This window comes from Lycium barbarum, chromosome 11 (genome assembly GCF_019175385.1).
Source record: "Lycium barbarum isolate Lr01 chromosome 11, ASM1917538v2, whole genome shotgun sequence".
NCBI classification, from domain to species: Eukaryota; Viridiplantae; Streptophyta; class Magnoliopsida; order Solanales; family Solanaceae; genus Lycium; species Lycium barbarum.
In genome coordinates this window covers 59,879,571-59,951,659 of record NC_083347.1, presented here as the reverse complement: position 1 = coordinate 59,951,659, position 72,089 = coordinate 59,879,571, and the positions used below count along the sequence as shown (strand labels likewise).

The 72,089-nt window shown below is 38.7% G+C and overlaps 2 long non-coding RNA genes across 3 annotated transcripts; both read left to right on the top strand.

Moving 5' to 3' along the window:
* Positions 1 to 15,246: 15,246 nt before the first annotated feature.
* On the top strand, positions 15,247 to 19,163 carry LOC132618000 (uncharacterized). The gene is made up of 2 exons (XR_009573913.1): positions 15,247 to 15,944; positions 18,628 to 19,163. It is a non-coding gene; the product is annotated as an uncharacterized LOC132618000 (long non-coding RNA).
* A 44,187-nt stretch (positions 19,164 to 63,350) lies between these two features.
* LOC132617564 (uncharacterized) lies at positions 63,351 to 66,371 on the top strand. Of its 2 annotated transcripts, none has more exons than XR_009573770.1 (3): positions 63,351 to 63,451; positions 65,184 to 65,280; positions 65,985 to 66,371. It is a non-coding gene; the product is annotated as an uncharacterized LOC132617564 (long non-coding RNA). The 2 variants fall into 2 exon arrangements; XR_009573771.1 differs by lacking the exon at positions 63,351 to 63,451 and adding an exon at positions 63,458 to 64,290.
* The last annotated feature ends 5,718 nt before the right edge of the window (positions 66,372 to 72,089 follow it).

Here is a 72,089-nt window from a genome sequence, read left to right as displayed (position 1 = left end):
TCTATTCACAAAACATGAACACACTTTCCAACAAGCACCTAGGGTGAATTTCCAAGCTAGGGCAAGAAACTTTGAGAGTTAAGTTCCATTGATTTCCATTCTATCATTCCATTCTCCTTCATTATTGTTATCCTCTTCATGGGTCTTTAATGGTGAAATTGAAATAGAAACCCTAGAATGTTAATAAACCTTCTAAACTTGATGGATTATGGTTATTATCGCTTAGTTATCATTTAAATGCTTGGGTTAGTTTCTCTTTTCATGAATTAAACATTTAGAGCCATAAACTAAGTGATTGGTGACCTAGGGTTCTATAAAAATGGTGGATTGACCATAAAAACTGCTTATAGTGGGAATGTTGATAGAATGTTGCTATAAATTGATGATTACTGATTACTAAGGGCCTTGATAGGTTGTTTATCACCTAGAAAATCATCCACCCCTTGGAATGGGGTAAAGGGAAGGGTATTCTTGTATTGGTATTTGTGATTTGAGTATTTGACTCATTGAGCCTTCTATTTCTAGACTTTGAGCGTTCTAAGGCTTTAAGGAAAGGAAAGGTTGTAGCGGAGTGACTTGCGTTGTCCCAGCTCTACATTGAGGTAGGTTACGGTCTACTTGAGTTAGACTTTGGTTAGTTGATTGTATGTTTTGTGAATTCTTTAGGAGAAAGCATGTCTAGTTTTCATGCATGATAATGTGTGGCTAAACTCCTATGTGAATGTGATTGAGTGATTGTGTAGATTTCGTGCCTCTATTCCTGTGTATTAAATCTGCAATGGATGTGTTGTGATGAGAAGCTAATACGATCTTTTCGACGGTATTGTGACATGAAATGATGATTTGGGTAGTGAAAATGAGAACGTAAGAAACATTGTTCGGTGAAGAGGTATGGAAAAGCACTCATGTGACCTAAATTAAGAACTCGTGATCCGAGGTTAGTTCCGAAAATGAGAGGTACATTGATATGTCCCGCATCTAAGGTTCGTTCAGGAGCGGAGGTTTGTGCTCGGGTCCGAGGAGTATTCCGGAACGAGTGGTACATGGACACCATGGATCCCCTGAAGGTCATGACTACTGAGCAATGACATCAGTTAGCATATGTGTACAGTTAGTGTGGTCTTTGTGGTAAACTTATTCCCATTGTGGCTTACATGACTGTGATGCTTGACATCTTGGTGATTTGATTGTGATTATCCTTGGTTGAGTTGTTGTGGTTTGTTGATATTCATGTCTGTTGACTAGCTTGTTTATTCTATTGATTTTATGGATATGCATGATACTAATCTTAGTCGGCCTATGATATCTATCGGTACATAGTGTTTGTACTGATACTACCTTGCTGCATTCTTTTGAGTGCAGATTGTGATACAGAGACTGCTCATTCGCCCTCACATCTAGTGTGGAGGACGTTTGCTGATAGATTTACGGTGAGCCTTTTCTCATGCCAGGCCGCCCGAAGATCTTCTTCTTATGATGTCTTTTCATGTTCTGGACATTATGGATATTTATTAGTCAGATTTCATTCCTTAGACATGTTTTAGATTAGAGTCTTGTACGATGACTTTCGAATTTGGGTATATTGTAATAGTTAGAACTTATTAAAGATGAGCATGGAAAAGTATTGGTAGAGGAGACTCTCATTAAACAGAGATGGCAGTCATATTTTCACAAACTCTTGAATGAAGAAGGGGAGAGAGACATCGTGTTGGGAGATTTGGAGCATACAGGGAGGCGTCACGATTTTGGGTATTGCAGGAGTATTAAGGTCGAAGAGGTTAAGGGTGTTGTCCGTAGGATGCGCAGGGGAAGAGCGACCGGACCTGACGAGATCCCTGGGGAATTTTGGAAGAGCGCGAGCTCGGCAGGTTTGGAGTGGCTGACTAGGTTGTTTAATGTCATCTTTAAGACGGCAACGATGCCCGAAGAATGGAGATCGAGCGTAATGATCCCTCTATACAAAAACAAGGGGGATGTCCAGAGTTGCGAAAACTATAGAGGTATCAAGCTACTAAGCCATACTATGAAAGTGTGGGAAAGAGTGGTGGAGATGAGGGTGAGGAGAGACGTGTCTATTTCAGAGAACCAGTTCGGATTTATGTCGGGACGCTCAACTACAGAAGCCATTCATCTTGTGAGGAGACTGGTGGAGCAGTATAGGGAGAGGAAGAGGGACTTGCATATGGTATTCATCGACCTAGAAAAGGCTTACGATAAAGTTCCAAGAGAAATCCTATGGAGATGTTTGGAGGCTAAAGGTGTACCTGTAGCATACATTAGGGTGATCAAGGACATGTATGAGGAAGCCAAAACTAGAGTAAGGACAGTAGGAGGGGACTCAGAGCACTTTCCAGTTGTGATGGGGTTGCATCAAGGATCAGCTCTTAGTCCGTTTTTATTTGCCTTGGTGATGGATAGATTGACGCGACAAATTCAAGGTGAGGTGCCATGGTGTATGCTTTTCGCGGACGACATAGTCCTGATCGATGAGACTCGTAGCAGAGTTAACGCTAAGCTGGAGGATTGGAGACATACCTTGGAGTCTAAAGGATTTAAGCTGAGTAGGACCAAGACAGAGTACTTAGAGTGTAAGTTCAGTGAGACACCCAAGGAAGTTGGCGTGGAAGTTAGGCTTGGTGCTCAGGCCATCCAAAAGAAAAGTAGTTTCAAGTACCTTGGGTCTATCATGCAAGGCAGCGGGGAGATTGACGATGATGTCACACATCGTATTGGGGTAGGGTGGATGAAATGGAGGCTAGCTTCAGGAGTGCTATGTGACAAGAAGGTGCCACCACAACTGAAGGGCAAGTTCTACAGAGTGGTGGTTAGACCGGCTATGTTGTATGGGGCGGAGTGTTGGCCAGTTAAGATCTCTCACGTTCAAAAGATGAAAGTTGCCGAGATGAGAATGTTGAGATGGATGTGTGGGCACACTAGGAGCGACAGGATTAGAAATGAGGCTATTCGGGATAAGGTGGGAGTGGCCTCGGTGGAAGACAAGATGCGGGAAATGCGACTGAGATGGTTTGGGCATGTGAAGAGGAGAGACATAGATGCCCCAGTGCGGAGGTGTGAGAGGTTAGCCATGGATGGTTTCAGAAGAGGTAGGGGTAGGCCAAAGAAATATTGGGGAGAGGTGATTAGACAGGACATGACGCAGTTACAGCTTACCGAGGACATGACCTTAGATAGGAAGGTGTGGAGGACCCACATTAGGGTAGAAGGCTAGTATATAAGTCTCGTTATCTTTCCTTATTAGTAGGCGCATTAGCGCATTATAATTTCTTGTGCTTTGATTTATGTTATTATTTGCTACTTTCTGTACTTTGATTACTCTATTTTATCTGTGCCGCTTTCGTGATTTGCATTTCCATATCGCTTTGAATTCCTTGATTATCCTGTTTTACTGTGTCGCTTGCATTATTTCATTGCAATATCGTTTTAAATCTTTTAACCTTATCTGACCCCCTTTTTATGCTTCTATTGAGCCGAGGGTCTCTCGGAAACAGCCATCCTACCTTGGTAGGAGTAAGGTCTGCGTACATTATACCCTCCCCAGACCCCAAGATGTGGGATTTCACTGGGCTGTTGTTGTTGTTGTTGTTGTTGTTGTAATAGTTAGAACTTCCGCACTTATTTCAGTATTTTATGGCATGACTTATTTCGTTTATTTGATGTTGAATGAGTAATAACTGATTAACTTGGTTAACATAAAATCGGACTTGGTTAAATAGATGACTTGTGTGTTGGTTCGCCCACTAGGATTTAGTTGGGTGTCAGTCATGGCGGGTTGGGTCGTGATAGAGTTGGTATTAGAGCTTTAGGTTCATCGATCTCGTCGTACAAGGACATGTCTAGTAGAGTTTTATGGATCGGTATGGAGACGTCTGTACTTATCTTCGAGAGGCTACTGGACACTAGGAAAACTCCCTTTTCTTTCTTTCTTTCGTACCACTTGATTCCAATTAGTATCTGCTGATTCAAATTAATATCTGACTATCCTTCATTCTCTCGCAGATGGCAAGAACACGCGCGGCAGCAGCTAGAGGTAGAGGCGCAGGAGTAGCAACCCCAGGTCCGGACAGAGCACAGGCTCCGAGGGTTCAGCATGCAGCAGCAATGGCACCTCACTTGGAGGAATTTCCAGGTTTTGAGGCCTTCTCGAGGCCAGTTGCAGGGCCGGTGATGACTGGCGAAGAACATGATCTATTTTGGAGGTTCACTAAAATGAAGCCTCTTGTGTTCTATAGTACTGAGTCAGAAGACGTATATGAGTTCATCATCGACTATCACGAGAGGCTCTATAAGATGGGAGCCATGGACAAGTACGGTGTAGAGTTTATGACCTTCCAGTTCTTGGGTGATGTCAAGCTTTGGTGAAGGGCTTATATGGAGTGTAGGCCAGCTGGGTCTCCTCCGATGACTTGGGTTCAGTTTTACTCTGTGTTTCTAGATAAGTACGTTCCCCGTACTCTAAGGGACCGAAGGAAGGATGAGTTCGCTACTATTGATCAGGGTCGTCGGTTGCTGTGTACGAGTCCCGTTTTCACTCCCTATCCCATTATTCTCTTCAGTTGCTGCCCACTGAAGGGGAGAGGATATGGCGGTTCATGAAGGGATTGAACACTGGGCTTCAGTTATAGGCTCTTCAGCTTGTAGCCATTAGGGCTTCATTCCAGGAGATAGTGGAGCATGTTCGTATTATTGAGGGTATTCGGCAAGAGAGTCATACGAAACAGGTAGAGAAGGAGGCCCGTAGGGGTGGGATGTTCAGCAACTCCTTCTTGAGGGGTCAGAGTTCTCAGGTATATTCAGGGCATCCGGTTCAGTCCGTAATGCAGGTGTCAGCTAGGGGCCCATCAGGGGAAAATTATCAGGCTTTCGGTCAGCATGGAGGCTACACTGCTTCATCAGCTTCTGTTCAGCGGCCTACGGTGGATCGTGTTTGCTTTGAGTGTGGTGAGATAAGGTGTATCAAGAGGGATTGTCCCAAACTTAGAAAGAGTGGGTAGGGGACTCAGTATCAGGCTCCCCCGAGCTCCGTTTGCACCAGATCGAAGGGATAAGAATCGCGCACCAGCAGGACGAGGCGGCCACACGGTGGGTAGGGGTGGTGCCCAGCCTAACCAAGACGGTCCTCAGGCAGGTAGAGGTGGACAGCAGCCCAGCAGGAGCGGGACTCAGATTGGTAATGGTAATCGTGCTGGTTCACAGGCGACGGGAGGGCACGGTCACTTATACGCTTTCCAAGATAAACCCCAGGCTAACACCTCCGATGCAGTTATCACAAGCACTATCTCAGTTTATGACCGGATGGCTTCTGTTTTGTTTAATCCGAGCTCTACCTTTTCTTATGTATCTACTTATTTTGCTGTGGGTCTGGATATGATGTGTGATACCCTTGATGACCCTATTTATGTATCTACTCCTGTTGGGGATTCTGTGGTGGTGGATAGCGTCTACCCTTCTTGTTCGATTACTTTCATGGGATATAGTACTTAGGCAGATTTGATGATCCAAGATATGGTAGATTTTGATGATATCTTGGGTATGAGTTGGTTGTCCCTACACTATGCTATACTAGATTGCCATTCTAAGACTGTTACATTAGCTATGCCCGGGGCACCTAGACTTGAGTGGAAGGGTAACCTTAGTCCCTTCCCTAAGAAGGTTATATCCTTTGTTCGTGCTAGGAAGCTAGTAGAGAATAATTTTCTAGCTTATCTGGTACATATTCGTGACACCAGTGCAGATACTCCATCTCTTGATTCGGTTCCAGTGGTACGCGAGTTTGCGGATGTGTTCCCTGCGGACTTGCCTGGTATGCCACCGGATCCTGACATTGACTTCAGGATTGATTTAGACCCAGGGACTCGTCCTATCTCTATCCTAGCTTATAGGATGGCGCCAGCAGAACTCAGGGAATTGAAAGAGCAGTTGCAAGATCTTCTTAGTAAGGGGTTTATTCGCCCGAGTGTCTCTCCGTGGGGTGCTCCTGTGTTGTTTGTTAAGAAAAAGGATGGGTCCATGCGCATGTGTATTGATAACCGTCAACTAAATAAGGTAACTGTCCGAAACAAGTGTCACGACTCAACCCCGTGGGCCGCGACTGGTGTCCTAACTGGGCACCCACACGTACCTGCCTGGCAGAGTTAGCGTACTAACCAGCTAATTAAATTAGACATATATAGCTTCATACGGATATAGAATACATCGCACAAAATATATACATACATAGACTTATACATAAGCCGTTGAGGCTATCATAGCAAGCAGGGTCACTTAAGTCGCAATCTCACACATACCTACCAGAACAGTGACAACCCACAACCCACAAACATGTCTGCAGGCCTCTAACAGACACAACAGAATCAGATGACGGGACAGGGCCCCGTCGTACCCCAACTAAACATATGTACAGAATATACAACAGAAAAAGGTATATACCAAAAGTATAAGCTCCTGATCAAAAGGGAGCCCTCCAAACTGCAGAACGGAGATCCTACACTGGTGGCGTATCACGCGGTGCGTTTGTACCTGCGGGCATGTAGCGCAGCCCCCGAAGAACAGGGGGTCAGTACGGAAAATGTACCGAGTATGTAAAGCGGAAATGTAACAACAATGATCATAATCTGAATCAGAAATACCGAAATATAACGGACGGACTCGAACCCGAAACCGAAGTAGAAATTCAGAGTATACGGACAGATCCACAATATATATCGTGAGCACGGGGCATAGCCGACAGAACCGTAATATGAATCAGAGGGACAGAGTATAGCTGATAGAATCATAACACGGATCAAGAGTGCAGAGTGTGGCCAACAGAAAACCGTAATCTGAGTCAGAAGTACAAAATGTGACAGACTGAATCATAATCCGAATCAGACGTACAGAAGTGCAACAGACAGAGTCATGGTCCAGATCAGATTTCCAGAAGTGTGACAGACAGAATCATATTCCAGATCAGACATACAGAACTGTAACAGACAGAGTCATGCATGCCTCATAAGCATATACAGATGCAGATAGCATATACATACATATCAGATCCCGGCCCTTTAGTAAGGGACGCGGTAACAGATCCCGGCCCTCTTAGTACGGGACGCGGTGGACAGACAGATCAGATCATATGCCATCCTGGCCGCCATCCCCATACAAACACATCATCAAATCATATACAGATGTAAACAGAACCCGGCCCGCACACCGAGGGACGCGGTGAACAATGCAGTGGAATGTGCACGAGTAACAGAACCTGGCCCGGGCGCAGTGAAGGAAGCATTGAGGCATCCACGAACAGATTAATGAGAAACCATATGCATACAGACCATTATACAGACTCAATGAAACTAAAGTAGTCCAGATGATAGGTCAATTCAAAATAACCAGACAAGATTCATAATAGATACGCGTAAATGTCATTTGGGATGGCACGACAGACTGTATCAGAATAAAATGTCTAGAACCGCTCCAGACGTCAGAACATGTTATAAGGTTCACACCTGTAGTCATAACGCTTAGCATATAGCAGACAGAAAAATGACCAAAAGTTACCTGTGAGTGCCGGACGGAAATGGGTTACTTAGAGCCATACAGAAAATATCAGGATTTTGTGAGTCCACCTTGGACCGAACCGAGGTGGCGTACGTAAATTAGGAATGATAGACCTTATGAGGTCGTCCATAATCATTTTAAGACATTTCGACCCCGTTTAAGAAAGTTACATACATATAGTTCACTTTGACGACAAATGATAAGAAACTAATTCAATCTCACTGAAGGATTTGGAGCAAATTTCAATCTCAGATTACTAGGAATAGGGTCGTATCTAAGGCTCGCGTCCGAGCCTATTATGTTTGGAACATGCCTTAAGAATGAAGGGAAAGACTTTACATACCTTGGTTGCGTCCTACGCTCGTCCAAACTCGATTCCTGTTTCGCCCAAAATCTACAAATGGTCATGTTTACCAATTATGAGTTATGGCTTTTAAGAGTTCAACTTAAATTCATGTTTGTCTACCGAAATTTCGGCAGCATTTCCCCTATACATATAGCATCCCCGAGACTTAGCTCGGCCAATATATCAACAACAACATCCACAACATCAACAATTGAGTTAAAACACATTCTAGCATGAATAGTATTGCTTTCTTTATAATGTAATAACTTCCATTCTAACTTCACACTTTCAATGCAACATCGACGTTTTCATATTCATCAACCCATAAAGATCACTCCAATACACTCCGAAATCAGTTCATATCATTTTACTAAATATTCACACAATATACAAAATATACAAGTTTTCCACCAAAACCATAATCCACTTAAAATCTCCAAATTTCAACACAAATGCTCACAACACATTTTCGTCTTTTAATTTCACTTACGACAATCACCATTTGCATCTTACAACTTCAATTCTTATAATTACATAAACTATATGAAATCGCATACTTTCCGACAACAACTTAACGACAAATTCTTCATATTAACCTAATCCATTATTCTTCCACCTTCATCACAAGACTTCAACAACACAATTGACATACTAAATAATTTAATTCATATTCATTTCAACTTCCTATACCACACGGCCAACATCTATTTTTCCAACTTCCATCAAATTCATTCCATTCCACTTATCACAACATTTATAAATCTTCCATAACATAAAAGAGAACATGAAATCCTTACCTTTTCCAATAAATTCTCCTTGCCACCAAAGTCACCTCCTTGCCAAACTAAGTATGCCAATTTGTAGAGAACCTTGAACTTGATAGGAATATAAGGAAATTATAATTCTTGAATCAAATTGAAGGCTCCAAGATTTTTTTTTATTTCTCTCTTCCTCTCTTAGCCGATTGCTCTTCTTTTCTTTTTTCTTGTTTTTGCTTTGTTTTTCTTGAAGTTTCTTGAAGACTCCTCCCTCATATATAATTAATCACATGGTCAACACACTTGGGCTTGGGTCTTTTATTGTGCCATGGCCGGTTGGGCCTCCTAAATTGGCCTAAGTCTTTCTTGTAATTCTTTGAGCCCAATTCCATAGAAATCTTATATTAATTTTTTTTTTTTGTAATTCCCGAAACAAATTTCCAAAATTCCAATTTTTGCCCTTGGCCTCCTTCCATATTTTCCATGCACAACTTATATATATATATATATATATATATATATATATATATATATATTGAACCAAATCAAGATATGGTCTTGTCTTTAGCTTGTCACAATTATTTCAAACTTTTTCAAATATGCAAAATTGCGGGATATAACAACAAGTATCCCACTCCCCGTGTTGATGACTTGTTTGATCAGTTACAGGGAGCTTCTATGTTCTCTAAAATCGATTTACGGTCAGGGTACCATCAGTTAAAGATTCGGGCAGAGGATGTTCCTAAAATCACTTTTCGGACCAGGTATGGGCACTATGAGTTCTTGGTTATGTCTTTTGGGCTTACTAATGCCCCAACTACGTTCATGGATTTGATAAATAGTGTGTTTAAGCCCTATTTGGACTCTTTCGTAAAATGTTCATTGATGATATCCTGGTGTACTCTAGGAGTTAGGAAGAGCTTGAGAAACATTTGAGAATTACTCTTGGGGTATTGCGGGAGAAGGAGATGCATGCTAAATTCTCCGAGTGTGAATTCTGGTTGTCTTCTGTGTCTTTCTTGGGGCATGTTATTTCGAAGGAAGGTATTATGGTGGATCCTCAAAAAATCCAGACAGTCAGCGAATGGGCTAGGCCCACATCAGTGACCGAGATCTGTAGTTTCGTGGAGCTGGCTAGCTACTATCGTCGGTTTGTGAAAGGGTTTGCCTCTATTGCTTCTCATTTGACCCGCTTGACTCAGAAGGAGGTACTGTTTCAGTGGTCCGATGAGTGTGAGGAGAGCTTCCAAAAGCTCAAAACCTTGCTGACTACAGCACCGATTCTAGCATTGCCTATGGAGGGCAAGGATTTTGTTGTTTATTGTGATGCTTCACATTTTGGTTTGGGTACTGTTTTGATGTAGGAAAAGAAGGGGATTGCTTATGCTTCTTGGCAGTTGAAGGTGCATGAGAAGAACTATCCTACTCATGATCTAGAGTTGGCAGCAGTGGTGTTTGCATTGAAAATCTGGAGGCATGACTTGTATGGTGTCCATTGTGAGGTATACACAGACCGTCGCAGTTTACAACATGTGTTCACTCAGAAGGATCTGAACTCTAGCAACGAAGATAGATGGAACTGCTGAAGGATTATGACATCACCATTCTGTATCACCCTGGTAAGGCAAATGTAGTAGCTGACGCATTGAGCAGGAAGTCGGCTAGTATGGGGAGTCTGGCTTGTTTGATTTCTTTAGAGCGTCTGTTGGCTATAGAGGTTCAGACTCTGGTTAACAGTTTTATAAGGTTAGATATTTCCAACACAGGCAAGGTGTTGGCTTGTGTTGAGGCTCGGTCGTCATTTTTAGAGCAGATTAAGGCTAAGCAGTTTGAGGATGCTAAGTTGTGTAAAATACGTGATAAAGTGTTGCGTGGTGAGGCCAAGGAGGCCGTGATTGATGAGAAGGGTGTGATGTGAAACAAAGGGCGAGTAAGTGTGCCACGTGTGGGCGACTTGATCAAGACCAGTCTGGCAGAGGCTCATTGTTCGAGGTATTCTATTTATCCTGGCACCACTAAGATGTATCGTGATTTGAGGCAACATTACTGGTGGGCTAGGATGAAACGTGATATAGTAGAGTTTGTTGCTCAGTGTCTGAATTGCCAACAGGTGAAGTATGAACATCAGAAACCTGGGGTACACTGCAGAGGATGCCCATTCCTGAGTGGAAGTGGGAAAGAATATCCATGGATTTCGTGGTGGGTCTTCCGAAGACGCTAGGGAAGTTTGACTCTATCTGGGTTATTTTTGACAGGTTGACTAGGTCGACCCACTTTATTACGGTGAAGATAACTTATGATGCGGAGAAATTGGCTAAAGTCTACATTCGTGAGGTGCTTAGACTTCACGGGGCTCCTATCTCCATCGTGTCCGACAGAGGCACCACATTCACATCAAGGTTTTGGAAGTGTTTGCATGAGGAGTTTGGGTATGAAGTTGGATCTTAGCATAGCCTTCCACCCTCAGACTGACGGGCAGTCTGAGCAGACTATCCAGGTTCTTGAAGATATGCTTCGTGTGTGCGTGATAGATTCGTGGGCATTGGGATCAATTCTTGCCTTTGGTCGAGTTTGCCTACAATAATAGCTATCACTCGAGTATTGATATGGCCCCATTTGAGGCATTGTATGGGAGGAGGTGTAGGTCTCCTATTGGATGGTTTGACGCGTTCGAGGTGAAGCGTTGGGGTACTGACCTCTGAGAGAGTCCCTAGAGAAGGTGAAGGTGATTCAGGCCAAGCTTCCGGCAGAGCAGAGTAGGCAGAAGAAATATACGGACCGCAAAGTACAAGATCTTGAGTTTGAGGAAGTAGAGCAAGTGTTGTTGAAGGTCTCACCCTTGAAGGGTATGATGAGGTTGGAAAAGAAGGGCAAGCTTAGCACAAGGTACATTAGTCCGTTTGAGATCCTCAAACGTGTGGGAGAAGTGGCTTACAAGTTAGCTTTACCTTCGGGTCTATCAGGCGTTCATCCGGTGTTCCATGTGTCGATGTTGAAGAGGTACCACAGCAATAGTTCCTACATAATCCGTTGGGATCCGGTCTTGCTAGATGAGAATTTGTCGTATGTCGAAGAGCCCTTTGCTATCTTAGACAGGGATGTTCGCAAATTAAGCTCCAAGGAAATAGCCTCCGTGAAAGTTCAGTGGAAGAATCGTCTGGTGGAGAAAGCTACCTGGGAAACAGAATCTGATATGCGTAGCAAATACCCTCATCTTTTCGCCGAGACAGGTAACTCCTCCCTAGATTTCTCATCTTTGTCCGTTCGGGGACGAACGGTGTTTTAATTGGTATCTGGTGTAACGACCCTTCCAGTCGTTATAGGAAATGTAGGATCACCCCACCAAATGTAACCTTTCCAAGGGTAGAACGAGCCAGTAGAAACTAAATTGTGTGAGCTTATGAGCTGAAATTTTACTTGTTTGTGGTTGCTGCTTGATTATCTTGAGTCCGTCGGGGGTGACATAGAAAATTAGAACTCTGTTGGGAATTCCGAGGCCACGGGTGGATTCGTAGGGCATCGTTATGTATATGTACATGTTTGTCATGTGATTTGTAGGCCTCAGATGAAATGTTGGGTGATAGGGCAAAAAATTGGATAAAACGTGGAGCTCACAACCCAAAATGGACCGCTGTGGCGGTGGGAGTGCCGCGATAGCGGCGGGTGGACCGCTTCCAGCGGCCTGCCATTTGTCGGGTGGCCGCTGTGGCGGACGATTGACCGCAGTGAGTCGACTGCCATAGCGGTGAGCGGATTTCCTTTGGGACCGCTATTGCGGGACCGCTCGGTCGACGGAAAACAATATCTGAGATTTTTATACTTAGTCTTATATTCTCTATTCACAAAACATGAACACACTTTCCAACAAGCACCTAGGGTGAATTTCCAAGCTAGGGCAAGAAACTTTGAGATTTAAGTTCCATTGATTTCCATTCTATCATTCCATTCTCCTTCATTATTGTTATCCTCTTCATGGGTCTTTAATGGTGAAATTGAAATAGAAACCCTAGAATGTTAATAAACCTTCTAAACTTGATGGATTATGGTTATTATCGCTTAGTTATCATCTAAATGCTTGGGTTAGTTTCTCTTTTCATGAATTAAACATTTAGAGCCATAAACTAAGTGATTGGTGACCTAGGGTTCTATAAAAATGGTGGATTGACCATAAAAACTGCTTATAGTGGGAATGTTGATAGAATGTTGCTATAAATTGATGATTACTGATTACTAAGGGCCTTGATAGGTTGTTTATCACCTAGAAAATCATCCACCCCTTGGAATGGGGTAAAGGGAAGGGTATTCTTGTATTGGTATTTGTGATTTGAGTATTTGACTCATTGAGCCTTCTATTTCTAGACTTTGAGCGTTCTGAGGCTTTAAGGAAAGGAAAGGCTGTAGCGGAGTGACTTGCGTTGTCCCAGCTCTACATTGAGGTAGGTTACGGTCTACTTGAGTTAGACTTTGGTTAGTTGATTGTATGTTTTGTGAATGCTTTAGGAGAAAGCATGTCTAGTTTTCATGCATGATAATGTGTGGCTAAACTCCTATGTGAATGTGATTGAGTGATTGTGTAGATTTGTGCCTCTATTCCTATGTATTAAATCTGCAATGGATGTGTTGTGATGAGAATCTAATACGATCTTTTCGACGGTATTGTGACATGAAATGATGATTTGGGTAGTGAAAATGAGAACGTAAGAAACACTGTTCGGTGAAGAGGTATGGAAAAGCACTCATGTGACCTAAATTAAGAACTCGTGATCCGAGGTTAGTTCCGAAAATGAGAGGTACATTGATATGTCCCGCATCTAAGGTTCGTTCAGGAGCGGAGGTTTGTGCTCGGGTCCGAGGAGTATTCCAGAACGAGTGGTACATGGACACCATGGATCCCCTGCAAGTCATGACTACTGAGCAATGACATCAGTTAGCACATGTGTACAGTTAGTGTGGTCTTTGTGGTAAACTTATTCCCATTGTGGCTTACATGACTGTGATGCTTGACATCTTGGTGATTTGATTGTGATTATCCTTGGTTGAGTTGTTGTGGTTTGTTGATATTCATGTCTGTTGACTAGCTTGTTTATTCTATTGATTTTATGGATATGCATGATACTAATCTTAGTCGGCCTATGATATCTATCGGTACATAGTGTTTGTACTGATACTACCTTGCTGCATTCTTTTGAGTGCAGATTGTGATACAGAGACTGCTCATTCGCCCTCACATCTAGTGTGGAGGACGTTTGCTGATAGATTTACGGTGAGCCTTTTCTCATGCCAGGCCGCCCGAAGATCTTCTTCTTATGATGTCTTTTCATGTTCTGGACATTATGGATATTTATTAGTCAGATTTCATTCCTTAGACATGTTTTAGATTAGAGTCTTGTACGATGACTTTCGAATTTGGGTATATTGTAATAGTTAGAACTTCCGCACTTATTTCAGTATTTTATGGCATGACTTATTTCGTTTATTTGATGTTGAATGAGTAATAACTGATTAACTTGGTTAATATAAAATCGGACTTGGTTAAATAGATGACTTGTGTGTTGGTTCGCCCACTAGGATTTAGTTGGGTGTCAGTCATGGCGGGTTGGGTCGTGACACTCAGAATCCTTGGATGAAAAAACAACGTGAATCACGAATTTTTACAGGTCAAAATGATTTTATAAAATTGTTTAGGTCAATATTTTACCCCTTTTAATTGGTAAAATAATTTCCATAATATTATAAATCATTTAGGAATTAATTGGTACATTTTATGACATTTATAGAATATTTATTAGATTTAATCAAAGAAAAACAATTTTAAATAATTTAATAGTTTAAATTGTCAAAAGTCAAATTAGCAAATATATTATTCTCTTTAATCCAAGGAATTTGACTAATTAAAAGAATTGACCATTTTGCTCCTCAATCCTTAATTTTGTGTATTGGCATAATTTGTTAAAATTAGTCATAATTGTTTCTAGTATTTAATTAGGATAATTAGTCAATTAGTGGGGCATTACTGCATATTTATTTTTAATTATTTAATTATTTTAGTTATAACCACAATTGAATTAATCGATCCATGGTTTAAGGCAATTGGGGTTATTTTGGCAAATTTAGCCTCCTAGTGGCTTTGATTGAAATGACCAAATCCATTGGCTCAAATTAATTAAGGCTATTAATGTGATTTAACCTTTAATTGGTTAATTAGGCTAAATATGACCATAATTGAAATAATCAATTAGGATTAAACCAATGAAGGCCGTAATTGCAAATTAAGCCAATTTGCATAATTGACCGAATTTTTAAATTAATTAGTAGGATAATTACGTCCTAAATTGATTATAATTAAAGTGTTATGGTCAATAATCGATGTTTTAATTTTGCCCATTGTTTGCTTCACCCATCTTGCCCTTCATATACGTATATACACCTGATATGTGTATATATACATGTATGGTATACATGTGGAAGAGGCCCCATTTCTTTCTAAAAAAATTCGGACCAGGCCCAGTCCAATGAGATGGACTGACCTGGCCCAAAACAAAATCAGATAAGGTGGGGTAATACCCTAAAAAACATTTCACTCATACCAAACGCACCCTCCCTTATCTCTCCTCCTCTCTTTCCTCTTCCACGAAATACCCTAGGCGCCGCTTCATCAACTCCCTCCCTCTCTCATGCCAGAAATGGAAAATACGCAGAGGTCTCAGACCTACATCAGCTTTTGTACGACTATTTTCATGATACAATTAATGTTCAGCTTCGTTTTCACTCAACCTCACCCCAAATGCGGTATTAGTCCTCTTCCTTTTTACTTTCCCTTTAATTTTCAAGTCAAACAAGACGATTTTCTGTGTTTTGTTGCTAAATTGTGATTGTACAAACTCGATTTTCATTAGTTCACAAGGGATTGGTGCGGATCGACCTAGTCAGATCTGACCGTATACATTTGTTCTCTGTAGATCCTGGTCGATAAATTCGTGTATTGAAAGTTTGCATTTGAAAAAACCATGTTGTCCCACATCGGTATTTTTACGGTTTTCAAATAGAACCCCCAACCCTCACAATTGGATAAGTTTTCACAACCTCAGAGCCTGATTTTTGAGTATTAAAACTCGAGATTTAGGCTTCTCAGTAAAATTTTAAGGCTTAGCTATTTTTTTTTATAGTTCGAGTCTCCTTAGTTCTAAAAATTTGTGTTTTTTCCTTTTTGTGTGGTTTGAGTTGGAGATTTGGAAGCAAGAGGGCTCCAAAATCCCTTCTTGACAAGGTTGTGCCCAAAAAAGGTAGTACTCTATCTTGTTGTTTATTTTTCGTTTTTCTTCAATATTAGTGTAGTCTTCATGCTATTAAATGTCTAGTTTCAAATTTAGTTCATGTCGTGTTGTCCTGGAATATGTTTAAAATTCAGTTTTTGTTCATGTTTGTAGTCCTGGAATATATTTGAGCTTGTTGTCAAGATCATGAGTCTGAGATAGTATGTTTGAGTGCTATTGTTTACTTAGTTTATATCTGATCTTACCGTAGTCATTTTTACTACTCAAATAATCAGTGTGCTGATATATGTCCATTTGAATATCAATTTTAATGGTGTAATTTGTTGGTATGAATGTGGTAATGTTTGAACACCTTCTAGATGATGTTTGAATCATTGTCTAGCTGCTTATCCCCTTAGTATAATGACACTGGGTTATAGTAACTTAACAATAATGGCCTGAGTGCTCTTAAATGATATTACTTAGCTCTGTTCAAACACCCAGTGCATATGTAATGATTCACCTAAGTCTAATCTTAAAAGAGGTGTTAGCCAATTAATAAAAGCATGAGGCCCTAAGATTGAATTGAGAGTCAACAAATGAAAACTTATGCAGTTTCTTTAATGATAAACTGATACAATGAACCAGGGATTGATAGCAAGAACATTATAGACTTTGTATATGAGTTAAATCTCTAGTAGTCAAGTAATATACGTTTGAAATTAGGGGGGAAGTCTTTGGGGTATAAGCTTCACTGTCTAATAGGGGAGTAGGTTCAAAGGTTGACTGGTTAATAGCTTAGGATCATTAAGTGGTATCATTCGGTTATAAGACCTGAATATAGCTTTGACAATATAGGCTTCGTAATATATGTAATCAGGGGAATTAACTGATTTTAAGGCTTAAAGTAATCTGGTAAGCCAAATGTTATAAGTGTCCAGTTTATTAGCACCTCTAGATTAGTTTTGATCACATAAGCATATAGTGAATTTGGCTTGACTATTATTGCACTTTAAAACCTGATCCCTTAGAGAGAAGGTTACTACTTTGTTGAACTAAAGAAGATTTGATTGTATGAAGTTCTATGTTTGTCCTTGTCCATTTCCTTTGACGCCTCATGTGTATGGTCTAGTGGTTCTGGACAGTATGTACATTAAGTATAAGTTTGTAGAATGAGATTCCTTTCAGAGTTGCTCTATCTCTATTCAACCATCTAAGTATATGAATGAAATGACTTGATTAAATATGCAGTAGGTGGGACTGATAATGGAACAATAGAATGAAATTGATTTGCCACTAAAAGTATGCCATGTTTGTCTTGTCTGAGAGGTCCATATTTTAAAAATTGTCCTGATCTGGTTCATGAAGAAGAGAGATCAGCTCAGAAATGGAACACCTAGACTTAAATGGTACTCTACTAAAAACAAGAGAATTTTAAAACAATAATCAGTCCTCTAAGTTGAATCACCCTGTAAATGTTAGTAGTCCTTGCTGTTGGTGTTTAATTGGGTTGAATGATAAGAAGAAAGTCATATGTGTGTATATGTAAACTCTTAAGTCACATGACTTAGGGAAGCCTTTTAAAGGCACCTTAGTGGGGATTGAGACGAACCAAGTATACCTGGCTCATGGTATATTTCACCCAAATAAAAGGTGCCATGGCATGCCCTTGGGTCCATGGGATGTATGTTTGCTATTTACATGTTGTTTGATCTCCTATTTTTATCATTAGGTTCCAAAGAATGCAATGAAATGAATCTGCTAAGTGATCCTACATTGTCGACATGGTTAAAGGAAGAGATTATCCATCTAAGATCATTTATTCTCAAAAAAAAAAAAAGCAAAAGGAATTGACTAAATGGAAACCTGAAGAAGTAAAGTGTTTTTTTAAAATAAGATGCTGCGTCTAAGTCATTTGGTTTACTTTAAAACTTTGTGTTATTTCCCATCCTCCAAGGCTTTGCTGAAGTTGAATGCCATAGTTGTGTCCTTTCTTTCCTTTCATTTCATCTAGGTCGTAATGCATATATGTCCTATACATCTTTTGGTATACTACTTTCATGCTGCTAAAGCTTAACTAGAGCTCAAAGATCATTTCTGTGAACATTTGAGTTTGTTTGCATCCTGTTCTGATTGTGCTGTACCTATCTGCTTGAACCATAGGCTTTATACTTTGCATCCTGTTGTTGTTAACATGGCAAACTCTTTAATTTTTCATGACCTCTCTTGTTCTCTTCTTTGATTTTGATTCCCTATATGAATATGGCATCCTTATTCTCATTATGAAGCATTCAATATGCTAAATTGAATGTCCCTGTGTGTTGCTATGCTGACCCTTAATGCTTAAGGACCTGCTGAACCTGTTGAGTAGTCTATCTGCTTGATGTTGGATCAACTAGTTTAAATCTGAGTTTGGCCTTTGCATGGGATAGGTATCATTATTTATAAATTCCGGGATAGGGGTTTAGTTAATTAGTGAGTTCTAGAACATGTTCATGGCTGAATATACATAGAATATACATCAAGGTATTAAGAAAAGAAGAAGGCATACACGTGATATACACTTGATATGCACATCATGTGTGTATATGATGAGTATATTATATGTATATGAGTAAACATGCTATCCATATGTAGGATATATACATTAAATAAGTAAAAGAGGATGGAAATCTCATTAAGCCTTAACTTTCACTTAGTTTTCATTTTACAGTAATGGACGGGCCTAGCCCAATTCTGATTCAGTGAAGAGTAGCCCAGATTTCAATAAGTCTAAAAGCAGCAAAAGGGGGAACACGGGTACTTTTCTTTTGTGACCAGTCTTGGGCTGTTAAAGCCCAATGACTTGAAGTAGTATATATATGTGTATGTGAGTTTTAGGTGTGTTATATATATATATATATATGATAAGTTCAGTGAATTAAATCTAAGCGGGTCCTTTTTTCTTTTTCCTCCCTTCCACTACATTCGGGTCAAGTCGAAGCCAACCTGTTGGGCCAAGGCCTAACAGGCAATTCTTTCATCGTCATAGAGTCCAATAAAGATGAAATGGAAGCTAATATACATTAAATACATAGAAGGCCCAACCATGGATAAAAATGGCCAACTAGGGGCTTGGTACGCCCCTAGCCTGCCCTTTCCTTTTTACTTTATTTATTCATGCTTTCTTTTATTTATAATTTTGATGTATTTGCACTTGTAAATATTTGTAAAAAATGCTTACATATATTGGAATCCTTATGTTTTGAACTAGTCATCTTAGGACAACGGTGCCTATGCCGTTTAGTTGACTTTAGGTCCCCAAAATGATTTTCAAAACCCAAACTTGGCTTAACTATTTTCTCAAATAAAAAATGGAAAATGCAACAGACCCGTTTAATACAAGTAAAAAGGTAGTCTCAAAATCATAAACACTACGATGTTTCCTCTAAAATCGGACCAAGTTTTGGATCCCATCAAGGAATGGAAATAAATGTGTTGGGCCATGCCCGATAATAAGAAGAATTGAGATTTTAGGGGGGTAACACTCCTGAAAATGAGTACATTTTGAAGCCAACTTTAAGCCAATTTTCAGAATAGGAAACAATCAAATAAGATTTGGGGCCAAGCCTAAAACAGAAAATGCCGCTTTTAAAGAGAGTTGTGGACTTTTAGGATTTAAAACCCAAACTCCAAAATCAGTTGTATGTATATACCTGTCTATGAACCGTTGATAACGAAACAAGTTATTTTATAAGTCAAAACCGTTTAAATAAATGAAAATGTTCATAAACATGAAATGTTAGGTGAGGCGTTCAAATGTATTATACGGATTTGGCCCGAATGAAAGTGTATGATTAAAAAGTATGTACAAACATGTGTATCAAAAACTAGAATACAAACATTTTTATGTATAAAATACATTACCCTTATATATAAAAGAGAAGCTATTTTTATTCGGATATTATAAATCCGAACTTAAATACCCCATATATAAGGGGGATATATTCAATTCCTTTTTCCAAAAACCAAATGATACGCAATAAATGACAGATTTTTATAAATGCGGAAAAAAATGTTAAATAAACAGTTAAAGCAAATAATCATACATTGAAATTCGAAGGTCAATCGTATGGTACGGATCCTTAACTCTAGAGTACCTAGCACCTTCCCTAGAGGATCACCAAAATTCTTATTGGGAACTTTGGATTACGAAGGATTTTTCACGGTGTTTATTCAAACCCTTCACCCTTGGTTTTCCTAATTTCCTAAAAATTAGGTGGCGTCTTTTTTTCAAAACAAAGTCTGAAAGAGCACCAACAAGTTTAAAGTAGCTTTTCGAGCGCTAACCCCGTCCGCGAAATATGAATCGTAACAGGGCCTACCCAAGCCTATCAGTGCCATTTTCACCCATGACTGGGCCTTCAATATATTTGCTTCCCTTTAAAGTAGCTTTTCGAGCGCTAACCCCGTCCGCGAAATATGAACCGTAACAGGGCCTACCCAAGCCTATCAGTGTCATTTTCACCCATGATTGGGCCTTCAATATATTTGCTTCCCTTTCTATCTTTCTCTCGGACTCGATCAAGTAATAGTGTTGGGCCAGAGGCCCAACGAGGTCGTATGCAGAAGTGGCCCGAATGGCCCAAATTGGATCACATGCAAGGGGCAAGAAAGAAAAATAAAGGTCATAAAGGTATCTATTCTAAGTGTTTCAAGAAAATCAAACTAAGTATAGAAGGAACATATATTGATACACAATTTCCTATGCAGAATTTACATACAGTTTCATATAAACTTAACAAATGACAAAAAAAAAAAAAAAATAGAAATAATCCAGACAAGCATAACTGACCCAAATTGAAAACTACATTTCCAACTCATAAGCAGGCCCATGTAACGAGAATACTTTCAGACGGGGCATATTTGGCCCAAACTATCAATTTATGTAAAATCCAAATTTTTGCCCAAAGGGATATATGAGGTATACTTCTTGTATACACCCTGGTGTATACGGAGAATGTATACTCCATATACTCCTTTCTATTTGACCACCATTAGTAATAAAAAAGTAAAAGAACATGGACAACTCTAGAAAATCCAAACTTAACAAGAACGAACCAATGCAGCAATCACATATAATTGATAGCTCATTTTTATATTGATCTAAACCCTTTATGGAAAAGAATGACAATAATCTTATGAAATAGCCTTGTTCAACAAGAACAGGTTACTAAAATATGCATCACAACATCATTTTTGTTAAAACACATAAGGTCCTTTTATTAACCTAAACACTTGGGAACTGTCATGGATCCTAAACACCATAGTACTTATTTTAGATTTCAAAGGGTCCCATGATGTTTATTCTTATATAGGGGAACACTAGCAACTTGAAAGGAGGATTGTAACGCTTCACATTTCACGAGCGGGGTTAGCGCTCGGAAAGCTACTAAGAACTTGTTGGTGCTCTTTTGGACTTTGTTTTAAAAGAGTCACCACCTAATTTTTAGAAAATTAGGAAAATCGAGGGTGAAGGGTTTATTCAAATACGGTAAAAAATCCTTCGTAATTCAGAGTTCTAGGTAAGGGTTCTGATGATCCCCTGGGGAAGGTGTTAGGCACCCTAATGTTAAGGATCCGTACTATACAGTTGACCTTGGAATTAATTCCAATGTATGAGTATTTGCATGAACTAATTATTTAGTGTTTATTCCCGCATTTAGAAAACCTGTCATTTTTTGCACATCATTTTGAGAAAAGAGTTTGAACATATTCCCTTTATATATAGAGTACTTAGATTCGGATTTATAATATCCGGATAAGAATAACCTCCCTTTATATATAAGGATGGTATATTTTGTTTGTAAAGAGAGTATAAAAGTTGTCATCCTTTTATACATGTTATTTCTAAAGAATGTAAAATTGTTATGTTTAAGTACATAATTTTGTCCATGCTTAACTCATACTCGGTTTGGGTCGATCCGTTTAATACGTTTGGAACGCCTTATCTAAGAACTTGTATATGCGAATCTTTTGTTTGAAGCGTATTTGTTTTTAAGAGGGTGTGCATTTAATTATTACAAACTTGAAGACTTGTCTTGATTTTAACCTCAAAATTATAACATTTGCCTTATGACAACAAGAAAGTCTGTCCAGCCCTGGCCCAAAGAGAATTCTAAGGTTTTCTGAAAATTCACTTTTCAAACCAGTTTTTTATTTAAGTGGGACTCATCCCAAAATCTCCTTTTATCTCTTTAAACCTGTTTTGAATACCAAATTTTTAGTCCAATTTAAAATTTAATTTTTAAACCTTTGTAAGGTTTGTTTTAAAAGGGCTGATTTGAGATAAAAGTGTCATAATACTTGTTAATATATGAAATCCCTTTTTATAAAATCCTTTTCGTCCCTTTATTAGTATTTATAAAACTGATGTCAAAAACCATTTTATTTTATCACACACTCGGGTTTGGAAAAGAAAGTTTATACTAATCGCGATTTGAAAGTTGTTTGGGGACGTAAAGTAATCTAAACGGCATGTGTACCATTATCCTAAGACGGATAGTTCATAAACATAAAGATTCCACAAGTATAATATGAGTTTTTACAAGTTTTGTACAAATACAAGCAAGGCTCAAATAAAGAAGATGGAACAAAATAAAGGATATAGGAAGACTAGGGCCCTAGTTGGCCATTTTGACCCATGGCTGGGCTTTCTATGCGCCAGCTATTTAATTCCATCCTTGCGGACTCGATATCTTTGAAAAAAGAATTTTCCTATTGGGCTTGGGGCCCAATAGGTAGGCTGATCTTGACCCGAGTGGTCATGCGGTGAGGAGGGAGAAAAGGAAAAAGGGACTCGGTTAGTTTATATTTTTACTGAACTTACCACATTTATAACTTTACAAATATATATATATATATATATATATATCAAACACATTCACAAGTCATGTAATTAAAGGACTCACACACATGTACTATTGGGCTCCACTGACAAGGATTCAGATAGTGAAAAGGGGAGAGTCGTTGCCACCCATATTCCCGATGCTGCACAAGTTCCAAGGGGTTTCATGAACCCCAGGTATGGCTGGACACCGGGGGGAAGGCTAAGACCAGGCCCCCAGGTCACCTTTGTTTCCAAACCAGTATTGCCATAATAGGCAAGGTGACACAGAGAATCCACATTCATGCATAGACATAGTATTAGATGAGTGTAAATTGGATATATATTCCATTGTTTAAACATGCAATGGTGTGCATAAGAATGAAATAAAATACAAGGCCATGGGATGAATCAGAGCACAAGTAGTAGTGTATAGACATGGGTAAGCAGGGATAAAAGCAAGTGCATGATTATGGGATGACACAAAATCAGTATATATATATATATATATATATATATATATATATAGTAAACAGAAGTAAGGACCAAAAACACATGAACATGGATGAAACCAAAGGAAAATCAGGTCGCAGCATGTGAATATGGGATCAACGGAAAGTAGAAACTAATATATATAGTCAGGGGTGAACAAAGCAAACATAGCATGTAAGGGTGAAGTGAACAGAAGCAAGAACCAAATCACACAATTATGAGATGAACAGAGGCAGTTTCTACATGTAGATGAGAGAGAAGCAAAGACAAAACCAAACTCATAGTCCTGGAATGAATAAGAACAACTTTAACTATAGATGTGGCTTAGAGAGAGACAAGTTACAAATGCATGGCCATGGAGACAATACAAAGCAAAACTAAGATTATATACATAGCATGGACAAGAGCCAGTGAAGTTGTAGATATAACACCTCTTATAACACAAAGATGAATTCGATAGTGATCATAATATGGGCAAGGATGCATATGATTTATACCTAGTCAAGAAAAGATCACACATGCTCATGATAGCATTCTTTGATAGTTGGATAACCATCATTTAGCAAACAACTAATGTGTAGGATGGTGTCACTTATGTTTTAAGTGGATACAACACAAGTAGGATTACAGCTAGGGCCAAGTCCTTCTAGTTAGGCAAATCACATACAGAGCAGGTGACACACAAAGTGGATAGTTATGTCCCAGCTAATGTGATGTTCCTTCTGATATACAGAGTCAAAGTTCAAACAGACTTAAGCATGCAAGGGAAGTGCAGGCATGAAGTGACAATGCAAACAAAAATTAGGTGCATAGAGACGGTAGGAGAAGTGACTCTCCCAGTTAAACTTGACATCAACACATAGGTAATAGGCAGAACTCATAAGAATCAAACATCAGAAAAGAGTAAACAAACAAACAGGAGCAGCCTGGGGGTGTAAACACCAGCAAGTTCTCTAAAATGTTACAAAGAATACAAACAGCTTAGGTGTCTTTCATGATCCACATTTTAGTTAAGGCAGGTAGCATGATCCCAGTTTAAGTGAATAGGGCATTTAGATGTCTAGTTAAGCATGGTACATATTCATGTGATGAACAAGATGGGGGGGGGGGGGGGGGGGAAGGTCTCAAACATGCTGGCATACAGGGAAAAGGCACAGAAACCAAGTAAAAGTAGCAGGGCCAAAAACAACATGCAGCACTTAAGCATTATTTCAAACTTTCAGAAGAATTTACACCATACTTAGTATTTTCTAAGCAGATATGCAGGTAAATAAGACCATCCTCCATAAAATAAGGCACACTAGTCATATATAAACACAGAATGGAATTTCTAGGCTAGCAAATGGGAAGAAGACATAGGCACAGTGTCATGGATGATAAAAAATGCACACATGACTCATTCTTTACTTGAAATGAACATCATGAGGGTTTATAGTGCAGAAATTATATTCAGCTAAAAAATCCATGGCTATCATAGGTAGTTTAGGGCATCACTGGACATTACAAGTCAGATGAAGGCATTCAATAGGCATACATACAAGTTTATGGTCCTTTTTAGAGTTAACACCCATCTATACTGTGCTTGGGATCAAATAAGCATCAAGGTAGGTGAAGAATATTCACTTAAAGGCTGATCAAAACCATGATAACATCCACATAAGGTAATTCAAGCAAAGTTTAGTCAAGGGTAAGTAAAGGCATGCTCAAAAGGACCATTCTAGTTAATCTCTAGGCACTTCAATTCTGTCTTAGCATGTGCGGTTCTAACAGTAGAATTCAGCTCATGCTCTGGCCATCTCAATGTGCCACTAACCCAAGATACCAATACTGAAGACACTATAACTACCATATACACCTAACTAAATGAGACAGGGTGACAAATGCTCAAATACAGACATGTACTTGACAGTAAAGGGCTAACAGGTTAAACGATTGACCTGTACTATCATCTTTTGAACACAAAGACTAATCCCAATGGACTCTATGGACTTTGAAAAGGAACATGACACCACATGATCACATATTTGCAGGTGTATGATGTGTCGTAATATTATGGCACATCTAATGCTTTTTAACTCTAATTTTTACTTGTTTTCGAGTAAGTTTGTGTTAGTTTGATGAGTTTTGTGTGTTGTGCAGGTATTTCGAAGTTAGGATGCTCGGCAAGTTAAAACAAGGAAATCAAGGTGTTCTGTACCGGTGTGCACTAAGTACGTCGACGATCTGTCGTTTTGGTCGTAGAATTGCATGGAGAGTTCCTGCATCTAAGGAAGATCGGCGACATGCAAAGTTGGAAGATTGATGGGCCATCAACATGTTCGACGGTCCATCGATTTGCTTCGTCAACACACATCCTGCAGATTGAAAAGTGCCATCAGACCATCGAGTTGCACCGTCGACATGATCGACAATCGTTGAAGTGTAAAGACGGTTGAGGTCCTGTAATGTGAAATTCTGTCATCAGATCGTCATCATGCACCATCAACATGTCGACGACAGTCGAAGCACAAAGACAACCTGTTATGTCCCGTATTTTCGCATAATTGGAAATTTAGAAATAATTGTGACTTGTATGTTGTAAGGCAATATTTTGATTTTTGTTAATATGCCTATGTTGTTTATGAAAAATATTGGTGTGGAAATGTGGAGGAAGGCCAAGGGCAAATTTGGAATTTCGGAAATTAGTTTCGGAAATTACAAAACGAGATTTCAACTAATTGGGCTCAACAAATTAATGCAAAAATTGAAGCCCAAAGCCAAGGGGTGGCCGGCCAAACCATGGCCCAAACCCAACAAATAGATCATGTGTTTTGCATGTGATCATTAAATCAAGGAAGCATACTATATATTCATGCTAATCCTTAGAATGTTCAAGAAGAACAAATCAAAAAAAAAAAAAAAATTGAAGAGCTCAAAAAGCCCCTCTCGGCCGAACCCTATAGGAAAAGAAAAAAAAAAATCCAAGCTTTGATTCTAATCTAAAATTCTTATTCTTCTTGTATTCATAGAGTATGCAAGACGCTCTCCGACGTGATACAATTAGTTAAGCGAAAGAACCACATTTGCGGCAAGTCGGAATTTCAAGAAAAAGGTAAGATTTCTATGTTTTTATGTTATGAAATGGATATATATGTTATAGTGATTAGAATTGGATGAAGAATATGGGATTGTGTTGTGTTGTGCATGGCCGTGTGTGTGTGGGTGGAAGGTGTTTGGCCGTGTACCATATAGGGAGGAGGAGAAGTGGATTCAAGTTTGTTTGGATTGATTAGTTGTATTATGGTGATCTCTTGTGATGCAAATGAAGGTTTAATGAATTGAATTGGCATTGAAATTCCTTGTATGTAATTATGAGAAATTATGTGAATTTTATATGATTTTGTGTAAGTATGGGAGTAAGGTTCTAGAATAAGAATTCATGTTGTTGTTAATGAATTTGGAATGAAACAATGCGAGTTAGTATGTTCGTCGTAGTTGTTGACGTTTCGGGTAGAATATGGAAAGCGGCGGATTGCTTAAATCCATATAAATCGCTTGGGACATTATTGGATTGTGTTTGAATAATCTTCAATGAGTAAATAAATATGATAATGTTGATATTGGTTTGATGTTGTGAAGTTTGGATGAAAGTTGTTGAATTATGTAGAAAGAAAGAATATTGACGTTAGAGTGATTTTGTTATGACTTGTGATGTTTGTGATATTGTGGGTTGTTGTTGTTGTTGTTGTATATGGAGCCGAGCTAAGTCTCGGGGTGATATATATATATAGGGGAAATGCTGCCAAAATTTCGGTAGACAAAAATGAGGTTAAGTGAATTCTTAAGCCTTGAAATCCCTAATTGGTAACTTTGGCCATTTGCAGATTCTGAGCGAAACGGGACTTGAGTTTTGAGCGAGCGTAAGACGCATATAAGGTATGTAAGACTACTACCCATTCCTTCTTTTGGCATGTCTTAGGTATACTAGGTCGATATTGGAGCCCCGAGGGCAATTCTGTTCCTAGAAATCTGAATTGGAAATTTAGTATTATTCATTCAATTGAATTGAATTATAAAACTCATATTATATTGAAAAGTGATCTAATGTCCGAAACTTTTGTAAATGTAATCAAGTTGCCTCGAGACTTCCATGTATGATTCCATAGACCCCAAATGTCTGTGATTCATGTCCGCCACCTCGACTTGACCCGCGGTGGGCCCGCTAGCATCGAGACTTCTTTGTTTGCTCTATTATGCCCATTCTTGTATAATGTCGGCAAAACACTTTTGGTTATGAATTTGGCTATCATAAAATAATGTTTTGACTGCCACGATATTCTAAACTATATTTTGAACCATAAATACTATGTTGGAAATACTTTTGTGAAACGAACCCCGTATTGACTAGTTATTCGAATTATTTGATTAATGAGTTAGCATATGATATTATCAAGTTTCAAAAAGTGTTTTGACTTATAAGTTGCATTGTTTGCTCACGACTCCGCTCGTGCCCTTATTATGACTTCGTTCACCGATTCCCGGGCCGGTTATGATTCGTGCGCGCTATGATAAATTTGGCCGTATGCTGTGTTACGGTTCCCGAGACCTCGCCATAGGGCCGGGTTCCGTTTGGAGTTATGCTGTGATATGGCTGGTGATATGCTATGCTGATATGTGTGCTCGGGGATGTACGGAGATTTGAACCTTCCGGTGTTATGCTGTGTGTGGCACCAGCGTCGGAGTGGTGACCACGTTCCTGAGCTTTGCATGATTTTGTTTGCATTACGTATATATGGTTTTGATACAGATTTTGATATACTATTCAGTATTTCCCCTTTGTATCCTGTTTGTTTTCAGTTATGGCTCATATTTCTGTACTCTATGCTTTACATACTCAGTACATCTTTCGTACTGACCCCCTTTCTTCGGGGGCTGCGTTTCATGCCCGCAGGTACAGACACAGGTGATCCATCACTGTAGGCTCCACTTTCTGCTATTTCGGAGTACTCCCTTTTGATCCGGAGTCCACTTTTGGTACATACACCCTTTTGTTATGTATATATTTCTGTATATCTGACTATTTGGGTACGGCGGGGCCCTGTTCCGTCATATGATTCTGTCGGTCTGTTTAGAGGTCTGTGGACATGTTTGTGGGTTGGGTCTTTCTGTACGGATGTGTGTATATGATGTGTTTGGGCGATCCCATTCGCCGCGGCGGCCGGTCCGCATATGTTTACATGTTGCTTTGTTGGCCGGTGTGGCCTTTGTTGGTATTTTATGTGCGCAGGGTTATTTTGGATAGTCTGTAAAACAAAGGAAACTCTGCCGAAATTTTTCTGGAAATTATCTAAATTTAGAATATAGCCTTGGCGGCTTCTGCTATATACTTGAATGCATTTGATAGATGGGTTTGGGTGCCCAGATCGGGCACTAGTCACGGCCTACGGGGTTGGGTCGTGACACAACCCGTCAAGTTGCAAGCTGACCTGGAACATGATTGGGATTAATTATTTCAAGTTTAACTTGTATAAATACCTGTTTACGTTTTATTTTTCAGACATCTGGAGTTTTAGACTTGTAGTAATAACTTTTGTGTTTTTAGTACAATTGAAGATTTTCCAGACAATTACATTCGTTTACTTTCAAGTTTTATTCGTAAGTTCAATACAAAATTCAATTATGCAAACTTCAATCTTTTATTGTTTTCTTGTTGCCATGATGTCACACCCTAATCTCACTAGGGTGTGATGGGCACCCGACCCTTACCTAGGGCCGAGCGAACCCTCTGACTCATATTACACACATAATATCTTTGAACTCTTAAATCAAATACAATAAAATACATAGTAAAACTTTCGGAAATATCCTTTTTCTTTGATCTCAAATCAGACAAAGTCTGTAATCATGTAGAACTTATATCATAACACAAAATGACACATTGGCTAATGGAGCCGCTTACAGAACTGACAACCAATACCCACGACTCTGTCTGCAAAGTCTCTAACATCAATCAGACATCGTAGCACATATACTCTGACTCGGCAACACTCCAGGATCAAATGGAGCTTGCCATCTCTGATGGGACATCTTCTATAATAGCTTCCACTCATCTGGGTGTACCTGCGTGGCATGAAACGCAGCCCCCGAAGAAAGGGGGTTAGTACGGAAAATGTACTGAGCATGTAAGGCATGAAATACAGAAAACAGAACCATAACCGAAACAAACAGTACAAGAGTGAGTACATTATCCAGATTACCCAAGCGCTTATTTTCCAATTACAAATCGTATATGCAGAGGTCACATGTCAGAAAAAGTGCAGAACCAGAATATCAGAATACTTGTTTTCTAGACACAGGTCATATATGCCGACGTCATATGCCAGAAGGAGTACGGATCTAGAGTGTCAGAATATTTGTTTTCCAGGGACAGATCATGTACGCCGATATCGGATATCAGAAGAAGTACAGAAGGTACATAATGCAAAAATGCTTACTTTACAAACACAAATCATATATGCCAGAATCATATATCGTATATACGCATGTAACAGATCCCGACCCTCTCGTGAGGGACGCGGTGAACAGAATCATCATGTGCCAAAATCATATACCATATATGCATGTAACGTGTCCCGGCCCTCCAGTGAGGGACTCGGTGGATAGAATCATGCATGAAACATCATGTATCATATATACATATAACGTGTTCCGGCCCTCTAGTGCGGGTCTCGGTGAATAGAGATATCATATGCCATCCTGGCTGCCATCCCCGTATCATCACATCATCATATACATATTCATATAACGTGTCCCGGCCCGCCTATGAGGGACTCGGTGAACAATGCAGTGGAGTGCGCACGAGAACATGTCCTGGCTCGGGCCTCAGTGAAAGATGCAGAGGAACGCGCACGATAAAGTGTCCTGGCCCGGGACTCAGTGAAAGATAAATTGAGGCGTGCACGAGCAGAGTAGTGAGAAACCATATGCACACAAATCAAGACTCGATAGACAAGTATACTTGCCGACATCTATTGGCTCAGAAACAAGTTTCGGGTCAATCTGATTTAGTATGAGAAAGTTATGGACGTTTGAAGTACAGAACCTTCTACGAGCATTTCCGAAGCCATTTTTTGGAAAATCGAAGCAATAATCATATCAAGTATCTTTCGGATATCTTATAGATCAAATCAAATATAACTTTTGGAATCATATGTACATATCAAAGTATATCAAAGACTCGATGGAATAGTCGAATGTGCTAGCATTTGAAAAATCAAGACTTTAGTCATATCGATTACCCTTCGAATATCATTCGGCAACATATCACATAGACCTTCGGACATCATACATACGCATCAAAATCATATGAAATAGCTTATGTAAATCAAGGACATTAGCCATCCTAGTGGCTCTAAGAATAGGAATTTTTCTAAAATCATACATATACGTCATTTATTCGTTTCATAAAGACCATGCCAAAAGAAAGAAAGGGTAAGCCTTACATACCTGTGCCACGCCTTATTAGCTACGCTTATTTATCCAAGCTTGCTATTCTACATTCAAGAAGATTTTACATAATCATCAGATTCATCATCATATACTTGTCTTAGTTTTTCAAACAAATTCGTTTATATTCTGCCGAAATTTCGGCAGCACCTCCTCTGTAAATACACCATCCCCGAGAATCTAACTCGGCCAATTTATCAACAACATTCCGAGAATTCAACTCGGCCAAATTATCAACAACAATATCAACAATCACATCTCCAACTTCAACAATTATTTCAAATGCATTCTAACCCTAGCAATTCTTTCTACACGATTCAACGACATTCCATTTTTATTCAACTCAATCACATATATTCAAGTTAACACCAATGATCCCGCATTCAAGTATTTATCCGAAATCATTCTAACATGATTCAAGGACTTTCAGACAATTCAGATAATATCCAAAATGACCCGATCGACATACTACTTCACCCGAGACCTTCCAAATGCAACAAGAACGATAACAACACATTTTCTTTTTCCCAATTCATGAACCACACCAACAATTCACACACTATTAACATTATTTCCCATAAATACAAGAAGCTATATTCGAATCACATTGGCTTCTAAAACAGCTCGTAACAATTTCAATATCAACTTGACTCATTAAACTTTCATTATCATCATAGAATCCATCGCAATATCAACCAAAATACTACATAAAATTAATTCATTTCTTGCCATACAAGGCCATATTCGGCCACCACCCTAACACCCCAAGTTCATGATCTTCATCCATTTCTACACACTTCAGCATGTACAAACCATCCATAACATATGAAAAAGAGGATTAAACCTTACCTTTCTCCACTTATCTCTTCACTCGGCTAAGGGTTCATCATTTGCACAAATAAATGCTTTACTTGCTCCAACAACTACTCCATGTTGAAGAGGACCTTCCAATTGGTTGAAATACTAGGAGAAAATATTTTTTTGTTGATCACTTTCCATGGCTCATATTCGGCCATACCATGGCCGAATGTCTTTTTTTTTTCTTTCTCTTCAAGCTTTCTTATGTAATGGAAGAAAAGAGGAAAATGTCTAGAATGCCCTCACTCATTCATGTATATATAGATGGCCCCTACCAATCATAAGTAGACACATGCCCCTTTCTCCATTTTTCTTGAAGTTTCTTAGAATGAGACAAAGATGATTAATTACCTTAATTTGTCATCACTTGTCCATATATATATATATATATATATAATTCCTACTACAAGGCACACATGCCACACGGCCACTTGGCCTTTTTTTGCAAGAATTATTAACTTTTCAAAATTAACTTTTAACCCCAAATGTTTCCTTAATATTTCCATGAGCCACCTTTTGAATTTACCTTTTTACCCTTGACCTTTCTCAACATTTCCATACTAATAAACAACTTGTGTATTAAAATAGCTTTGAAAAATAGTCTTGTCCTTAACTTCACACAATTTTCTTGAATTATCCGAACGTACAAAATACGGGCTATAACATCCTCCCCCCCTTTAGAACATTTGTCCTCGAATGTTCAACTGATCTTATGGGGTCTTATAATATTTCGGGAGGGTCCCTCTTATAGTTGTCCTTTTCTTCATGCCCATTCCTTATCTTTCACCTTATTTTCTTTATAGTCGAACTCCTCGGTCTTTACATGAGTCCTCATTTCGTGTCATGGGTTTTCCAATGCATTGCGCCAATTTATTACCCCTGTCCTTCCCAGGTCATTTTTTGACACAAGTATACTTATCTTTGATTTATTTGTATTGGCGCTCGTTTCGTCCATCGTTATTCCTTACAAATATGGTCGAGCATTGCTTCACGTCGATGATTCATATAATTCTAGAGCATATAATCTCATGCTCCGTATAATTAATGGCCCATGAACTATTTTCTAGTATCCGATGAACTCGTTTATCTCATTCATAGGCACTGCGTCCTTTCTTTCTTTCAAAAATTTCAGACTACCAATTGTCGATACTTTCGTTTAACAGTCGCTGTCATCCGAAGTATCCTTTTAAGTCCAATATAATATGTTCTCCCCCCCCCCCCCCTTTTAAAGGGGCTCCTTGTACGCCAACCGTTTTCGAGTACCTTCATCTACGATAATTACCTTACTCCGTGCATAATATATCGAAACTTCTTATCATAAGTTTTTCTTTCATCTCGCGCCTATGTCATCATTCTTGTCAATATTCTCATACCTTCCTATCCACTATTAATTCTTTCGCCCACTTAGCTTACCTACTCGTAATTCTTCTTAACTATGCGCTCGTATCGCAGCCGTGCGTCCATATCTCTCAAGCGTCCCGCTACTTTTATTCTTAGCACAGAATTCTTACAATTTTCACTCTCTTTATCCTTATTCATCGAATCTTTAACTATATTTATGACGTTATAACCGAGCGATCTCCTATGTACATTCCTTACATTTCATTCCATTTTTTTTTCTAAGACCAAATCTTTCAGACCTCACATTATTCCCCATTCCATACCATTGATTTCCAAATCCTTATTCTTTCCGTGGTACGTAACCGGGTCCTTATCGCTAACTCGTCAAGATATCCCTCTTACGCGTATGGTTAGAAATTAGATCTCCAATTATTTTACTCCCAAGCATTCTCTTCTTCCTTCGACTAACCTTTGGTATACTTCTCTACTTTCATCCTTAACCTTCCCTAGGTTCCTTCCTCCTTGGACACTTTTCTTCTTTTTCCATTTGTGGCATCGGCTGTGAAGTTCGTAAATTTTTTACCTTAAACGCGCAAATCCGTGTTATTCCCAAGTCATCCTTTTCAGGAAAGCATTTTCATGTCCGAGGCAACCACATAAATATAGCTGCACATTTTATTCCTTTACATACCTTTCAAGGGCCTAAATCTCCTAACATTGTCACAAGGCTTAATCATTCTTTCCTTGCTTCACATTCCTCATCATAGTCACTATTCCTTTAGCCCCACTTATTAGAAATTGGTTCTCAAACCTCACACATTCCTCTTTTGTCCTATATTACCATACTCCATCCTCTTCACATGCCTACCTTTGAATTTTTATCCAAATAGTCTCGTACTTTTATCGGAAATTTCTCTCGGGGGTTTCACTCACTAAGGTTTCCTACCTTTCACCTTTTTCCGACATTCTAATCTCCTTGTCTTCCATCTATAGTCCTTTCTTCTTTTCCGTAGCACCGGCTGCTGGGACATACATGCCCACCGATTCAATCACATATGAGGTGTCGTATGTATTTATTTGTATATATAATTATTATCAACTAGTCCACCAAATACCTCCAACGCTATTCAAGCCTATACTAATTCCAAAGCTGTGATGTACTTTCTGTCTCTTCTTTAGTCTAGCCTGTCGCGTGCTACGTGGCTTTTTATGGTCTCCAACCATCCCGTGTACTCTAATTTCACTCAGGCTATTTTAGCTTTTCATTTGTCTCTTATGGCTAAATCTTTAGGATTTCTTGCATACTTCCCAGGGGGGTCACCCATCCTGAAATTTCTCTCGCCTTAGCACGCTTAACCTCGAAACTTCGATGGAATCCGGTGCCTTAATGCTGATATAATCGCGTCCACCTCCTCGCATGACCTTTATTACATGATTTGGAGCTAGTCGAGGCCTTACAGATTCCGAGACATCCTCGTAACACGTCCTTTCCTTTACAATTACTATTTTACCCTTTTTCGATCCTCAATATTCGCCTTTCACTTATGCGCATAATTACCTTTTATCCCAGATTTCCAGATTCCCGATGGTGGGGAACATACCTTCCTTGCCGTTACTTATGAATACTTCGGGTATCAGCCTGTTCGGATCTGCACTCACTATCCTTACATAATAATCTACAGCAAAACTGATTATCGACTTTCTCTGAATCCTCCAGCAGACCTTGCTCCTGCTAAGCCTCGAATGTTGTCCATTTTAATCCTTCAGACTGCTAATCGTCATTCTCGCTATTATCCTTCCTGTCATGCCAAATCCATAACCTTTCTGAAACAACTCATCCCGCTTATTGTCTATTTACGATGTTTCTTTTCCACGCTTTTTCCTGTTAGGGGTACTTAATTAAATGATCTGATTTCGAAAAATTTCAACAGAGTCTCTTTTACAATCCTTACTATTCAAAACTTGCACACAGCGAGTACCAACAATGCCTCACAGGGCATACAATCATACGACACATTCCAGCCATCCAGAGCTCCCAGTTTCAGGTAACAAAACAAATATATCAAGGCTTCCTTTATGACCTTCCATATCATCACTCGCCTTTTTCCGTCGTATGTAAGGCTTACATAAGGAATCTCATTTCCCTATGACTCGGCTCTATCTCACGATCTAAGACAGAAAGAAGGTCAACAATCCCTAGATGCCCCGCAACCTCCTGTTTATAAATGTGGCGCGCTTCACACCATAAACAGGACTCTACTGGACACGACTTTGCAGACAACCCCTAGGACAACCTGCTCTGATACCACTTTGTCACACCCTAATCTCACTAGGGTGTGATGGGCACCCGACCCTTACCTAGGGCCAAGCGAACCCTCTGACTCATATTACGCACATAATATCTTTGAACTCTTCAATCAAATACAATAAAATACATAGTAATTTTTTTTTGAAATATCCTTTTTCTTTGATCTCAAATCAGACAAAGTCTGTAATCATGTAGAACTTATATCATAACACAAAATGACACATCGGCTGATGGAGCCGCTTACAGAACTGACAACCAATACCCACGACTCTGTCTGCAAAGTCTCTAACATCAATCAGACATCGTAGCACATATACTCTGACTCGGTAACACTCCAGGAGCAAATGGAGCTTGCCATCTCCACTGGGACATCTTCTATAATAGCTTCAACTCATCTGGGTGTACCTGCGTGACATGAAACGTAGCCCTCGAAGAAAGGGGGTTAGTACGGAAAATGTACTGAGCATGTAAGGCATGAAATACAGAAAACAAAACCATAACCGAAACAAACAGTACAAGAGTGAGAACATTATCCAGATTACCCAAGCGCTTATTTTCCAATCACAAATCGTATATGTAGAGGTCATATGTCAGAAAAAGTGCAGAACCAGAATATCAGAATACTTGGTTTCCAGACACAGGTCATATATGCCGACGTCATATGCCAGAAGGAGTACGGATCTAGAGTGTCAGAATATTTGTTTTCCAGGCACAGATCATGTACGCCGATATCGGATATCAGAAGAAGTACAGAAGGTACAAAATGCAAAAATGCTTACTTTCCAAACACAAATCATATATGCCAGAATCATATATCGTATATACGCATGTAACAGATCCCGGCCCTCTCGTGAGGGACGTGGTGAACAGAATCATCATGTGCCAAAATCATATACCATATATGCATGTAACGTGTCCCGGCCCTCCAGTGAGGGACTCGGTGGATAGAATCATGCATGAAACATCATGTATCATATATACATATAACGTCTCCCGACCCTCTAGTGCGGGTCTCGGTGAATAGAGCTATCATATGCCATCCTGGCCGCCATCCCCGTATCATCACATCATCATATACATATTCATATAACGTGTCCCGGCCCGCCTATGAGGGACTCGGTGAACAATGCAGTGGAGTGCGCACGAGAACATGTCCTGGCCCGGGACTCAGTGAAAGATGCAGAGGAACGCGCACGATAACGTGTCCTGGCCCGGGACTCAGTGAAAGATACATTGAGGCATGCACGAGCAGAGTAGTGAGAAACCATATGCACACAAATCAAGACTCGATAGACAAGTATACTTATCGACATTTGATGGATCAGAAACAAGTTTCGGGTCAATCTGATTTAGTATGAGAAAGTTATGGACGTTTGAAGTACAGAACCTTCTACGAGCATTTCCGAAGCCATTTTTTGGAAAATCGAAGCAATAATCATGTCAAGTATCTTTCGGATATCGTATAGATCAAATCAAATATAACTTTTGGAATCATATGTACATATCAAAGTATATCAAAGACTCGATGGAATAGTCGAATGTGCTAGCATTTGAAAAATCAAGACTTTAGTCATATCGATTACCCTTCGAATATCATTCGAAAACATATCACATAGACCTTCGGACATCATAGATACGCATCAAAATCATATGAAACAGCTTATGGAAATCAAGGACATTAGCCATCCTAGTGGCTCTAAGAATAGGAATTTTTCTAAAATCATACATATACGTCATTTATTCGTTTCATAAAGACCATGCCAAAAGAAAGAAAGGGTAAGCCTTACATACCTGTGCCACGCCTTATTAGCTACGCTTATTTATCCAAGCTTGCTCTAACAGACATAACAGAATCAGATGACGGGACAGGGCCCCGTCGTACCCCACATAAACATATGTACAGAATATACAACAGAAAAAGTTATATACCAAAAGTATAAGCTCCGGATCAAAAGGGAGCACTCCAAACTGCAGAAGAAGATCCTACACTGGTGGCGTATCACGCGGTGCGTTTGTACCTGCGGGCATGTAGCGCAGCCCCCGAAGAACAGGGGGTCAGTACGGAAAATGTACCGAGTATGTAAAGCGGAAATGTAACAACAATAATCATAATCTGAATCAGAAATACAAAAATATAACGGACGAACTCGAACCCGAAACCGAAGCAGAACTACAGAGTGTACGGACAGATTCACACAATATATATATCGTAAGCACGGGGCATAGCTGATAGAACCGTAATATGAATCAGAGGGACAGAGTATAGCTGACAGAATCATAACACAGATCACGAGTGCAGAATGTGGCTAACCAAAATCGAAATCTGAGTTAGATGTACAAAATGTGACAGACTGAATCATATTCCAGATCAGACATACAGAACTGTAACAGACAGAATCATGCATGCAGAGTCATAAGCATATACATACATATCAGATCCCGACCCTTTAATAAGGGACGCGATAACAGATCCCGACCCTCTTAGTACGGGACACGGTGGACAGACAGATCAGATTATATGCCATCCTGGCCGCCATCCCCATACAAACACATTATCAAATCATATTCAGATGTAAACAGAACCCGGCCCGCACACCGAGGGACGTGGTGAACAATGCAGTGGAATGTGCACGAGTAACAGAACCTGGCCCGGGCGCAGTGAAGGAAGCATTGAGGCATCCACGAACAGATTAATGAGAAACCATATGCATACAGACGCAATGAAACGGAAATAGTCCAGATGATAGGTCAAATCGAATAATCGGACAAAATCCATAGTAGATACGCATAAATGTCATTTGGAATGGCACGACAGATTATATCAGAGTAAAATGTCTAGAACCGCTCCAGACGTCAGAATATATTATGAGACTCATAACTATAGTCATAACGCTTGTCATATAGCGGACAGAATAATAACCAAGTGTTACCTGTGAGTTTCGGACAGAAATGGGTTAATCAGAGCCATACAAAATATCAATATTTCGTGGGCCCACCTTGGGCCGAGCCGAGTGGACATACATGAAATTATGGATCATAAGTAATATGGAGTCGTTCATGAGAGTTTTAGGGCATTCCGGCTCCATTAACAAACGTTGCACACTTATAGGTCAATTTGGCGGCAATTTAGAAGAAACTAGTTCAATCTTACTGAAAGATTTGGAGCCAATTTCAATATCGAATTTCGAGGAACAGGGTCGTTTCTGAGGCTCGCGTCTGAGCCTATTACATTTAGAACATGCCTAAGAAAGAAGGAAAAGACTTTACATACCTTGGTTGCGTCCTACGCTCGTCCAAACTCGATTCCTGTTTCGTCCAAAGACTGCAAATGGTCACATTTACCAGTTACTATTCATGAGACTTAAAATTTTAATCTTAACCAATGTTTGCCTACCGAAATTTCGGCAGCACTTCCCCTATACGTATAGAACCCCCGAGACGTAGCTCGGCTCAATTTACCAACAACAACAACCCAACAACATCAATAATATCAATATTCCAATCAAAACACATTCTAACATGAATAGTATTACTTTCTTCAAAATGCAATAACTTTCGTTCTAACATCACACTTTCCATCCGATATCAACGTTTTCATATTCATCTACCAATCAAGATCACTCCGAACATTTCATATCGTTTTACTAAACATTCACAAAATATACGAAACATACAAGTTTTCCACCAAAACCATAATTCACTCAAAATCTCCAATTTTCAACATAATCATTCACAATGCATTCTTACCTTCCAATTTCATTAACAATCACCATAATTCGTACTTTAGTGCTTTCATTTCCATAATTACATAAACTACAATAAAGTTACATAATTTCCTTCAACAACTTAACAACAAATTTTTCCATGACAACAAGAACCATTATTCTTCCATTTACTTCACAACAACACAATTAACATACTAAAGAAATTTAATTCATCTTCCATCATCAACACAATATCACACGGCCATACCCTATATTTCCAACTTCAACCAATTCCACTCAACTTTCATTTCCAATACAAATTCCACCATAACCACAACTAGATTACAACATAAAAATTCAATTCATATTATCTACACACCTTCACACACACACACACGGCCAACATACACACACCACAATTTCCATAATTCTCATTCCATTTCAATCATTATAACATACATGAATCTTCCATAACACAAAAGAACAATATTCTTACCTCTTTCTTGAAATTTCAACTTGCCGCAAACGTGGTTCCCTCACCAAACCAATTATACCATGTCGGAGAGCGTCTTGAGCTTGTTACTAATTCAAGAAGAACAAGGTTTTTGGATTGAGATTGAAGGCTAGAATTTTTTTTTCTTTCTTTCCTCTTCTTTCTTTCCTTGGAGCCGATTGCTCTCTTTTTTTTTTTCTTCTTTTTGCTTGATTTTTCTTGAAGGTTCTAAGGATGATCACACATATATACATATCCTCTTAATTGATTAAATGGTCACATGATCTCCATGTGCCATGGGCTTGGGCCAACCCTGTTGGCCGGCCACCCCCTAGATTTGGGCTCCAATTTTTCTTATTTTATTTTGAGCCCAATTCATTAAAACCTCGTTTTGTAATTTCCGAAACACATTTCCAAAATTCCAATTTTTGCCCTTAGCCTTCCCCAACACTTCCACACCAATATTTTCCATGAACAACATACATATATAAGTTCAAATCCACATGTGACCTTATTCCTTACAAATCGTAATTATTTCGAGTTTTCCGAATATGCAAAAATACGGGGTATAACAAAAACCCATTAAGAACTTGGTCCATTTAACCGTTGATTTGCAGTAAAAAGCATAAAAGGGTGAAGATAATACCTCGTTTGGTTGTAATGGAGGAGAGAGGAGGCCAAGCAATCAATGCTTGCCTCAAATCATCCATACCAGGCCTGCTAAAGCCTTACACCTCTGAATCTTTGCCAAAAATGGCGAGATGACGAGAAGAGAGGTAAAGGAGGAGGAGGCAGCGCATTAGGTTTTCTCTCGAGAAACCCTTAGAACTTTCTAAGGTTCGTTTGGTTGAGAAAATGAAGAGGAAAAAGGTATTACCCCATTCCATTAATGAGTCGATGGATCGGTTCTGACCCTGCATTGGGCTGGACTTGGCTGAAATTAAAAGGAAAGAAAAGGACCTCATGTATACACTCATATACACGTGATATACGTGTATACACATGTATATCCGTGTATATTTGTGTATATACATGAAAGGGCTTACCCCTAGTTAAACAAATGGCCACAATTAGGCGATTCAATAATTTAAATCCCGTAATTATGGTCAAACACGATTAATTAATCAATTAAACAAATTAAACAAACACGGCTAACTACGCAAACGGGCTTAAATTGCCAATATAGCCTTAATTGAATTTAAACCATGAAATCTGGACATTCAAATTAAAGCCACTTTGGCTCAATTAGACAATTAAGGGCTAAATCGTGATAATGACCCCCATTGATTTAAACCCAAGAATTTGGCTATTTCAAATAAGGCCAGAATTAAACCATCAATTGTAGAGACTATTAAGACCCACGGTAAACAATTTATAGAATTTAAGCATAATTAAACATGTAATGAATTATGATTCATTCTAGTAAATTGCATAAATGCACATTGATTTATGCAAAATTAAGAGTTGAGGGGTAAAATGATTAATTTATTTAATTAGTCAGATTTCTTGAATAAAACGGAGTAAAATGCTTCCTAATTGGTTTTCTTGGTAATTTTAACAATTAAACAAATAATTGTTCTAAATTATCTAGATTGAAATTTAGCAAAATGTTTCATATTAATTATAAAATATGTTAATAAATTTCTAAATGACTCATAATATTATAGAAATCATTTTTCCAATTAAAATGGAAAAATTCAATTTATAAAAATTATTTGGTTTGCCGAAAAAGTACATATTTCACTTCGTTTAACATCCAAGAACTCTGAGTAATTAAAATAAATTATGGGAGGTCAAAAATTAGGTGTGAACATGAAGTACTCTTCTTTAAACATATAAAAAAGTATTTACAGAAAAGAGAGGAAAACAATGAAGAAAATTATCCTATACTAAACTAAAAGGGGAAATTTCATAAATATACAATTTGCTCACTTACATTGCAAAAAAATTGCCCAAAACTTGCATTGCAAAGCTGTAATCCAAAAACACTTTTATACAGTACTATACACTTATATACAAAAAACAAGTACATTAGGTATATAGGTGTTTGAAGGTGCATACATATTTATACGCATATATACATAAACAACCATATACACCCATATATAATATTATATGTTATTATAACCCATATACCCATATACAATATTATAACTCATATACACCCATACACCCATATATCCATATACACCCATATACACTATTACACAAAATAACTTCAACGCCACTAACTCCCATATACACCACCAACCCCAAATCTTTAGCTCCATATACACCCATATACACCAGAACTCGCGACCAGTCAACACCGGAGTAGAAGTGCTTGTCGGAACTGACGATGATGATGACGACTACATTAGAGTTTTTGATCGACGACGGAGCACCAACCACACCAGATCTGAGAGAGAGAGAGGAGGGGGAATCGTCAAAAATCACTAGCCACATCAGATCTGAGAGAGACGAGTAGGTCTCTCACCACCACCAAATATGAAAGAGCTAGAGAAGAGAGAGAGAAACTCATCGCAGCAGCGACGGTTCTCCGGCGGCTACGGTGGGGGAGCAACGCGGGAGACAGAGAGCGCGAGAGAGAGGAGGCTAGGTCATTTTTTGTAAAGTTTACAAATATGGGTTAATTTTGATAGCACTATTACCCTACTTGATACACAATGTAATTATCTCAAACTAAAAACAAAAAAATGGAAAGCTAAACATTGTCGATTAAGCAAAGTTACATCAGCACAAGCAGTGCAACATAAACACTTCTGCTTTGGATTGATGCCACTATCAGTCACCTCAAAGATCTCACCAGGTGCTATGGAATAAATTCCCAATAAAAATTATTCAAGCAAAAGTATGGCGGCCCTTCCTTCGACTATTGCAAATCCTGCTGCTACTCTTGAATAATTTATCTTGTTATTGTCATAAACAATACTTAGGGACTGTTTTGAATTTATGTTTCTTGGAAGAGTGAATATTCCTTAAAGTAAACTGTTTTAGCTAACTAATGAGATATTTCTAGCAGGTTGAACATTACAGTTAATACCACACACATAGCTAGAATAACCTTAGTTAACCAGACAGGTTTCCTTAACTGCACTGTTGCAACTTCCTATTGTTGTATTTTGATATCTGTGTTGAACTAAGCTTTGTTTCATCAACCTTTGGCATGGTTGATGTCCTTTTGATATGGTTGTAGCTCCTCAATCTGGTTCTCTATTTATGTAAATCTTATATTTGAAGCTAGGAAACATTATCTTATCACTGTTAAGAATCTTTTTTGCTCCTTCTGGTAACTTCTTAAAAGACTGAAACTGCACTATACTTGCAAAATCAAAAATTAGGTTAGCTCAATAATCTGCAATTTTATTTCCTTCCTTTAGGATGTGAGCAAACTGCACTTGTCCCTTATTCCACCAGTGATTGATCTTTCTTACTTCCAAGTTGATTTTCCATGTTATATCCCATTCACCTTGCAGGATTTTAACCATGGATAGTGAATCTGATTCTATCACAACTGGTAATAGTTGTTTCTTCACACAGTATCCAATTCCATCTTGTATAGCCAAAGCTTCTGCTATAAATTGGTGGTGTGACAATTCGCATTTTCGCGGGCGGGGTTAGCTCTCGGAAAAGTTACTTTGAAATTGTTGGTGCCCTTTCGGACTTTGTTTTAAAAGAGTCGCCACCTAATTTTTAGGAAATTAGGAAAACCAATTTTGAAGGGTTTATTTATACATCGTGAAAGATCCTTCTTAATCCAAAGTTCTAGGTAAGGGTTCTGGTGATCCCCTACGGAAGGTGTTAGGCATCCTAGTATTAAGGATCCATACTATACGGTTGACCTTAGAATTCTAATGTGTAAGTATTTGCATGAACTGTTTATTTGGTGTTTATAACCAAAAAAAAAAAGTATGCCATTTTTGCATATCATTTTTTGAAAAGAATTGAATGCATTCCCTTTACATACAGGGTATTTAGGTTCGGATTTATAATATCCGGATTAAATTAGTTCCTTTCATATAGTAGTTTTTGTAAAGATAAAAAGTCTTTTAAAGTGCGGGATAAATAAATTTGTTCATGCTTGACTCATACACGGTCCGAGTTAATCCGTTTACTACGTTTTTAGAACGTCCTTACCTAAAACTTCATGTTTACAAATAGTTTATACGGATTTAATTTATAAGAGTCTAATTACATAATCAACTAACTTTTGGTCTTGGAAATTATCTTTAAAATCCAATTGTTTATAACATAAGAATAACGTTTTTGACATGGGCTTTGGCCCAAACATACGTTCCTTTTTTTCTGAAAAAACATGGTTAAGGTCTGCTGGGTTTGGCCCAAAATCTTTTTTTTTCTTCAATTACTGGGCTCAGCCCAAAACATGTTTTTCTCTTTGTCTTCAGAAAAAATTTGGTTAAGTTGGGCCTAAAAATATGACTTTTAGGTTGGGCCTTAGCCCTCAAAAACCTCAATCTTTCTTCTGAATTGAACCCAGAAAACATGTGTGTTTTGATACACAAATATACTACATATGCATAAATTCATAAATCGTTTTCTATTTGATTTTTAAGTCCAAAAGAAAATAACTTATTTCTGGCATTTTAAAAGCATATCATTTACGCGCATTTTTGAAACCTATTTTTCGGCCTGGATTAAAACGAGCTTTTGAAAACTGGATTTACAACTAGGAAAAAACATTCTTCTAGTTTAAAAAAAAATGTCAAGCCTGGTTTTCTTTGCTTAGGAAAAATGATAACAATATATATTTTAGTAAAATGAAACTGATCCTTTTCATTCCTTCACTGATTTAGCCATTTTTATTCTTTTAGAAAATGTTTATATTAATTCGGGTTTTGAAAAATCACGTTGGGGTCCTAAGGTCGAACTAAACGGCATATGCACCGTTCACCTAAGATGCCTAGTCCAAACCGTAAATGATTCCAATAATAATGTGAGTTTTGTTTTACAACATACAAATGTAACACTTTAATCAATAAAGGAAACTAGCATAATGAAATTTAAGGAAAAGAGAGATATGTTAGGGGTGTACCAAACCCCTAATGGACCATTTTTACCCATGGTTGGGCCTTCGTGTCATTCTTACCCATCACTGGGCCTTCAATAATATTAGCTTCCCTTTTCTCTTCTTGGACTTAATGGTTTTTTAAAGAAAATTTCCTATTGGGCCTTTGACCCAACAGGCTGGTTAGACTCCGGCCCAAATGACCATGCAGTAGGAGGGGGGGGGGGGGGGGGGGAGGAAAAGGAACCAAATTAGTCTATGTTTGTTGAACCTATGCCTAGCATAATTATACACATATATACATATATATCCAATTTGATTACAAGTGCACAACTAAAGGACTTGATCATACACTATTGTCTTCACTGAAAACTGCAACTCATATAATACCAAAGGGAAAAGGTTGTCACCACCCTTATTCCCGGCGCTGTACAAGTTCCAAGAGGTCTCACGAACCCCAAGCATGGCTAGACATCGAGGAGTGGCTAGACTTATCCCCCAAACCACCTCAAACTCTCCAAAACCAGTGTTGCCATAGTATACAATCAGAGCCCCAAAGTTATTGTAATAACCCAATTTTTTAAATAAGGGTTTATTTGGTAATTTTAGCTAAAAGGAATTAAAAAGAAAAGAAATTCGGAATGAGAATTAAAAAGAAAATAGAAAAGAAGGAGTTTAGTTGGCCAAGCCCAAAAAGGAAAACGAAAAAAAAGGGCTTTAAAAGTCTAATGGCAGCCATCAGACGCGAAACACTACATTGATGAAAGGAAAAAAAAAAAAAAGGGGAACGTGCAAACAGATAAGGGAAAAACCAGTAGAAGAAAAGAAAAGAAAGGGAGAAAAAGAAGGGAAAGAGGGGATAAAAATAAGAACTTTTATCCCAAATCATCAAGGTAATAACTCTAATCTTTTATTTAAGTTTAATACGTAATTATGGGTGAATGTTTATGGTGAAGACATGGGGATATTTTGAGGAATTGAGAAAGTTTAGCTCTAGGGTTCTTCAATCAAAATCATTGATTTGAAAGGGCAAATATTGTCGGATTTCAGACTTCTATATATCATTGGAATCCTCTCGTTAAGGCCTTTCTGAAAACATATGTCTTGTCGGGTTTTGAACACATTGACCAGAGAGCGTTTTCGTCCTTTAAAATTTGACTTTAACTGTTTAAGCCTCCAAAAATATAGAAGTGGTTTACCCTAAGGGTTTTGACCATTCTAAATCCGTTTTTGTGTAGTTTGAGGCAATCTGGAGACTCGAGAACACAATTTTGATTTATTGGGAAGTGTGCTTGAATTGTGAATTTGAGGTAAGTGAGACTTTAAGCTTTGGGTGCTTGCTTTTCAAACCTGTTTTAAAAATATATATTTTGTCTGCCTGGTCCATATGTTGGACGAGCGTGTGCTTGGCAGAATCGGTGGTCCTTGAGGCCAGCCGCATATATTTTATTTTCAAATACTCTAAAACTCTCTTTATAAATTGTTTCGTGATGTGATACTGCTATGAGCCATGAGATTGGGGCATTGTGTATGCTTCCCTTTGGCATTGTGTATGCTTCTTGATTTTACTGGGCATTGTGTATGCTCCCCTTAGCATTGTGTATGCTTCTTGATTTTATTGAGGCATTGTGTATGCTTCTCGAGCATTGTGTATGCTTCTTGATATATTTGACATATTGTTTACGCTGTTGTGGATTCGTAGTGTTATAAATTCTTTAACTACTGTTATGGCGGGTCCTTAGTGTAAATTGTGTTGAGATATATAATATTCTTGATAAACGATTGTTTGGACCTTGTCGGATATTATATTACGATATATTTCTTATGCATAGTATTTTTGTGCTTGTTTGTGTGTTTGTATTTTCTAACACTTGTTCCAGGGATATTTAGAGTGGCGGGTCGAGGATCTTACTGGGTTATATTTACATATAGCTCACTCCTTACCTGCATGTCCATGCAGATATTATTGGTGATGACGAAGCTAATAGCTCACGAGTTTGCTAGAGTTGATCTATTGGTTGAGGTGAGCCGTCACTTTGTTCGTGGTGGCTACCAAAAGTGTCTTTATCATTTATTTATTAATGTTTTTTTTTTCTTTTGGGATTTACAAACCCGAGTCTTTTGTAATTCTCTTAGATGCTCCATGGTCTAGTGTGAGATTTGGACAAGAGTATTTGGTTAATATTTTGAGACACTAATTCTCTGTAATTAATTATTATATCATTTGAGTGCTTATTTAATTTGGTTAATGCTGCAAAATTATTGTTAAGATATGAAAATGTGGTTCGCCTGGCCGGTGGTGTGTGCTGGGTGCCGATCACGTCTAGGGGGTCTTTTGGGATGTGACAGTTACGCACAAGCATCACCATATAGGAAGTAGTTTAAATGCAAACAACATTAAAATTAAACTTCAAAGTCATGACAGAGAGACAAAGGCAGATATGATAATGCAACGATGTATAAAAATAACATAACAGCTTCAAGATACTTAATCAAATAGGTGATACAAACAAACCATCCTCTTTTACTCATATATACATGCTACCTATAACTGGCCCATTCTCTTATATACACATAGTATACTTATAATATACACATGTGATGTGTATACCAAGTGTATACCATGTGTATATTCCTCTTCCTTTTCATTAATCTATACATATTCTGTGTATATCCACACTCTATGTGTTTAACTTTAGGCCTCAAGATTATTTCATTCACTTAATACATTAAACCAATTTCATCTTATCACTTATTCATTTTTTAAAAACACAGACCCAGTGTTTAATTATCTCATCCCTATAGTTCTAGACATGATAGGATTTTAAAACACACCAACAGTATAGAAAAAACCTTACTAGACAGAGTACAGCTTTACCTTTTCAATCCAAATTTACACTACAATGCACATTAAAGTCTAATGCAACAATTCAAGTTCAAGAATGAGTGTTCTCACCAACCTTAGGTTAACTAAATGCCTTTTTTCCCAAATTCAAACTATATCTAGTACACAACACAGACAAGTCCACACATAAATGTATCATGTAGGTTTTTTGGACATATTCATTCTAAAGAAAAACAGAAAAGTGAGGAAGTTGAACTCTGAAACATGAATCCAGGTCCTGATGGATACCGTTCTCCCTAGAATCTAGTTAATAGCAATTTTTTTATCCCTTTAATTATGGCAGAAGATGTGAAAGACCCTTACCCTTTGTTTTAACTTGGTTTTAATAGCATAAAATCTCAAGGATCCCCCAAGGCATGATAAACGCTTCCTAAGCAATCCTAATATCTCTGTGAATCCCACAGTCATGGGAACAAGGTTTAGGAGACAAGGAAACTTCAGGGTCCTGAAAGAGAAACAGGATAGGGTGAGGTCATCACCTCCCCATCCCTCTCCTGAGTCTTCCCTTCAGTAAAAAGGGAACAAAGGTCTCACTGGTCACTACCTCCAGTTCATGCTTAAGCTCAACTTTTACTCTCCCAAGGCAACCTCAACTCCCTACCTTATTCTCATGCCTAATGGAAATCACCAAGACCTTGTGGTCAAGACTAGTTTGACACTGCCCTTAAACCAAATTTCATCTAAACACCTAGTTGACCACATAAGTTAATAGTTTTAATCAATTCAGTTAGGATCCCAACTATGCATACTACTTTGAATTCCTTTTAGACATTGCTACTTTGGGAAGATTTGAACATCTTAATCATTTTAAAGCTTAAGTTCAGATTGAGCACCGACCTTTAGACTCAAACAACTCCTTTTCATTAATTGATTAATCATTTTTAATAGTCAAGAACATATTAGGACTCACTTACCCTTTTTAACCCCATTAGACTTCTTTTGAGAAAACTCAAACATGAATTAGACATGAAAAGGGAGGGTCTAATAACATGAATAATCAAGACTAAACTCTGCTCAAATGAACAAACATGACCTATAATCATCCTAGTTGTATCTAGGTATCCTAATTCATTTTAGATGATCTATAACTTTATAATTTTACATTAGCTTCTAATGGACCATTTAGGAACCTGTTACCAAATAAATGAGCCTTAATCCCAACCTTCATTTTAAGACTTCTATATCATATTCTAGGGTGTTGTTGCTTCAAATTACCTTTAATGTATAGCATACAACTACTCAAAGTTATTTTAGGCTATTCCAAACATATTCAAATAGACTTGGATAGACTCAGACCCACACAAATGCAAACAGAGCCCATTTATACTAAGTCTAATGCCTTAACCACATCATGAGACTCCCATAAGTGTACCTAGTCTCTTTAAGCCTTATTTCATCTAATCATGATCCTTTATTTCATCCTAATCCTAACTCATGTTATATAATTGACATAGACAAAGTATACAGACTTGTGAAAACAAATTGGAGACTCAAATTTGACATAGTCTCATCCAAGAAATAACACTACCTTAAATGATTCAAGATAGATCACCACAGTACCTTAGCAAGTCTATTACATTCAACTAGGATCAATGTTGGTCTGTAAGTTCACTAATTTACTATGATGAATCATGTAATCATATTCTTGTCATGTTTGAGGTTTGACCAATCAAATAGGAAACTTCAACATCTAAAACAAAGTGCACAACAGTCTGTTCACCCATATCTAGGAGTAGATCTCCACCAAACAAAGAAAAAGAAGAAACACACTACTTTGCGTCTACATACACTTATTTTTTGTCTTTTCTGGACAGCATAGAAGGAGCATACCGTATTGCTTTGAGGACGTGGTCAGCGAGAATTAATTATTGGGGACAGACAGACCGGTAAAAAAACGATTAATCTCTAGCAATAGACCTACTAAAGCCCCGAACCATAGCGAAACAACATTAATACATTATTTAATCTCATACGTTCAGTCCATATTAGCAACTAATTACTATGATTAAGCATGTACTTTAAAAATAAGGAAGTAATCTCTATTTATACATAATCTAATGAACTTTGACCATTACCTAAACAACACATTGTCACTTAATTGAACCATAAGTAATCCAACAACAAACTAGCATCAAGACAGGCTATTATCCCACAACAAACTACTGAGAAATAACAAAAATAAGTAAAAATGATAAAATGTTACCTTTTAAAAGTGTAGCCGTGGTCAAAATCGAACTTGAAAGCCCTTTGTGCTTCCAAAACCACACCCAACCACACAGACTCGAAACCAAGAGAGAAACAAATTTTTAGAACTCAGAAAACCTCCAACTAAGTCGAAGTCTCAAAATTTTTATACTTAAGAGGCTTGAACTCGAAGTTTCCAGCCTTCTTTAATTTTTTCTAATTTTTCCGGCCTCCAAAAACTATTTTTGTAAGAGGGTTAGGATTCTATTTATAGAACCCCAACAATCTTTCAACAAAGTAAAGTATCAATGTGGTACAAGGTAGATTTTCTTAAAATAACTCAACAAGACATATTTTATGGCCTGGATTGAACTAAATCAACAATGAACGGCTCGATCTGAGCTTGTCCTTTCTTGATACAGTTGATTCGAGTTCAACCAATGAGAGATGTGGACGTACAAGTGCAATACAACAAAAATACTCAAGAAAATCATTTTGTTTTGACTTAAATCGAAGAAAAAGTAAAAAAGTGGAAGGGTATTACTGCGTTTGGGATGAAAATAGCGAAATTGGGGTTGAAACCCTGGTAGTTTTATGCAAATGGTCACACCAAGATTGTAGAGAGTCTGCATGCTCTGATTTCTTACCACTTTTGGAAAAGAAAGAGAAAAAAATTCAGAGGCGGCGATTAGGGTTTTAACGAAAGAGAAAGAGAGAGAAAGGGGAAAGGGAAAGGGGGCATTTGGAAAATGAAAATAAGGAAAAGGGGATATACCCCTTATCTGTATTGAGGGGTTGGGTAGGGTCTTGGCCTAGTTTAGGCTGGACTCGGTCCAATTTCTTTATATTAAGGCTGGCCTCTTTGTATATATATATATAAAAAGAGAGAGAGAGAGAGAGAGAGAGAGAGAGAGAGAGAGAGAGAGAGAGAGAGAGAGAGAGAGAGAGAGAGAGAGAGAGAGAGAAATAGATAATTTGATTAAAATAACATTTTAATTAGACAAAATTAGGACATCATTATCCTATTAAAATAATTAAAATTGGCCAATTGTGTTAATGGGCTAAAAATTGCGAATATGTCCTTAATTGATTTTAATCCAATTGATTTTTTCAATTATGGCCAAATTTGGCCTTAATTGATTTTAATCTAATTAGTTATTTCAATTATGACCATCTTTGGCCTGATTGGCAGATTTAAAAATTAAATTGCATTAGTGACCTTAATTAATTTAAGCCAATGAATTTTTTTTTATTTAAAATAAGGCCATTAAGATGCTAATTTTATAAAAATGACCCCAATTTTCTTAAACCATGAATTGGTTAAATTAATTGTGGCCATAACATGAATAATTAAATAATTTAAACAACAATTTGCAGTAAGGACCACTTAATTGACTAATTAAAGCATTTATAGATAATTATAAGTAGTTTTGACAAATTACACAATTATGCAAAATTAAAGATTAAAAGGGTGAAATGGTTAACTATTTAAATTACTCAAACTCCTTGGATTGAAGGGAATAAGTATTTGAAAATTTTGAATTTTTGATAATTTAAACCATTAAATAAGTGATTATTATTTTAAAACAAAATACCCTCTTTTTTCTTCTGATTAAATCTAACAAGCATCTCATAAATGTCATAAAAGTACCAATTAATTCTTAAATAAATTTGTGATGTCATGAAAAACCTTTCACCAATTTAAAGGAGTGAAATATTGATCGGAACAACTTATAAAAATTATTTCATCTCTTTAAGGTGCATAGCTCATTTTATTTATTTTCCAAGGACCCTGAGTGATTAAAAACAATTACGGGAGGTCAAAAATTAGGTGTCAACAACTTCCCCTTCGGTGTTCGGGGATGGCGGGACTAGCCCTGAGCAACGAAATTTGACTAACCTTAATTTTTTGATTGACGCGGCTTATTTCACCCTTTATCTTTTCATGCAATTTTCACATATGAGGCCAGACCCAGGTATCTGGCTTTCCTACATATCTCGGGTTATATGAGAATTCATGCCACTTGTAGTTCGACTCGACTAAAGACTTTTTGAGTTACTTGGAAGGAAAGTCCTGAGATCCTCAGTGTTGTGACTAGGGTTCTTCCGGGCGATTGTTAGAATGTGACCGACTCTCTGGTCTTGAGTTCGCCTACATATACCTAGTCTCTGGGAATCAGATCACATGTAATTCGACTCACTGGAGAAGAGTATATCCCTTATGCAGGAATAGCTTCATATTTCCCGATGTGTGTCCGACCGGTCGCTATTTTTAGTAAAGAAAATAAAAACAAGACAAGTTGTGGCTGAGTCTGAGATCGGATGGCTTCCAAATCATGGCCGGAGATCTTGACTCTCATGGGCACCCTATCTTGACCGGCTGCGTAAGAAAAAGTTCCACGTTTGCTCCGCAATTTTTCTGGGTCTGGTTCAGCAAGCCGGCTCCTTTCTAGCAGATGTGTGCCTTTTCCCTGGATTTGACAATATGCAGATATTCTTCGCGGAATTTTAGATGAATGTCTCTCTTGACGGCTTGCATGAATGACCCTCTTGGCAATTTTAATGAATGACCCTCTTGGCAGTTTGTATGAATGACCCTCTTGGCAATTTGAATGAATGGCCCTCTTGGCAATTTGAATGAATGGCCCTCTCGGCAGTTTGATATGAATGGCCCTCTCGATAGTTTGTATGAATAGCCTTGTTGGCAGTTTGATATGAATGGCCCTCTTGGCAATTTGTTATGAATGGCCCTCTCGGTAATTTGAATTAATGGACCTCTCGGCAATTTGAATGAATGGCCCTCTTGGCTGTTTGAATGAATGGCCCTCTTGGCAAAAATAAATGAATGGCCCTCTTGGCAAAATAAATGAATGGCCCTCTTGGCATGCAGATGACAAATATGGCCCTTGTGGCTGGATAATCTTTCTTTCGTCCGTTGTATTAGCTGTTGACCCTTGTGGTCGGATAATCCTTTTTGTACTTGTCATGACCCTTTTGGTCGCATATATCTTTATGCTCATTAATTGTTACCCTCTTGGTCTGATATATCTTTTTTGCTCACTCTTTGTGTGACGCTTTTGGTATGATTTTTCTTTACGCTCATTTGCTTCATGACCCTTGCGGCCAGATGTGTCTTTATTACCCATTTTTGTTGTGACCTTTTTGGTCCTTCTCCGTTAGGTTGAGATTTGCCTTTCGCCTTTGTTGTGAGTAAACCGGTTGGCGGCGTGCCTGCCGTCCTGTAAAAAGAAAAACCTACCACAGAAAAATTGTGAGTTTCCTAAGAAGTCGATTAGCGTTGTTGTCTTCCCGTCTAGTGTCTCCTCTTGATGCTCCTTCGAACCCTCTTGGGCTCGGTATTTCGAGAGATGTTTCTGGGGAGGTATTTATGCTATATTTTTTTTTTTGAAAGATCAGAGTAAAACTTTATAAAATGTATGCTGCTTTTCCTTAAAATAAAGGTTTGTTTCGTTTTTATGTGTCATGACATGTGTTTTCTTCGAACGAGGTCTTTCGATTCTTCCAGGGGCACGATTGCTGACTTTCGCGCTGATAGAAATTTTGAGATATTTCTCAAAAATTCTGCCCCGGTTTCAGGATTTGCTCTGAGCCACCCTTGCTTTGTCTTGCTATGCAGAAATTTTTGAGGTTCCCTAAAAATTTTTGCCCCAATGTATCTGTTTACTTTGTCTCTTTCCTTGTTGACTGTTTCTGATAGGAATTTTTGAGGTTTGGGTACTCTGGCCCAGTATAGGGTTAATGCTGTCTGATTCTTGTGCTGACCCTTATAAGCTTGATCTTGTTGACTTTTCCCACCTTATTGTCTCTGTGGTTTCCTAAGGGTTTCTTGGTTTTTTCTTTTATGACAATCGAGCTCGAGAGCGCTTACGTATCCTGTCGCAGCAGGAATTCAGGTCGAACATAGTTCGGAATAAAATAACTGAGTTTTGGTTTTACTAATAAAGAGACTGGGTCCAATAGGGATAGCTTACGTATCCCAATATAGGAAATCAGATCATTGCGTAGTTCATTACATAGAAGATTCATTTTTCCTATTCAATTACAGAGTACGATTATAAGCAAACGGTACGATTACAAGGAAATAATAAAAATCACAAGCAAATGGAATCCTAAACATAGTATCTCTTGAGCGTCTGTATTGATGGCCTTAGGCCACTCTTGCGTCCATCTTGGCTAGGACTACGACTCCTCATGCGAGTACTTTCCTCACCATGTATTGTCCTTGCCAGTTTGGCGCGAATTTTCCCTTATATTCCTCTTGGTGGGGGAAGACTCGTTTGAGCACGAGCTGTCCGATCTGAAAAAGTCGGGTTCTGACCCGCTTGTTGAAGGCTCGAGACATCCTTTGCCTGTACAGCTGTCTATGGCATACTGCCACCATTCTCTTTTCCTCTATCATGGCCAGTTGTTCATAATGATTTCTGACCATTCTGCATCTTTCAGCTCTACTTCTTGGATGATCCTGAGTGAAGGGATTTCCACTTATGCTGGTATGACCGCTTCTGTACCGTAGACAAGGAGGTACGGGGTTGCTCCAGTGGAAGTTTGGGTTGTCGTTTTGTACCCCAAAAAAGTATAAGGCAACTGTTCATGCCAATTCTTGTAGTTGTTAACCATTTTTCTCAGGATTCTTTTGATGTTCTTGTTGGCAGCCTCTACGGCTCCATTCATCTGTGGCCGGTAGACAGTAGAGTTTTTGTGGATGATCTTGAATTACTCATAGATATTCTTCATCAAATGGTTGTTCAGATTGGCACCGTTGTCTGTGATGATGGGTTTCAGCACACCGAAACGACATATTAGATTGTTTTTTATGAAGTTGGCCACGACTTTCTTGGTCACTAATTTGTGAGAAGTCGCCTCCACTCATTTAGTGAAGTAATCAATGGCGACTAAGATAAAATGATGTTTGTTAGAGTCCAGAGGCTCAACAGGTCCTATGACGTCCATTCCCCATGCCACTAAAGGCCAAGGTGAGCTCATCGCATGTAATTCTGTGGGGGGAACCTTGATCAGATCCCCATGTATCTGACACTGATGGCACTTTTGCATGAATTTTTAGGAGTCCTGCTCCATGGTCATCCAGTAACATCCTGTCCTCAGGATCTTTTTAACAGGGATGAATCCATTCATGTGAGGTCCGCATGCCCATACGTGCACATCTTTTAGCAATTTTGTAGCTTCTTTGGCGTCCACGCACCTGAGTAACCTAAGGTCAGGGGTCCTTTTGTATAACACTTTTTTGTTAAAAAACAACCCATTAGCCAACCTCCTTATGGTCTTTTTTTTAGTTGCTGAACTCTCTGGGGGATAGTCTCCTTTCTCCAGGTAGGCCTTGATGTCGGCATACCATGGTTGGCCATCTGGCTCAGCCTCGACATGGGTGCAGTGAGCCTATTCTTCTCTCAATGTGATCTCTAACGGATCGATGTGAGTACTCTCAAGGTGCTAGATCATAGACGCTATTGTAGTCAGTGCGTCTACAGACTCATTCTGAGCCCTTGGAGTGTGCCTGAAGTCGATACTCTTGAATCTCCCACACAATCTCTGTACTAGATTCACATATGGGAGTATCTTATCATTTTTGGTTGCCCAATTTCCTGTCACTTGATTTATGAGCAAATTGGAGTCCCTGATTACTAGCATCTCTTGTATGTTCATGTCCAACGCTATCCTGAGGCCGAGGACATATGCTTCATATTCTGCCATATGGTTGGTACATCTGAAGTTGAGCTTCGTGGCCATCGGATAGTGTTGTCCTGTTTTTGATACCAACATTGCCCTAATGCCTAATCCTTTGTAATTGACTGCTCCATCGAAGAACAGTCTCCAGCCCGAGTATGGTTCTGCCACCTCTTCTTCCACAGCCATCACTTCCTTATCTGGGAAGAAAGTTCGTAATGGTTTAAGTTCATCATCGACGGGACTTTCTGCCAGCAGGTCAGCTAAGGCTTGTCCTTTGATTGCCTTTTGCGCTACGTACACGATGTCGAATTCGCTCAGTAGCATCTGCCATTTAGCCAATTTTCCTATGGACATTGGTTGCCGGAAAATGTATCTCAGCGGATCCATTATGGATATAAGGTGAGTGGTGAACACCGATAAGTAGTGTCTCGGCTTTTGAGCAATCCAGGTCAAAGCACAACAGGTTTTCTCTACGAACATATATCGCGCTTCGTAGGAAGAGAACTTCTTGCTCAAATAGTAGATGGCATGTTCCTTTTTGTCCTCTTCATCATGCTGGGCGAGCATGCACCCGAAAGCATTTTCTGATACCGACAGGTACAGTAATAGAGGACTCATTTGCCTAGGCGGCACCAAGACGGGTGGATTGGAAAGGTATCTCTTGATTTTGTCAAATGTCTCTTGGCATTCTTCCGTCCAATTTATGGGAGAGTCCTTCTTGAGCAACTTAAGGATTGGCTCTATAATCACAGTTGACTGGGCTATGAATCGTCCAATGTAGTTTAACTTTCCTAAGAAGCTCATGACTTCTTTCTTGGTCTTGGGAGGCGTAACTCCTGAATTGCTTTAATTTTGGTAGGATCTAGTTCAATACCCTTACGACGGACTATGAATCCTAGCAACTTACCTACAGGCACTCCAAACGCGCACTTTGCGGGGTTCAGCTTTAGATTGAATTTGCGAAGTCTGTCAAAGAACTTATGCAAGTGCACGGTATGCTCCGAGCTTTACCTTGATTTTATGATGACATCATCCATATACTTCAATCTCTCGATGCATCATATCATGGAATAGGATAGTGATAACTCTCATGTATGTGCCGCCGGCGTTTTTGAGGCCGAACGGCATTACCCTGTAATGATAGACTCCCCAAGGAGTGATGAAGGCTGTCTTTTTAGCGTCTTCTTCGCTCATGAGTATTTGATGGTACCTGGCGAAACAATCCACGACTGACTGCAGCTCATGCTTAGCACAGTTGTCTATTAGAATGTGGATGTTTAGGTGAAGAAAGTTGTCCTTCAGACTGGCCCGGTTGAGATCTCGGTAGTCCACACAGATTCGGATCTTTTCGTCCTTTTTGGGTACTGGCATTATATTGGCCACCCAAGTGGGGTGGGATGTCACCTTCACTATTCCAGACTTGATTTGTTTCTCTACTTCGTCTTTTATCCTGATACTCATGTCTGGCTTAAATGTTCGCGTCTTTTGCTTGACTAGGGCAAAACCCTCCTTGATGGGTAATATGTGGGCCACTATTTCGGTGATCAATCCCGACATATCTGCGTACGACTAGGCGAAGACGTCCACATATTCCTTTAACAGAGCTATGAGCTCTTCTTTCTGTGGAGCTCCCAAGTGAGCACTGATTCGTGTCTTCTTGACATCATCTTCGTCACCGAGGTTGATCACCTCAGTTTCATCCATATTCGGTTTCTTCTTATCTTCTAATTCTTCCAACTCTTCTACCAGCCTCTCTGGCATCATTGTCGATTCATCGCACTCCTCGTATCCTTGTTGGTTATTTTCCTCGTTCGTTTCATGACACGTCATGACATTTTCGGTCGTTTTATTATAGTTACTACTGAAAAGGTGAGGCAAAGTAAAGTTAGGTTTATTAACTATGTATTATTAAAAACAGGATAGTTTTAGGACAAAAATATGTTACTTAGTTAATAATTAGTTATTAGTTATTGTTTTTGAATTTAAATTTAAAAATAATTTAAATTTTAGAAAACCACGTTTCAGTATTTTAACACGTTTAAAGCAGTTGCACGATTGCAAAATTGCAGCATATGTAAAAACCACCAACTAATGTGGAAAAAGAAAAAAGAAATAGCCAACTAATCATGCCACTTCCCCCATTTCCTCCTCACAATCACACACCCTCAAATAAAGGAGTTTGGAGCAGTTACATCTAAAGGACGTTTTTTTTTTCATCTTAAAAAGAGTGACACAACACAACTCATTGCAGAGATGAAAGCCACCCTCTGGAACAGGGTAGGTTGTAAATGTAATGCTTAAATTCTAAATCCTCTTTGACCTCAAAGAATTTGTGGAGGAAAGGAATGCCAAGCAACACCATTTTGGTGGAGACTTATCCTTCTTTGGGTTTTCTGTTTTGGAATTGTTTTTTCTTATAACCGTCTGAATTCCTTCTCTACAGTCTGCTTCATTTATTTGTTCACATCAAAGGAGTAATTGCCATGACAGAACAAGCATTCGAAAGGTAAGATTTGAGATCAATAGATAAGAGTTGTTCTTGTGGATTTAGAGCCTGGTACTATGATCGGTGTTAGATCTGAGCCTTATGGTCAAATTTTCAGGCCTCATAACTTAATTTTTGGTCAGTTGGGTGCTGGTAACAACTGTAAGGATTGGAAAAGTCATCTATTCATAACCGGAACAGAATTACAATAGAGGAGCAACTCTCACACTCAACTATTACAAAAAACCAATCCTAAACTGAATACCTATATCTCACTCAAGTGTTTTCCTTACTGTTTTTCTCTCTTGCTCTTGGTGATGCTACAAATGATAGAAACCTTCCCTATTTATAGGGATGAAATGAAACTATTGATGTCATTTGTGACTCAAGCAAGCACTTGACAATTTGCCAAATACAAGGAAGATGTTTTCTTCCTTAAAACAACGAATATGTTTTCTTCCTCAAAACAAGGGAAATGTTTTCTTCCTTGTTTTCTTCCTTAAAATAAGGGAGATGTTTCCTTCCTCAAATTATGGGATGGACCCAACAAATCTCCCCCTCCTGTCCCATACACCTGAAGGAGGGTACACTGGCTTTTAGTTTGAGTGTATGCCGACAAGTTCTTTGCACAATTCGAACTTGTCTCTCGGTACCACCTTGGTCAGCATGTCTGCAGGATTTTCGTTTGTGTTGATCTTGGAGAGCTTCAGTTCATGTTGCTCGACTGCTTCTCTGAGCCAGTGATATCTAACGTCAATATGTTTTGTGCGTGAGTGGTACCTTGAGTTTTTGCTGAGATCCATAGCGCTTTGACTATCACAATGAACTGTGTATTCTTCTTGTCGGAAACCCAGTTCTTGAAGGAAACGTTTCAGCCACATAAGCTCCTTCCCAGCTTCAACTGCGGCAATGTATTTGGCTTCTGTGGTTGATAGTGCTACACACTTTTGTAACTTGGATTTCCATGACACAGCTCCCCCTGCAAATGTGAATATATAACTCGAAGTTGATGTCCTGCTATCATAATCTCCTGCCATGTCAGCATCAGTGTAACCTTCCAAAATCGGCTTAGCTCCCCCATAGCACAAACATAGTCTGGATGTACCCTTCAGGTACCGTAGTATCCACTTGACAGCTTCCCAATGTTTTATTCCTGGATTTGATAAGTATCTGCTCACAACACCGACAGCATGAGCAATGTCTGGCCTTGTGCACACCATTGCATACATCAAACTTCCAACTGCTGAAGAGTAGGACACTGCTTTCATCTTCTTCTTTTCTTCTTCGGAAGAAGGACAACTTTCCTTGCTCAACTTGAAGTGATTTGCTAGTGGAGTACCAACAGGCTTGGTATTTTTCATGTTGAACCTTTTGATCACGCGTTCAACGTATTCCTCTTGTGACAAGAACAACTTCTTTGCCTTTCGATCACGAATGATTTTCATGCCCAAGATATGTTGTGCAGGGCCTAAGTCTTTCATATCAAAGAACTTAGACAAATCTTTCTTCAAGTTGTTGATCATAGTTGCATCCTGGCCTACTATCAGCATATCATCCACATAGAGCAGAAGGATGATAAATTTTCCATCGGGGAACTTCTTCAAGTACACACAATGATCTGCAGTTGTTCTTTTGTATTGATGTTTCAGCATGAATGAGTCGAACTTTTTGTACCATTGCCTTGGGGCTTGTTTGAGACCGTAGAGACTCTTCCTTAACTTGCAAACGAGATGCTCTTTCTTTGGGATTCGGAAACCATCGGGCTGCTCCATGTATATTTCTTCCTCCAAATCACCATGCAGAAAAGTTGTTTTCATGTCCATCTGCTCAAGTTCAAGATCCATACTTGCCACCAATCCGAGAACCACTCGGATAGACATCATCTTCACAACCGGCGAAAAAATCTCATCAAAGTCGATTCCTTCCTTCTGTTGGAAACCTTTGACTACGAGCCTCGCCTTGTACTTCACGATATTTCCGCTAGTATCTTTCTTGAGCTTGAAAACCCATTTGTTCTTCAAGGCCTTCTTTCCCGGAGGAAGTTTCACCAACTCATATGTTTGATTCTTTTGTAAAGAATTCATTTCTTCCTCCATGGCCTGTCGCCAATTGGATTTTTCACGATGAGATTGAGCTTCTTGAAAGCTCTCTGGCTCCCCCTTGCTGGTAAGAAGGATCCATTCTATTGGCGAGTATGACCTTTGAGGGATTAACCCTCGTGCAGAACGTCGAACTTGATTATTTCCAGCTGCGTCTTGGGGTGAAGGCTCCCCCTGCTCAAGAATTTCTTCGTTTTGATCATCATCAACATCTGCCGGATCAATGTTTTCTTGTTCATCATGGACATTATCATGAAGTTCCTCGTTGTTGAGAGGAATGTGTGGTGATTCAGGGACATCATCTGGAGCATGATAACTTCGTTTCTTGTTGACTGTTGGAGCACACTCATGAAACTGGTTTTCATGGAACACGACGTCTCTACTCCGAATCACTTTCTTCATTTCGGGATCCCACAGCCTGCATCCGAACTCTTGATCTCCATAGCCGATAAAGATACAAGGAGTTGATCTGAGATCAAGCTTCTGCCTCAACTCCTTGGATACATGCACAAATGCCTTGCACCCGAACACTTTCAAGTGAGAATATGAAATATCTTTCCCAGACCATATCTTTTCTGGAACTTCAAAGTTCAATGGGACTGAAGGTGACCTGTTTATAAGATAACAAGCTGTCAGAACAGCTTCGCCCCAGAATGGCTTTGGCAGTTTAGCCATACTGAGCATGCATCGGACTTTCTCAACAATAGTGCGGTTCATTCTTTCAGCTACACCGTTATGTTGTGGTGTTCGTGGCACCGTTTTCTCATGTCTGATCCCATGTTCAGCACAATATGCCAAAAACTCCCGGGAAGTGTACTCGCCTCCATTGTCGGATCGGAGGCATTTCAACTTCTTTCCAGTCTCCCTTTCTACCATAGCATGGAATGTCTTGAAACGATCGAATACTTGATCCTTCGATTTGAGACAATAAGCCCAAACCTTCCGTGATGCGTCGTCGATGAATGTCACGAAGTATTTTCTACCACCAAGAGATTCTTCTTCAATGGGTCCACACATGTCAGAGTGGACAAGGCTCAGCAACTCGGAACGATTCTTTCTAGTGGAACTGAAAGAAACTCTATGTTGTTTCCCGAATAAACAGTGATCACAGGGATCCAAAGTTGTGTTTTTATCTATTGAGATGGCTTCTTTCTTTGCAAGAGTCGTCAATCCCTTCAGACTCATGTGGCCCAATCGTCTATGCCACAAGTTTGGAGATGTCTCTTCTTCAACTGCATTGAGACTCGGTCGATACAACTTTACATTGGTTTTGTAAAGAGTACCACAAATATGTCCTCTAGCAATAACCATAGAACCTTTGGACAGCTTCCACGTACTATCCTTGAACAGATTTCCATACCCCTGTCGATCCAGAGCTACTCCTGAGATCAGATTCAATCTCAGATCCGGAACATGACGAACCTCTTTTAACACAAGTGAGCTTCCATTGCTGGTTTTTATGTGCACATCACCAATGCCAACAATGCTCGAGAAACTGGTGTTGCCCATCTTCACAACGCCGTGGTCTCCAGATTTATAAGTACTGAACAAATCCCGGTGTGGAGTGGCATGGAATGATGCAGCAGTATCAATCACCCACTCAATATCATTTGTGACCACGTGTAGGCATGTTTCCTCTCCGCATGTAACAAGTGCAATGTCTGGTGACACGGTGACCATGGTCTCACCATCTTCCTTGCTCGAACTCTGGTTAGTTTGAGGCTGCTCCCATTTAAGCTTTCGACACTCCACCTTCTTGTGGCCATAGTTGCCACAATAGTTACAATAGCCCTCGAACCAAGTGTTGGTATCGACGGACTTTCCCCGCTCTCGTGATCTCCCTCGAACTTGAGATCTTCCTCTACTTTGACCTCGACCTCTACCTTTTCCTCGGCCTCTTCCTCTACCTCTGCTTCTACCTCCGTTGCGTCCACTATTTTCAGAAACAAGGGCATATGATTGATCTACCCCGGCTTCTTTTCTTCGCGATTCCTCGTTTATTAAGGCGTCCGTGACCATCTGCATGGTCACCTTACCATTGGGGGCGGAATTACTGAGAGTGACGACAAGAGTCTCCCAGCTATCAGGTAGAGAACTTAGGAGCAAGATTGCTTGCTCCTCATCTTTGAGAACCCATTCGGCTGCACTTAGCTGGTTCACGAGATCTTGGAACTGACTTGTGTGTTCTGTGACAGAGGTACCGCTACGTAGCTTGTGATTTACCAATCGCCTCATCAACAATGCTTTATTTCGAGCCCTTTTTGCTTGGTACATGCTCCCAAGCTTTTCCCAAAGTTTGTAAGCACTCGTTTCCTGCGCGACATGATGGAATACACTATGGTCAATCCACTGTCGAATTTGTGCGACCGTTTTCCTATTCATTCTTGCCCATTCTTCGTCTGTGTTCTGTCGGGTTTGGCACCTTTATTTTCGAGCGGCTCGGCTAAATCCTTCAAATTTAACAAGTCCTCCATACGAGGTTTCCACATGTTATAATTTGAGGATGTTAGCGGAATCATGGTATCCGATGATGATTTCTCCATGATAAAGTGCACCTAATCTGCTTGTACTGGACTGTGGAAGCAGAATCAGGCAAAACGGGACTCACGGTTGAATCCGGAATGGTCAAAAACTTAGGGAACCGGTCTGACCAATCTGAAAATCGGACAAAAACAGAGTGAACCGGGCTGCACTAATTCAAACCGAACCGGGCCGGTTTAACCACTGGTTGGTTGAAAGAGTCAACAAAAGGATGATGTGGCAATTGGACTTTGACCAGATCTGGTTCTGGTCAAACGGGTTGGTCTGGACAAAACGGGTTGGTCGGATCGGGTTTCTCCGGTCGTCTTCTCCGGCGAGCTGGTGGCCGGAAGGTGGCGGAGCGGCGGCGGCGATGGTGGACAGAGAAACTTTGACTGGACTTTTGGAGGCCTTCCGGTGGTCAAAAATTCAGAAAAATATATATTCGGAATCCTCGGAATGTGATCTTTCTAATGGTATACTCAGAGTACAATTTTGGGACAAAATATTTTTGACTGAAAATTTTACGAAACTTTAAAAGATTGGCCTGGAAGATTAACCAAGCTCTTGATACCACTTGTAAGGATTGGAAAAGTCATCTATTCATAACCGGAACAGAATTACAATAGAGGAGCAACTCTCACACTCAACTATTACAAAAAACCAATCCTAAACTGAATACCTATATCTCACTCAAGTGTTTTCCTTACTGTTTTTCTCTCTTGCTCTTGGTGATGCTACAAATGATAGAAGTCTTCCCTATTTATAGGGATGAAATGAACCTATTGATGTCATTTGTGACTCAAGCAAGCACTTGACAATTTGTCAAATACAAGGAAGATGTTTTCTTCCTTAAAACAAGGAATATGTTTTCTTCCTCAAAACAAAGGGAAATGTTTTCTTCCTTGTTTTCTTCCTTAAAATGAGGGAGATGTTTTCTTCCTCAAATTATGGGATGGACCCAACAACAACTGGGCGAAGGGTCATTACACCGAGGGTGCTGAGTTGATTGAGTCTGTTCTTGCTGCTGTTCTTAAAGAAGCTGAGAATTGTGATTGCCTACAAGGTATTTGTTTAAATGTTTATGCATGTTTTGATTTGTTAATGCGTGCTAATTGTTTTTGTTATTGTAAATTCTGTGGGTTTATGCGTTTGAAAAAGCTTTAATTGTGATGACGACACGGTATTTGCTTAAATGTTTATGCATGTCGTGATGTATTGCCTCAGTGTCTTAATGTATTTTGTTCGTATGAGAAGCTTAAAATTGGGATTCCTTACATTATGTTTAAATGTTTGTCATTGCTTACATTCCATGTTGTATAGTGGCCATATTGGTTATGTGGATGCAATTGTACTTGCAATCGAAAAGTTCCTCATATCATTGATGGGATTTACTTTTCCCTAAAGATGGACTATTTAAATGGGCAACTACAAAGAGTTTGCATTAGATTTTGAGGTTTACTGCACATTCAGAATTTTTTAGTTTATTTTTATTTTTATTAAATGGTTTGTCACCTCTTATGATACAAAGATGAATGAAACAACAAACAACTTTAGATTCACCTACATTCTAAATAAACTTATATTCATCACCTGCTATGCTAATAGTTAGTCTAGACATCATCTATTTTCATATTGTTAAAGTTATGTTTCACAGTTTCATTCTGATAACAATTGAAAGGCCTCTAATTGCAGTGAAGTTTCTTTTGACTTCAAGGGGAAAACATAACGAAAATTCCAAGGGAGAAGTTCTATGACATTACTGATATGCAGCTTGAGTACAACAACAACAACAACATACCCAGTATAATCCCACAAGTGGGGTCTGGGGAGGGTATATACCCAGGCCTTACCTCTACCTTTGTGGGGTAGAGAGGCTTGAGTGCATCAAAATATATTGACCTGGTAAGTTTAAATCTGCAAACATTACCATAAAATGATAGGAAGAGGTTAAGCATTTTACATTAATTGGATAAAGGGATCGATTCTTATAGAATGTGGTACTTTCTTTAACATACTAAATAGAGGTTAATCCAAGCTAATATTACTTAAACTTATTACAAATCCTAATTTCTCAGTCCAAGAGTTGAAATATTTCTATATGAAATAGAAGTTCTAACCAGAAATAATCCAATATTGAAAAAGGAAAACTAAGGTAGCAAAAAAAAAAAATCATATTTTTTAAATTATGAATTTTTCGATTGCAAGAAGCTTCCAAATAAAATGGTAGTTCAAAATTGAAATCTTTGAATAGATCAAATAGTTTGTTTGTGGGGTTGTACTTGAAAGATATAAAAGAAACAAAAGTAATAAAGAAACCATAGTTTATATTCCAGTTCTCCAGTTACATTTAAGAAATTCAGGAGACTAGCTAGCTATTTGCAACTCAAAAAGATTAGAAGGTCATTGTACACTTCCCATTCAGAACTTATATTGTTTTTGTTTTTTTCTCAAGAATAGTATTAGTATTCTCTGTGAGTTTTTTTATTTATTTGCTCAACTAGTTGTCATTCTGATTAGGCTTTTTATACATGTTTCAGTTGTATTGTATTCACTCAAAATCGCAGTTTCATTTTTTTCCTTTTTCCCCTTTCCCTGAACTTTATAATAGCATTCAGTATTTACTGTGCCTTAAACAATGGGTGCAATCTTTAGCTACAATTATGTTATTAAAGCTTTTGATTCCCTTCAACTCCATCAAATTCAAAAAGAAATATTTGGAGTCAGTCTACTAGCATCAACAATTGAAAGTGTCTTCGAAAATTGACAATAACCAATTCTTCTTGAATTTTTTAAAGGTGCAGAGAACCAGTTTTGAAGAACTCACTAGAGACGGTGAAAGGCATGTTTGAATCAGAATACAAAAGGAAAAGAAGTGCAAAGAATGCAATAGTGGTAAGTAACAATGTTAATTATGTGATATATACTTAGCATTCTTGTGGTTACTCTATTCATAACATCATGATTGCCCTCCTCGGCAGTGGAGCAATGTAGAATACACGATGAATCAAGCAACTTTTAGTTTGGATTGTTAATGTCGCACTTCAGGATTATATGATTTCCCTGGGATTATGGAACATACTAAAAGCAGGGATCTACGGAAAAGCTTAAAGAAGTTTCTCTTTCAATTTTGAATGGTATTTTTATTAATGGGTTGCCTGAGCTTAAAGCTGAAGCATGAGAGGACTCTTGAAATTAGATTTCTCACTCAGTAGACATGTGATTATCTACATATGCTATGAAATGAAGATAATTCTGATGGTTATGTTCCACAATGGATTGAAGTTGAGATGTTTGGTTTTGGAATGTATAAAGTTTAATAAGACTGAAACCATATCTAAAAAAATAGTCAACTTCCATGATCTGTCAAATGTTTAAATAGGTTTGAGCTTTTACATAGCAATTTTAAGTTTATTTGAACCAGTTATTGGCAATTGTAAATTTTTATGTAAAATTGATCTCACAAAATATTATTAAGCTTTTAAACTTAAGGTATTCAGTTTTAACTTTAAATGCTGAATTGGTTATCAGACACCCTCTTTGCTAAAGTATAAAAACCACTCTGATGTGTAATATTCATCACTTTTGCTTTTTAGCAGTTCACGATGGTATGTTTAGTTGGAAGTGGAAGACAGAGATTCTTATGTTTAGTTGGAAGTGGAAGACAGAAATTCTTAGTGGTGATTGTTTTCAAGAAAGTATTGATGAACTCCTGTAAATGTGATGGATATGAGTCTAAATACTGCTTTTGGAGGATGAAGAGACCAACGATCCCTATTTTCCTCATGTATGACATTTATCTGTATCAAACGAAAAGCTACAACTATCATTTACTAATTAAAAGGCGAGAAGGGCATATACATACTTAGAGACAGAGAACATGTAACTTTGGTATATTATAGGGGTGGCTAATAAAGGATTGATGAACTCCTGTAAATGTGATGGAATTAAATGGAAAAAAGACATGAAAGTAGATTAGTATCAAATATGGTGCACTGTCTGTCCATTTTCCTTGTGAATTTCACGTTGATGAAGGCTTTTTTTATTTTATACAGACAAGTCATAAGCAAAGACCTGTCTGCTTCTATGGCTGATTAGTAGTGCCAAATGCTAACTCATCAGCAAGAATGTCGACAACAATATTTTCAAGGTACAAAATTCCTGATAATTTATATCAAAACTTTCATCTAAAAGCAGTTAAAGAATTCAAAGTTGTCTGTCCATTATGTAATCTTAGTAACACGAACCAAAATTGCTAACACAAATAATAATAGAACGCAGTGGTAGTAATAACAACAAAATGTGGAAGTTAAATTGCAACACATAGTTCTAGGGAGAAGGCTGCAGGGTTCATGTTCTTCTGTTCATATTTATTGTTCTATCAAGGTGGTATTTTGTGGTCCATCTATGAGGTGTAGATTGTTGAAAGTGAGGCTATGGAGGCAGACACATTTTCCATCAAAACACTTATGCTTTCATTTTAGATTTCCTATTTTGTACTTTAGTCTTTTTATATTAGTAGCTTGCTTTTATGTATTGTTCCTGGTATTTGAATTATGCTTAATTACACACTCACTATGACAATAAAGCATCATCTTTGTAACTATTAATTGCTGCTACCTTAAATGAGTACACCAGAACTTTCTTGGTGAAATTTAGAGTGCTGAAATGTGAAGTTTAGAGTGCTTAATGTGCAGAAAATATGCTGAAATGTGCAGATTCTTTTGGTGAATTTTTCGAGTCCTAAAATGTGCAGAATTTGTGCTAAAATGTGACATTTGCAGTGCTGAAATTTTCTAAAAATGTGCTGAAATGTGGAGCTGATTTGTGGTGAAAGTGTGCTGGAAGGCTTCTAAAATACGCACTATAAAGGGTGTGTTCGGTATGGAGGAAAATGTTTTCCTCCACTTATTTTCTCATGTTCGTTTAGGTAGTGGAAAATAAGTAAATTTCTTACTTATTTTCTCATGTTCGTTTGGTTGATAGAAACGTTTTCCGGAAAATACTCATCCAAACCTCACCAACTCCAACCCAACCCCATACCCCCAACCCCACCCCACTCCCACCCACCCACCCCCACCCCCTCCAAAAAAAAATTTCTTTTGATTTTTTGTTTTTGTTTTTTGCACCCCCACCCCAACCCTCACCAACTCCAACCCAACCCATACCCCCCACCCCACCCACACCCCACTCTCACTCACCCACCCCTACGCCCCCACCCCCCCTCCATTTTTTTTTGCACCCCCACCCTCACCCCCAACCACTCCCTTAACCCATACACCACCCCTCCCCCCACCCATAACATTTTTTTGAAGTTTTTAATATTTTTTCTAAATTTTCATCACCCCGGCGCAACCCCAACCCCAACATTTTTTTTTGAAGTTTTTTAATGTCTTTTGCGGGTTTCAACACCCCCAGACACCCCCTACCCCAAAAATAAATCTTTTCACCACACCCCCCCCCCACGCCCCCCACCCAAAATACCCCATCACCCCTTCCAAAAGTTTTAATTTTTAACCACGCAAACATTCAATTTTATAATTGTCAACTTTTTTTCATTTTTTTGGGGGGGCGGGGGGGGGGGGGGGGGGGGGTGCAAAAAACCAAAACAAATGTCAAAACTTATTTTTGAAAAAAAAATAAAAAATTGTGGTGGGGTGGGGTGGGGGTTGGGGGGTGCAAAAAATCAAAAAACAAAATGTCAAAACTTTTTTAAAAAAAATAATAATTTTTTTTTTGGGGGGGGGGGGGGGTGACAGGGGTATGGGTGAGGGCGTGGGGGAGGGGTAGGGTGGGGGTGTAAAAAAAAAAATTTCAAAAAAAAATAATTTTTTTGCTGGGGGGTAGGGGTGCAGGGGTGGGGTGCAAAAAAAATAATTTTTTCGCTGGGGGGTGGGTAGGGAGGTGAGGGGGTAGGGGTGCGGAGGGGTAGGGTGCGGGGTGGGGTGGGGTGCAAAAAAAAAAGTCAAAACTTGGATATGAGAAAATTGGAAAACATTTTCCAGAAAATGTTTTCCTCCGTACCGAACACACCCAAAAAGTGCAGATTTTTTTTGCCAATTTTCACTTACAATTTGGTGTTCAGCTGAAACTTTGCTGCGATGTACAGTGTTTTAAGCCAAATTGACACTAGCATTTTGCTATTGAAACTTTGTAACATTACACATGCATGACTGAAGTACTTTTCAGTGGCGGAACCAAGATTTTCAGTAGGAGAGTTCAAAGGTTAGAAAAAGTCGATGCACGAAGAAGTCAAGGGGATTCAACATCCATTATATATACGTAAAAAATAATTTTAACCTTATATATAGTGTAATTTTTCACGAATACCCTTTCACCCACTTCGCTTCGCCTTGGTACTTTCCATAAAGTGCTAAGTTTGTTGAAATATTTAAACTATTTCCAGATCAATGGAAAGAAGTTAAGAAGAACTTTATTCTCTTCTTGACAAGTATATTCTCTCACATCTGGTGAGACCTTGGAGACATTAGGCGCTGTATTGATGTAAAGGCTACTGGAACCAATTTTTTCTTAGTAGTTTTAATTATTTGCGATTACTTGGTAAGACCATATTTTGTAAAGTCAACTTAGAGTTGAGATACTCTAAGTTGATTTTAGTTTTATTCATTCGGTAATTGATTTCGTTATATTCATTATTAATAAAATTTTCCGCTAAGTATAATTTTAGTTAATAAACAAAATATAAGACAATTGTTTTATCCAATTCACGAAATTTTCATTTATTGAGGGGATTATATTGATTCTCTTAGGACCCATTGAAGCTACTTTCATTTGTATAGGTTTGTGATATTGGTGTCTAAAGTATAAAACATTATATAGGTTTGAAGAGATGGTCATTAATGAAGCAGCAACAGCTACACACACCATATATACCATAGAAAATGTTCGTAAGCAATATAACTAAACCAAAAAATAAGAATATAAAATCTTCAAGATGTCACATATTGTTCATATACATCTGTTTCTATTATCTCTCTTGTTATAGCCCTTATTTCGTACGTCCAGAAAATTCAAGGTAATGGGGAGAAGTTAAGAACAAGACTATGTTTCAAAAATAATTTTAATATACGAGTTGTTGAAAATATTATTTATGAATATTGTTAGAGTGGAAATATTGAGGAAGACCAAGGGCGGAAAGGAAATTGGCAAAATGGCATTATGGTAATTTTGTGGAAAGGCTAGGGGTAAAATGGTCATTTTACAAATGTTCAAGAAATCTCTTGAAAAAGGCCATGTGGCCGAAAAAAAAAAGGAAAAGAAAAGGGATTAAGTCATCTTTGGAAATTTGGAGAAAAATCTAGAAAAAAAAAAGGAGAAAAAGAAAGGAAAAATCTAGAGAGGGGGAAGCATGTGCCCCTCACATGACCTATACAACTATATATATATATGTGTAGTCATATTATTAAGAGAAAAAGAGTGGAAGAAAGAAGAAGAAAAAGGAGAGGAGAAAGAGGAAGTGCACGGCCAAGGGGCAAAAATTTGGCCCCTTGAAATAGTGATCAAAAAATTATTCTCTCCTAGAATTCCAACCAATTTGAAGGCCCTCTTCGACATGGTATAGTTGTTTCGGAAGATAGGTCGTTCGTTTCATCATTTCCGCACGTTGGTCAAGGGAAGAGGTTGAAGAGAAGAGGTAATATTTAATCCTTTTTATGATGTTATGAAGGCTTGTTTACATTGTAGTATGAAGGAACGGATAGAATTCATGAAAATATGGGAGGGTTGTATGGTATAGCCGTGTGCATGCCTATGTTGTGGAGGCAAGATTAGTTAATTTTTATGTAGTATTTTAATTGTTGTTGTTATGGAATTTATATTGGAAATGAAAGTTTGGTAATTTTGGTTGAATTTGTGGGTGTTGGAAGGTGGCCGCATGTGTGTGTGTGTGTGGTATGAAATGTGAATCAAGTTTTAGGTAATAATTTAATTGTTGTCGATATGTATTTTAGGATGCAAGTGAGATTATGACGATTCTAGTGAAGTTGAAATTGTCGGAAAGTTGTTGTAGAAGTTAATGGGAATCGAAGGTAGACTTCTTGCCTTGATGGAAAATAATGTCGTTAGTATTTTGGTTGTCCTCGTTGTGAGTATTATGATAGAAAATGAAGTTTTAATAATCCAAGTTAAGATTGTAATCGTGTGGGCCGCATTGGAAGGAAATGTAGTCTTGATGTGGTTTCTTGAATTTATGAAATGAAGTTGTAAATGTATGTATTGTGACATAATGTGTGAATTTGGAAGGAAAGAATGTGTTTGGTGTTGTTCTCGGGCTTGGGGACAATTTCGGGTGAGTTGGAACCTTGCTCGGGTCGTTTTGGAAAATTTTGTGAATTGTTGGAAATGTTATGGAATCATGTTTGAATGGTTTTGGATTGATTATATATCTTGATTTGAACGTAATTGGAATATCGTCGCATTATGCGAAAGAAGGTTGCTAATGTTAAAGTGTGTTTACATTAACGGTCGATGTTGTTAGAATGTTTGTTGTCATTGTTGTTGATATTGTGGCCGGGTCAAATTCCCGGATTGTTGTTGTTGTTGATTGGGAGCCGAGCCGTATTCTCGGGGTTGGTATATTTACAGGGGAGGTGCTGCCGAAATTCTGGCAGGATACAAGTGAATGCGTTTGAAAGGTTAAGGCAGGTATATGATAATGAAACTAACGAATGGATGGATTCTCCTGCATGTAGACAAACAAATTGGATGCATAAGCGTAGCTGGAGGTCGCGGCACAGGTATGTAAGGCTTACCCTTCCTTTCTTTTGGCATGTCCTAGTTGTAATAGGCTATGATACGAGCCTCGAGGGAAACTCTATTCCTAGAAATCCGAGCTTGATTTGGACCCCTATTCATTCAGTGAAATTGAACTAAGAACCTTATGCTTTGATGGAAACATAGTTTGAACGTCCGTAACTTCTACAAATGAAACCGGATTGCCCTGAAACCTTCATGGATGACTCTATAAGGCTAAATGTTCATAGTTTATACACGCCACCTCGACTTAATCCGAGGTGGGCCCATAATTCCCGAACCCCACTTGTATTGCTCTATTGGACTCATTTTCGCATAGTAATTAAGAGAAACTTGGGCTATTGTTCTGGATTTGTTATGAACTGTATGTACTCTCTGATATAAATATCTGGAAATTCTGATATGAGTATTCCTATATAGGCATTTGGATACAAGTATTTTGGATATGGATATTTTGACAAAAGTATTTTGACGTAAGTACTCCGATACATGCCTTGATGGAAAATAATGTCGTTAGTATTTTGGTTGTCCTCGTTGTGAGTATTATGATAGAAAATGAAGTTTTAATAATCCAAGTTAAGATTGTAATCGTGTGGGCCGCATTGGAAGGAAATGTAGTCTTGATGTGGTTTCTTGAATTTATGAAATGAAGTTGTAAATGTATGTATTGTGACATAATGTGTGAATTTGGAAAGAAAGAATGTGTTTGGTGTTGTTCTCGGGCTTGGGGACAATTTCGAGTGAGTTGGAACCTTGCTCGGGTCGTTTTGGAAAATTTTGTGAATTGTTGGAAATGTTATGGAATCATGTTTGAATGGTTTTGGATTGATTATATATCTTGATTTGAACGTAATTGGAATATCGTCGCATTATGCGAAAGAAAGTTGCTAATGTTAAAGTGCGTTTACATTAACGATCAATGTTGTTAGAAT